The sequence below is a fragment of the Mirounga leonina genome, unplaced genomic scaffold, assembly GCF_011800145.1.
Source record: "Mirounga leonina isolate KUSES-001 unplaced genomic scaffold, KU_Mleo_1.0 Mir_151, whole genome shotgun sequence".
Taxonomy (NCBI): domain Eukaryota; kingdom Metazoa; phylum Chordata; class Mammalia; order Carnivora; family Phocidae; genus Mirounga; species Mirounga leonina.
In genome coordinates, this window is record NW_023270377.1 from 73,572,832 (window position 1) to 73,644,647 (window position 71,816).

Below are 71,816 nucleotides of genomic sequence, written 5' to 3' on the forward strand. Positions count from 1 at the left end.
TTTCATGGGTTTTACTTCCAGGAACCCTACTGAGTACTCATTCTGAAGAACCGAAAAGTACCCTGGATCATTGGCAGAGAAGGGGGAAAGTAAACATTTGAAATATGTCCAGTGAGTTTTGCATAACAAAGTCCTTTTCTCTAGTGAAAAAAAGCTATCAGAGTCTTATCTCACCCAGTCTGCAGTAGGGTAATTAGCCAGCAACAGCCAAATCTACCTTTCTGCCTCACCTCAGGAGACGGAAAGAAAGAAAAAGTGAAGGTCACAGCCCAGGGACATAAGCCCACTAAGATTTAATCATAATATTAAATAATCCCCTTCTCTACATCTTACACATTAGCAGGGCTCCTGTGGGATAACAGTTGATCACAACTGAAGAATCAGCAATGCATAAATTCTATTTAAGAAGAAGTTCTTAAGAAAACCCAAAGAACAGGGGAGCTAAAAACCAAGAATATTAGAGGAATTTGAAACTCTTGGAACCTACAGCTTTAGCAACTGTTAATCACAGTCCACCAGATTAACATACAACCTCACAATAAAGGTATCTGTGTGTTTTCTGCTTTTTTGGAACAGGCTGGGAATGAGTTAACTAGGTTGCTCAAATCTTGTATAGGTTATAACTTAATTTTGTCTGCTTGATCTAGAAGATCCTGAGAAAGATGTATATAAACAACTTATATGTCAGTGCTATGACAGATACTCTTGAAAATAGAGTCTGAAGAAAGGACTAAAGAAGAAAGGGTAAAGGAAAGGAAACTGAGGTAAGAAATGTGAACTGAAGCTAACTGATGTGCTACTAAGATGGGTGCTGTTCCATGACAAGCTTCAAATAGAAACAGCTCTATAGATAATGTCCATTCAGTATACAGAATTCTTTTGGAATAATCTTTTTTTTTTTTTTTTTTTTTTAAGAAGCCCATGAGAGCAAGTACATGTTATGGATTAAATTCTGTTCCTCCCAAATTCATATGTTGCCCTAACACCCAGTGTGACTGTATTTAGAGAAAGGCCTTTATGGAGTAATTAAGGTCAAATGAGGTCATAAGGGTGGGGCCCTAAATCTGATAGAATTAGTGTCCTTATAAGAAGAGGAAGAGGCACCGGAGGTGTGTGTACACAGAGGAAAGGCCATGTAAGGACTCAGAGACAAGGCGGATGTCTACACACAGAAGAAGGAGGCCTAAGGACAAACCAAACCTGCTGACACCTTGGTCTTGGACTCTGAGCCTCTGAGTCTGTGAGGAAACAAACTGTTGCTGTTTAAGCCACCTAATCTGTGGTATTCTGTTATGGCAGCCCTAGCAAACTAATATAGTAAAGAAGGGGAATCTTCCAGGCTTTCTTCTGTCTCTTTAATCTATGGGGTCCCAATATTAAAAAATTGCATCACCCCTTGGACAGCAGCCCAGGTTGTCCACCCCATCTTCTTGGTACAGAGCTGCAACCAAGTCTAGAAATGCCATTAAAGCTGGAAAACTCCATGTGTGTAGTTGGTGGGCTGAGATATGCAGGTGGCCAATATTCCCAGGCAAGTGAATATTTGCCACTGTATGTGGCAGTGTGTTATAGGAAGTGAGTCACATTGTAAATCTGAGAATATCCTTAACATATGTGTCCTATATAATAGGGGAAGTGGGGAGGTTAATATCAGAACTCAGAGACCATCTTAACTAGAAGTCTTATAGACATTTTATTCTCATTTCTCTTATCTTAATTTTCATTTCGCTTAAATGACTATATCTCACACTTAGATATACAACAAACCCTTGGGAATTATCTGGTTTAACACTCTCATTTTAAAAATGAGAGAACTCAGGCTCACAAAGGTGATATTACTTGCGTAATTTGTTGACACTAAGGAGTTTGCTTTACCTAATTTGTTTAGCCTTAGAATTTGGTACTTAACCCATTGTAAAATCCAAGGGACTTTTCATTATTTTATGCTTATGGTCTATATCAGTAAAAAATAGCATGAGACGTGGCATAAGAAGCTGTAAAGTTTCAAATGACACACAAGTTGAAGTATCTGCTTTTGTTTTGCAAATATGGTATCTAATAAAACAGAACTTGAACCGAATAAGGTGTTCAGCATAAAAGGTAAAGATATGATGTTGACTTCAAAGTTAGCAGATGAAACCAATCACTTCCTTACATTGAACTGTTAAAGGTCAGTTACCAGAGAGAAAAATATTAGTGGAAGCTTACATTTAGTGTAGCACTACTTTAGCTAGCATTGGGTAAACAGGTGAATAAACTTGCCTTAGTGGCTGTCTTTTGTCATTTATTTTTCTGAAAAAGCATATTAAATTGCAATATTTTTAATTGAGAGGAAAGAATATGATTATTTGAAAAATATGGGAATCAGGAAGAATTAAAAAAGATTATAAAGAAAAAAAAAACATTACAAATTGAAACAGGAAAAGTATACCACATTTTTTAAGCACCTAAGTTAACGATATTGTGAGTCTATGATACAATTTTGGAGACCTGATCTTAAAAGCAAAAGTAATCAACAGCATTTAATGTATATTCAGTGTTTGAAAATATAACAGGAGCAAAATGAGAAAATCCACTCAGATTTTGTTCTTTGCTTCTGTTACACATAGAAGCAAAGATTACTGTTTCCTGGTCTGATGCTGAGTGAATAGGTGATAGCGGGCAGTTCATCCAGAATCGTTCATATGTAATCAGTAGACACGATGCCTTATGTGACAGCTCTTCATTTAGCTTAATTTACTGTAACTCACACGTATTAATATCCTAGTAAGCTCCCTGGTGTCCCATTTCTGGCAGTGTGTGTGTCTCATTTTCTCTGTATGGGATTCCCTTGTGAAATATTTGGGAATTCTATCATGGAAAGCATCAGGAAGGGAAGGATGCTGCTTGGAGGAGTAGTTTTTTATATGGTTGACTAAGTAATCTGTTACTCAAAAGGTGATAAAAACATGTAGTTTGGATAAATTGCCTTAACATTTATTGCAAAATTTATAATTACATAAATTGCTGAAAATAATACCATTAAATAAATGTAATAGTATTTGTTTTTCTTGCTGTATTTCATTCTTAGATTTTACAAAGATTTATTAAATTTATACTACGTGTAAACCACAGTGCTATATGTTTATGGATCCAAAACAAATTGTCAGAAATTCCATTTTCACTAGTATTAGTAAATAGATACCTCCCACTAAAAACAACTATGAATGCTTTATAAACTATTTATAGTTTATTTATTTGTTGTCTACTTATGTGTTTATTTACCCTAGGATGGCTCATGTATTCTTGTTGTATGCAATGGATTGTATTCCTTTAATATAGTTATTGATGTTTGATCCTCAATTTGTGTCAGATTTCCTCAGTGGGAAACTCTTAAATCTAACTCTTGTGTCTTTGATTTTTTCCCCATCATTCTTTGAATACTTTCTTACTGACAGCAGTAAAAGACATTTCAGGCTTCCTTATTCATTTCCATATCCCAGCTCTGGAATTAGCTTTTTCTCCAAAAAGGCCTCACAATCTTTAATGGAAAAAAGATACTTAAAAGCTGAGATCAGGGTGTTATGTGTGCTTATCACTACCTGTATCATTGCTCCTGGGCTCTCTTAGAGGATAAAAAAAGGAAATTATGACATATATAATATCATTTTCATATCTATCCATTTATTTTTTCTCTCTCTTAAAGACCATGAATTCATACTCATATTTCAAGTTCCCAAAAGCGAGGAATTTTACTCTCATTACTATCAATATGTTTACTCATTTGATCAAGCCTAGAACACACAGAAAATAGTTTCACAGTTGCTAAGTCCTATTACTACAAAAAGGAATTCATATCTGTTTATCGTTCTCTCTTTGTGGAATACATAAACCTTTTTTTCCCCAGTTTTATCAAGAAACAATTGACATCTAGCACTGTATAAGTTTAAGGAATACAGCATGATGGTTTGATGTACATATGTTGTGAAATGATGACCACAATAGCATTCAGCTAACATCTGGCTCCTCACATAGATATACAGTAACAGGAAAAGAAAGAAAAAAAAGAAAAAGAAGGGAAAATTTTTCTCTTTGTGTTGAGAACTCTTAGGATCTACTCTCTTAACAACTTTCCCATATATCATACAGCAGTGTTAGCTTTAGTCACCCTGTGTACATTACATTCTAGTATTTATCTATAGCATTCAATTCGTTTTCCTAAAAGCAGACATTCACGTAATCTCCACCCTATCAAGTTTAGAATATTTTTCTCAGGCCCCTTCCTAGTTATTCTCCTCTCGTGCCCCATTACTTTCCTGAATTTTTGTCCTGAATGTACCACAATCTGTTTATACATTCTTCTGTTGGTGGGCATTTGAATCATTTCCATTTTTTGGTTATTTTTGAACAAAACCTCTACAACTATTCTTGTGCAAAACTTTTTGTAAAGACCTATTTTCATTTCTCTCGGGTAAACACCTAGGAGTGGAATTATTTGGATTATACAATAGGTACATATTCAATTTTGTAAGAAACTGCCAAACATTTTTGTAAATTATTGTTCCAATTTACCTTCCCAGATTCAACATATGAGCATTCCAGTTGCCCCACAACCTTGCTTACATTTGATGCTGTCAATCTTTAAAATTTTATCCATTATAACTGATAAGATATGGAATTTCTCTTTATTTTTATCATTTCTGTTTCCATGATTTACTAATAATGCTAATTACTGTTTTATGTATAAGTTGTCCTGCCCTTGGTGGCGCCTGGGTGGCTCAGTCGTTAAGCGTCTGCCTTCGGCTCAGGTCATGGTCCCAGGGTCCTGGGATGGAGCCCCCCGCATCAGGCTCCCTGCTCCGCGGTGAGCCTGCTTCTCCCTCTCCCACTCCCCTGCTTGTGTTCCCTCTCTCACTGCGTCTCTCCCTGTCAAATAAATAAATAAAATCTTAAAAAAAAAAAAAAGTTGTCCTGCCCTTAAAGACCTACATTCTGATGTTTTTTTATGGAGTGTGTCATAAATGTCGATAAAGTCAAGGTTGTTGGCTATGTTTCTCAGATCTTCTATATCTTTCCTGATTTTCTCTCTACATATTCAGTATTATTGATAAAGGTGAGTTGAAATATCCATGTGTAATTATGGATTTATGTATTTCTCCTACCAGTAATATTAGGTTTTGCTCCTCATGTTTTGAAGCTCTCTGGTTAGCTCCTTATACAATCTGTGTTCTTATGTCTTTATGGCCATTTCTGCCTTTTTTTTTTAAGTATTTTTTTATTTTTTTTAAAGATTTTATTTATTTATTTGACAGAGAGAGACATAGTGAGAGCAGGAACACAAGCAGGGGGAGTGGGAGAGGGAGAAGCAGGCTTCCCGCGGAGCAGGGAGCCCGATGTGGGGCTTGATCCCAGGACCCTGGGATCATGACCTGAGCCGAAGGCAGATGCTTAACGACTGAGCCACCCAGGCGCCCTCATTTCTGCCTTTTAATTGATGTTTAATTTTGTAGGCAGAGATATAATTATTGTTATGTTTGTATTTTGATATACATTATATGTTTGTTTTCAATTTGTTATCTCCATTTTTAAAATTTTTCTATTGTCTCTTTTCTGTTCTATTTTGGACTATTTTAATACTTCAGGGAATTATTTTTTAATGTATCCATTGACTATGTGGTTATATTTCTCTGTTCATTTTTAATGATTTCTCTACATATTATAATATACATACCTTACATTTCATGGCCGATTTGGAATTGGTGTTTTGCTACTTTACATAAAATGTAGGAAACCTTATAATTGTACAGGTCACTTTCCCCTTTTATGTTATTGTTGCCATATGTATCATATCCACATATATTGAAAATCCCATGAAATAATGTTATAAGTTTTTCTTCAGTGGTCATAGAGTCATATGTATTTTAAAAAAACTAGAAGAAAAATATTGTTAAATACACCCAGATATTTACCATTCCTCTTATTTTTCTTTCATTCCTGAAATTCTGTGTTTCCTGCTAGTATCATTTTCCTTAAACCTGAGGAACTTTATCATTTGCTTTACAGAAGATTTTTTGGAAAGAAATTCTCTTAATTATCCTTCATTTTAGGGTGACTTCATTTCACCATCATTTCTGAATAACATTTTTATGGTATGAAATATTAGACTAATAATTTTTTTAATACTTTAAATATATCATTCCATTGTCTTCTGGCTGGTATGGTTTCTGATGAGAAATCCACAGTCATTTGAAACAGTATGAACCTCTAACATGCCATTTTTTCTGATTGCTTCTAATACTTTTTCTTTATTTTTGGTTTTGACATACCTGAGCATTGTCTTCCTTAAGTTTATTCTATTTAGGTTTGGTGAGTTTGTTACATTTGTAAGTATATGCCTTTTGCTACATTTGGACAGTTTTTGGTCACCATTTCAAATATGTTTTCTGCACAAATCTCTCCTTCTGAGACAAATGCTACAGCATTTGATATTGTCTCCCAAGTTTCTAAGGCTTTATTATTTGATTTTTCAATTATTTTTGTTCTTGAGATTTCATAATTTTTATTGATCTACTTTTAAGTGAGTGAACTTTGTCCTCGGTCATCCTGATCCTATCAAGTGAATATCCTTTAATGGCACATTTTGTATTTTTTAGTACTAATTTTTCATTTTTTAATACAGCTTTTATTTATCTGAGTACTTCTACCTTTCTATTTCAAAGCATTTATCTTTATGTCAGGGAACATGGTTATAAGAGGTGCTTTAAATTCATTGACTGATAGTTCCAACATTCGGGCCATCTTGAAATTGACATCAATTATTTTTTCCCTTTGCAATTTGTCATAGTTTCCTAGTTATTTGCAGGCCAGGTAACTTTGGATTTATCTTGAAAAATTAAAGATTATGTTTGAGTTTATTGCTCCTATTGTCTTGTGGAGAGTGTTGATTTTTGTTTGTTTTAGTAGACAATCAACTTGATTAGGTACAGACCTCAAATCTATGTCACCTTCTGTGGCCAGTGGTTCTAATGTCAGTTCAGTTTTCAGAGGCTCTCTTAATGTCTCAGTTCTAATCTGGCCCATATGCCTCTGAAGGGTTAGAGTCTGGGATTTAGGCTGTAGTTAATTTTCTCATTTAGTTCTCAGCTCGTTGTGTTGTTTTGGTTTGATCTTGTGCATATCTAGTTGAAAAAGAGTCTGGGACTTTTACCAGTTTATACACAGAATTAGCATATCCTTTTTTCCAGATCATATCTCTGGAATTTTTCTCATACTATCCAGTTCTCAGGAAACGTTTCTCTTGGTTCTCTAGCTAGAAAAATAAGGTTTCTCTCCAAAACTTATTTTCCTGCTGCTACTTAGGTCTTTCCACACTCTTGGTCACTCTTATGACAAAGTAGCAAGAGAAGAGAAAGAAAAAAAAATGACAGGGATTCCCCTTAAGTATTTGGACCACAAGTTCTGCTTTTCCTAATTTCTCTGGCCAGAAAAGTGAATTTTCTCTCAAGATGGCTCCATCACTGGTATAGCTATACAGTTCCATGTCCAAATGCTACCCACAGAGCAGAAAGATGGGAAAAATGGAAAAGCCCCCACAATTTTCAGTTCTTTATTTTCTTTGATCACCTTTGCTAAGATTTATATATATATGTGTGTATATATATACATATATATGAATAATATATATAGAAATGATATATATAAATGGAAATAATATATAAATAGAAATATATATTACAGATATTTTCAATAACTTTTATTTTTTGTTAGCTTTTAAAAATTTTCATGGAGGTTTTTCTTCAAAATGTTCTGCGCTCACTTTTGTTATTGTATAAGCAATGTTTTATGCATCCTTAAAATATTAATGTGGTCTATTTCATTATTTTAAAATATTTAATTTTCTTTATCATTTTTCTGTGATTCATGGTTTATTCAGTTGTATGTTGTTTAATTTCCATATTTGAAACATTTTCAATATATTATGGTTATGGTTTTTTAACTATTTTTATCATTTTGAAAATAGTACATTTGTATTTTTTATGATTATATATTTCTTTATGTTCTTGAACAGACTTATAATTGCTTTAAGCCAAAATAAGTCAATCAGAGAAAGACATGTATCATATGATCTCACTGATATGAGGAATTCTTAATCTCAGGAAACAAACTGAGGGTTGTTGGAGTGGTGGCGGGTGGGAGGGATGGGGTGGCTGGGTGATAGACATTGGGGAGGGTATGTGCTATGGTCCGTGCAGTGAATTGTATAAGACGGATGAATCACAGACCTGTACCTCTGAAACAAATAATACATTATATGTTAAAAAAAGAAAAAGAAGAAGAGCGCAGGAAGGGAAAAATGAAGGGGGGGAAATTGGAGGGGGAGATGAACCATGAGAGACTATGGACTCTGAGAAACAAACTGAGCGTTCTAGAGGGGAGGGGGTGGGGGGATGGGTTAGCCTGGTGATGGGTATTAAAGAGGGTCCGTACTGAATGGAGCACTGGGTGTTATACGCCAACAATGAATCATCGTACCCTACATAAAAAACTAATGATGGTGATTAACATAACATAATAAAATAAAAAAATAAATAAACCCATTGTTAAATTTCACATTTGAGTCAGCTCTATGTTGGTTTCTACTGGCTGCTTTTTCTATTGAAATTCTCATGTATATTTGCATGTCTAGTTATTTTGAGTGATTATTGGGCATTTTAAATAGTATGTTGTAGGATCTCTGTATTTTATCTTCTTTGGAAGTGTATTATTTTTGACCTGCTATGCAGTTAACTTGGCCGAATGAAAGCTCAATTCTCACTTGAAAGAAGGTGAAACCTCTGCTCAGTTTTTAGCCTTCCATCTATGTCACCTCACCTTGAAATCTTCCTTAAGTATGCACAGATTAGGGGTCGGATAGGATTTTGGTGACATTAATATGCAACTTTTATGACTTCTCCTGTTGCTATCTCCTTCCTGGGATTTCTTCCTTCATTTTCCATGCATTTAAGGAACCCTAAATTGTATCCTCTGTTTCCTTAAAGACTGTGCCTTTCTACTTGAGTTTTAGCTGCCCTGCACTGTAGGAACTGGAGAATACACTTAGGAAAAAAATGTATAAATCCAAGTCCCATTCACTATACTGCCATTCTTTCAAGGGTCAGGCTCCCTTATTTCTCTCTGAATTTGGTTACTCTTCAGTGTTTCAAAATAGTTATTTTTTATATTTTGTGCAGAATTTATAATTGTTATCTGCAAAAGACTCAGTTTGAGGGTAGAAACTGTCATTACTGAAATCTACACTATTCCACAAATATATGGAAGGTGTTTTATATAGTGTTTGTGAGGTAAATATGGCATATATACACAAGTATATTTATGTTAATTTTATTAATTAAATCTTTACCATAATTTTTATTTTTGTTTTTCTTTTGGATGAAGAGATTCTTAAATTTCCTAGTATGATTTTTTCCCCTAAAGTTCTCTTTGCATTTGTAATTTTAATTTTTCTTTTTTTTTAAGATTTTATTTATTTATTTGACAGAGAGAGACACAGCAAGAGAGGGAACACAAGCAGGGAGAGTGGGAGAGGGAGAAGCAGGCTTCCCCCTGAGCAGGGAGCCCGATGTGGGGCTTGATCCCAGGACCCTGGGATCATGACCTGAACCGAAGGCAGACGCTTAACAACTGAGCCACCAAGGTGCCCCTGTAATTTTTCTTTCTCTTTCTCTTTTTTTCATTATACAATTTATTGCTATGTTATTCAGGTAATAAAGGTTCATAATTGTTACACTTGTTCTAATGTAATATGACATTCTTTTTCCTTCTCATTATATTCTTCTTGAAATATACCTTTGCATCATTTAATCTATTACATGATTTACCATTGCTCATTATTTTTACTTACCTTTTTTGAGAATGTATTACTTCTTGAGGACAAATACTTTTAAGACGTTGATAGACAGGATCCCATTTTCTAAACTTACATGAATTGTATGATGCTGGTAATCTATTGCTTAACTACTGGCTAAAAATACACTAACAGAAGTGAATTTTGTATAAGAGCAGGTAATGTAAATTATTTGCTTGAAAAATTTAAGTGTGTCAAAATATTAGTTCTCTTTAGTTATCAAATGTGTTGAGGTCAAGTCAATGTATAATATTTTCTTCACACTTCCACTAGTAAGTTTATGCTATAAGGATTCCATTATTACACTGCACATTATAATAAAACCTTTATTTGTTTCACATATTGGTCTGTGTCTAACTTTACATGAGTCATTTTCTTTAATGTAATTTTTAAACAAATAGGCAGGAATACAGATTCTTTGTAGCCATTTATAGTTCACCAATTTTATAATCAAAGTGGCAAATAAACATTTGCTTCACTCTTGAATATTCAGCATATTTTAGTCTAAACAAGTTATAAGAAACTAAATTATATACAAATTTGAATTCCAAAATTGTAAAGAAACTCTTAATGTGATTTACTTAAATTTTTAAGTGTATTATAATTTAATATTCTTTGACACATTTTTCCTGAATTAATTTTTAATATCCTGTGATGAATTAGAATTTTAAAACCATAGCTGATACTAAATTGATTAAATATTAAAACAGACAACACCAACTTAATAGTTTTAATATATAATCTTTTTTTCTGTATAAGAAGTGATGAAATATAGTGAAATAAATATTTTAGTTAAGATATGATTTCTTTCAGAGTACTTGTATTTATAAAATTAACATTAAATTCTTTGAAACAAATGAAGCCTTTTTTAGATTTGTATATTTATTTTGAATTAGCAATTAAGTAAGGATATGCTATTTTTTTAATTTGCAAAATACAGATCTCGAACAATAATAAACAGATGATATGAGTAATTTTAGATTAATTAAAATAGATTAGTTTGTCCATAGACCTCTGGTATTCAGCATTATCATAATTATTAGACAGTTATGTCCATTCACAGGGAGCACACCACTATGTTTGAGTCTAATAGCTAATCAAACAAAAATCAGACTTTATCCTCATAACAGAGAATTAGTAAAAAAGGAAGAAAGAAAGCGTGGCCATAAACAGTAAGAAAAGTAAAAAAAAGTCTGGAAAGTGTTCTAAAGTATTCACATAATAAGTAACTTTTCATTAGATGAAAGAGATAAACTTTGCTTGGTATTGAAACATAATGGATCAATTTTTAAAGTTAGAACACCCAAATCCTAGATCTGTGTCTGCCACCTACTCAGAATGTGTTCTCGGAACAATCCACTTAAATATTTGAGTTCAATAGGTAAAATAAGAATAATAATACCTTTTCTCTCTTCCTCACAGAGTTGTTTTAAGAATCAAATCAAATAGTTTTATACTGAAAAGCACTTTCTTTTTTTTTTAAATATTTTATTTATTTATTTGACAGAGAGAGACACAGCGAGAGAGAGAACACAAGCAGGGGGAGTGGGAGAAGGAGAAGCGGGCTTCCTGTGGAGTGGGGAGCCCTATGCGATGCGGGGCTTGATCCCAGGGATCATGACCTGAGCCGAAGGCAGACGCTTAACAACTGAGCCACCCAGGCGCCCCTTAAAAGTACTTTCTAAACTTGCCAAGCAATATATAAAAAAAGTTTTTATTTGTAGATATAGTCAATTTTACATATTCCTTTAAATTCCATTCTTTTATTAAGTGACTTGATATTTTTTACTCTATTTTCCTTTGTCTGAATTCTATAAGAATATGGAAGAATATTCAAAGTCTTGCCATATTGCAGAGTTTTATAATAAAACAAATATGAGGTAAGAATGGAATAATCAAAGAGGAAGCAAGCAAAACCAACAGTCCTCTTAGACTACAAGGTTCTGATCTTGATCAATCAATAAAAACTTTATTATATACTATGTACTTACGAAAAAAACTTGTAAATTGAAAACATAGTCATAATATTTTGCTATTTCTCATTCTAAATGTGGCTTATTCTTTAATCTTTTCAATCTGGTCTAGGGTTTGACCAACATAACGTAGAAATCACATTGTGTGAATCACCCAGCCTACTTCTCAAGAGGTCCTGCAGCTTCCACTTTCAACCTTTTAAAATGTTGCCTAATGGTTTCCATGTAAAATATGGCATTCTAGCCTAGAGGAGAGTTGGAGACCATGTGGAGGAAAAAGGAGCCAGATCCAAATTCCAAATTAGTTGGTGAAGTTATCTTGAACATTCCATCCTGGCTGTCCCTAAAGTGACAGCAAATCCAACAGAGGAATTATATAGCCAGCTCTCAGATTTGTGAGGAATAATAAATTATTAATCTTTTAAGCCACTAAATTTTAAGGTGTTCTTTTACACTATAGATAACCACTAAAATTTTCAAGGAGGAGGTAATATCTTGGCAAAATCTTACTATTTTCACCAATCTGTAGTCTTGGCCACAGTCTGACTAATGCAAAATCTTTTTGTATACTAAAATAAAACTTTGACAGTGCTCAGTTCATTGTTGGTTCTCAGTTAAGTGAGGCAAATTAGTAAAGACTGAATAATAATCAGCAGTAGTTGTCTAATTCTGTGTATATATTTTCAGCTTGAGTCCTGCTGATAAAATAACTATTTCTATTTCCCCCTTCAAGAGGAATAAGGGTCATTGTAGGCATATAGATTTTCTGCCCAGCAAAGGATTTTTGCTTTGTGTTCCCTCCTATGTAGTACTCTGGTCTCAATCCTGTTAGAGATTATATCCCACCTCTTCTTTACTAAACTTCTCAGTGCAGCCAAAGCATGCCTTAGACTAGTGTTTAATTATTATGTTGGTTTTATATCATCACAGATGTTTAGGATAAGGGGAATCTGTATTGAATAAGAAATAATACTTTAAATTGGGGGAATTAAAAAAAAATCTGCACTTACAGTTTTATTGGTATTGCTGTTATATTTAGATTTGATATTTTATTATAGTAATCACTATTACTTTATAACAATGATATAAGATCATAGGAAAATGTATGGTTTTTTTGAACAGAAATATCTTAGAATGGTGTTAGGAGGTAAAATTCTCAAGAAATAACTCTCTGGGGCGCCTGGGTGGCTCAGATGGTTAAGCGTCTGCCTTCGGCTCAGGTCATGATCCCAGGGTCCTGGGATCGAGTCCCGCATCAGGCTCTCTGCTCCTTGGGAGCCTGCTTCTCCCTCTGCCTCTCTCTCTCTCTGTCTCTCATGAATAAATGAATAAAATCTTTAAAAAAAAAAAAAAAGAAAGAAGTCTCTGGGTCAGTTTTGATAGTAAGTGCTAAGAAGAAGTAAACATAATTGCAATATCCTCTGAATAAGTAGGTCCATTTCTTTTTTGCTAAATATTCATTTCTTAAAGATTAAGTAAATTATCTGTGTATTCTAATGTAAGGTTCCAAATTTGCCCATTTGCTAAGATTTAAATTTGTAACCTTTCTAATGATATTTGGGAATGAATGATGGCTCTTGAGAGAAGTTATCATGCTACTCTGAAAATTAAGTGCAAATTTGGAGAAGAGAAAAAGATACATACTGAAATAAGAATGCTATGCTTTGCTTGCCTCAACACTTTTTCCTCTTTCATTTTCATGTCAACAACTATAATTTACCAGTTAGGGCATCACAATCAGATGATGTCTGTCATTCAAGTCATACGTATGAGATACAGTATGAGAAAAATCTTAGCTTCTTCATCTTTGAAATTTAATATATTCTTCAAGAAAGATTTTATTTTTTAGATTTTAATTTTAAGTAATCTCTACACCCAATGTGGGGCTTGAACTCACAACCCCGAGATCAAGAGTCCTATGCTCTACTGACTGAGACAGCCGGGTGCCCCAAGAAGGATTTTTTTTAACTACTTTTACAATAACAAACTCTTTTGGGTTTCTGGATCCAGTTCCAGGACACTATCTACCCAGAGATCACATTAGATTCCACAGGTTAAGAATTTAGTCTTTCTCTTTCTCTTCTGGCCCCTCCCCACAACACACACACCTCAGATATCAACTGCAAGCTGCGGCTCTTACCTGTGTTTCTGGTCAACTGGCTATAAATCATAGGTTCCCATGACCCACTCCTCAGGTTTGATTTATTTGTTAGAGCAGTTCTAACTCTATAACTTAGAGAAACATTTTACTTACTATGTTACTGGTTTATTATAAAAGGAAATAACTCAGGCACAGCCAGATGGAAGAGATGCATAGGGCAGAGTAGGGGGAAAGGGCACTGAGCTTCCCTGTCCTGTCCATGTACGTCACTTTCCCAGCACCTCCATTTGTTCACCAACCTGGAAGCTTCTCTGAACAGTCTCCTTTTGAGTGTTTATGAAGGCTTCATTACATAGGCATGATCAACTAAATTATAGGCCATTGGCAATTGATTCAATCTCCAGGCCTCCTTTCCCACCCCAGAGGTTGAAGATGAGACTGAAAGTTCCAACCTTTTAATAAGCATGGTTGGTTCTTCTGGCAACCAGCCCCCATCCATAGGTCATTAATATAACAGAAAGATACCATTACTGTGCTTATCACTAGGAAATTCAAAGACTTTTAGGAGCTCTGTGCCAGAAATGGGTACAAAGACTAAATATATATTTCTTATTGTAAATCATGATACCATATAAACATGTCTTTCCAGTGCTTCTTTTAAATGGTTACAGTAAGATAGATTGGCTTGGTTGGTAATTAATTAATTTTCGATGCAAAGTGACCAAATTTTTTTTTTTCAAAGTGACCAAATTTAAACAAGTTTCAAAGTGCCTCAATTTGAGTTTTATAGCATCCATACTCTAATTTTTAAACAATAATTTGAAAGAATAATGCCTTCCATTTGTTAAAAGAAAAAATGCATTATGCAAATATAAATTTAAATAGATATAAACATTATTAAATGTCCATGTAAATATGGATGAAACAGTTCACTTGATCAGAAGCATTAGTAGAAATTCAGCTGTCTAGTGTTGAGTGGATAATGAAACCAGGAAGAATGTCCAGATGGGTTAATTGCACTAAAATCTTAATAAAGTAACTTAATTTCTTGTTTTTTAGATTTTTTTTAAAGATTTACTTATTTATTTTTGAGAGAGAGAGAAAGAGAGAGAGAGAGTGCACACGCACCAGTAGGGGGAGGGGCAAAGGAAGAGGTTAGAGAAGCAGACTCTCCACTGAGCGTGGAGTCCAACACAGGGCTGGAACTCGGGGCCCTGAGATGATGACCTGAGCCAAAACCAAGAGTCAGTTGTTTAACTGACTGAGCCACCTAGGCACCCCAAAGTAATTTAGTTTCTAACAAAAGTTGGAACTGGACACTAATGTTGATCCCTGGCTTTAATGTCATTTCAAAACCAAATACTTCTGAACATTTCCATGCCGTATTACTGAATATACTGCTGATAGGTTCCTCCCCCACTGATCTTTTTATTATTTCAGTAGCCTTGCCTTCTCCACAATGTCATAGAGTTGGAATCATACAGTACATAGTCTTTGGCTTCTTCCACTCAGTAATGTGCACTTAAGTTTCCTTCATGTCTTTTCATGGTTAAATAGCTCTCTCTCTTCTCTGTTTTTTTTTTTTTTTTTTTTAGCATGGAATAATATTCCATTGTCTGGAGGTACGACAATTTATGTATCCATTCACTTTCGGAAGGACATCTTGGTTGCTTCCAAGTTTTAACAATTACAAACAAAACTGCTATAAACAGCAGTGTGCAGGGTTTTGTGTGGATATGTTTTCAAGGCTTTGGGTAATACCAAGGAGTGCAGTTGCTAGATTGTATGGTAAGAGTATGTTTAGTTTTGTAAGATACAGCCAAACTGTCTTCCAAAGTGATTGTAATATTTCGCATTCCCACCAATAATGAGTGGGTTTCTGTTGCACCACATCCCTGTCAGTGTTTGATGTTGCCAGCATTTTGGATATTGGCTTTTCTAATAGGCTTGTACTGGTATCTCATTGCTATTTTAATTTGCATTTCCCTGATGACATATGATTTGGAATATCTTTTCATCTGCTTATTTTCCATCTGCATATCTTCTTTGGTGAGGTATCTGTTAAGGTCTTTGGCCTACTTTTTAACTGGTTTGTTTGTTTTCTTATTGAATTTTAAGAATTCTTTGTATGTTTTGGATAACAGTCCTTTAATGGCTGTGTCTTTTACAAATATTTCTCCCAATCTGTGGTTTGTCTTCTCATTCTCTTGACAGGATCTTACAGAGAGCAGAAGTTTTTGATGTCAGTGAAGTCCCATTTATCAGTGATTTCTAAAATGTTGTTACTATATCCAGGGTCACCTACATTTCCCTATGTTATCTTCTAGGAGTGTTATGGTTTTGTATTTTACATTTAAGCCTATGATCTATTTTTAGTTCATTTTTGAAAGGTGTAAGGTTTCTGTCTAGCTTTATTTTTTTCCCTGGGAATGTCCAGTTGTTTCAGCACCAATGGTTGGAGAGACGATCTTGACTCCATTGTATTGCCTTTGTTCATTTTTCAAAAATCAGTTGATTGTATTTATGTGGGTCTATTTCTGGTCTCTGGATTTTATTTCATTGATATTTGTCTATTCTTTAGCCAATGCCACACTGTCCTGATTACTGTATCTTTATAATAAGTCATGAAGTCATGTACTATCTGTTTTCCAACTTTGTTCTTCTTTTTCAATATTGTGTTGGCTCTTCTTGGTGTTTTCTGCCTCCATATAAACATAGTATATCTTTTCATGTTTGTCTTAGGACAGATTCTCTTTTGTTAACTACTCAAAAAAAAATCTGACTTTAACATATCAAAATTTTCCCTTACTTACCTATAGTACACATTCTGAATACTTAATAGTACTCTTTTTAAACCTTGAGTTTTTGTGCAGTTTTTCACTATTTCTTCATTTGTTTTGATCTAATTCAGGAGACTCCACTTCCACGTGAATACAGTTTTAAAGAAGGACTTGACATCTTTTCTGACTCTCTCTCTCTGTTCTTTCTTTCCCTCACAGCCCCTCATATCTTATTCTTTGAGAGTAAGATGCTAATGAAAAAATCTTTCATACTTTTTAATGATATCAAAGTGTTGTAAAGATCATAAACACATGAGAAAGAGAGGAAGAAAAAAATAGCTGCAGTTATTAAACATTAAAGAATAAAAGGAAGTATTTACTTTTATTTCAAAATTCCAAGTAACTCTTTTGTATTTCCCCAGAATTCTAGTCACTGTATTGAAATGTGGAAAATGCAACTGTTGAAAAATTCATAATCTATTTTAGCTTTCAGACCAGTTGCTGTTAGGTTAATTCTGTCAACATGAAGACCTTTATTAAAATAAAACTATATTTCTTGAAGTAAACTTATTTTTAGAATAGAAATTCTAAATTATCAAATTGTATTTATGGTGTAAATTGACTTAGAAAAAAATGAATTAGATCCATAAACTAGTTTCCATAAGATCACTGTAGTAAATTTTGCTTCTATATTTTCGTAATTAAAATTTGCTGTATAACTACTACAGACAACAGTCAGTGAATCTCAGCTTAATCAAACTAGAGGTTGGCAGTTCTTTATCTGGGGGATCATATTTAGAAATTTATTTGCCTTATGAACTGACAGGGTAAAGTTGATTGGCCTCCAGGCGTGGGATCTTGGGTCAGGCCATTGATAAAGTTCAGTGGCTAAGAAAGAGGTCAGTGATTACTATTTATAATTTGTTTTGTGATAATTTTATCATGCACATGTACTCAGAGGCCATGGGTTGCAGTTCATAAATTGAAACAAATGAATAAAAATATGTAAAACTAATTCTGTCAATTTTCAAAGACTAAGATATTTGTTATAGTCATTTAAATTAGTATGACTTTATGCATTAACTAGAAAGTACAGATGGACAATAACAAAATATCATCCTGTGTGTGCCCCTTTATGAATTTTCAGATATGAATATTTATAAAAATGATATTGATGAAGAATTACAAGTCAATACAAAATATAAAGGGTCAGTCTTTTCATGTAAATTTGTTTCACAATTCTTCACGGCTATTTCTTTTTGTTCCTTAATGATCAAGAATTTGATCAATTATTTTATCTCTTTTATATGCATAATAAAATGTTCTATCTAAAATACATCTTATATATTAGTTCCTAGATTTGTCATTGGCAAGTATTCTCTTACTGTTTATCAAATCTCTTTATTGGTAAATTCTGCCAAAACTTTTTTTGGAGCCAAATGTTTTATTCTGCTTGACTGACATAAACAAAATCTATATTGAATTTCCTGTGGTATTCCTAACAAGTTTCGTTTTAGGAACATTTTTAATACCTTGAAAAACATAGTATATAGATCCAGTTTAAAATAATATTTTACCAAAAAACAACTAAGGTTTTGTCTGCATACATAGTCATTAATTAAATCAAAGCTCTTGTAAATATTATAAAATAAGAGATTAAATTAATTCTGAAAATGCTTTTTTTTCATTTGTCTTCTCTCTTTCTTGATTTTCATGGGACTCGGTATTGATAGGGAAAAGAGGGTCAGTTCAAATGATGATGACTGCATAACCTCTATCTAATCAAAATGGGAACCCAAGGAGGCTGGAGAGCAGAAGGGTAGCTATTTCTAATGTGACTCGACTATGCAGAGGACATAGTAAGGAAAATTTTCCTTGGAATTTTGTTCTTGAAAAGCTGAAAGTAGTTAGCAGCACACAGCAAATAACATACAAGCTTCAAGGTATATATGTGGCAACATAGGTCAATATTTGATTTTGAGTCTTGGACAGATAGGACATCCATTACTGGGGATCACTCATTGCCATGTTCCTTATATTTTCATAAAGATAGGGCTTTACCTGGCCTAAATAAGTGTGATGTGTTTAAATGGCTAATTTTTTTAAAGGCAACCTTATTTTTTTTTTTTTAATTTATTTACTTATATTAGAGAGAGAGAGAGAAAGAGACAGAACATGAGTGGGAGGGGCAGGTCTCAAGCAGACACTCGGCTGAGCTCACAGCCCAACAGGGGCCTTGATCTCAGGACGCTGAGATCAGGACCCTGAGATCACAACCTGAGCCAAAACCAAGAGTGGGTTGCTTCACCAACTGTGCCACCCAGGACCCCCCAAACAGGGCAACTTTAAAAGATGCCTGTTAAAATGTTTAATTATCATGTAGAAGATGATCACATGATTAGGGATGGGGTATTAATGCCTCTCTTAGATTAAAACATAAACTAAACTTAGAAATGACTTACTGGTTAAGTGACTGTTACTAGAGAAAGTGATATTCTGAGGAAATGAGGGGATCACATTTAATCACATAAGGTGATCAGTTTTATTTGGCGTAAAGATCCACAGTGAGATAGATTGCTATGTACACAAATCAAACTTTGTGTGATCACTGTTAGTGGGGAGGTTGAATCACCTTGTAGTTAAAAATAAGGGCATTGGAATTGGACTATGTCTATTCCAAATTTGGCTATGGCTCATTCTAGCTCAGTACTAACTATGAGGAAGTTCCTTAAATTCTCTAAACCCCAATTTCTTCATGTATAGGTTTGAACTAATAATGGAGTTGGTGTGAGGATTAAAACTGATTGTGTGTATAAAACTCTTAGAACAGTGGCTGGCATATGTAACTGTCCAATAGATGTTAGTATGGTGAAATTTAACATGCTATAGGACAGAATGTTTCTATGCTCACTGTATAGAGATATTTTACAGATATTAGTTGGAAATTAATGTTGGTTTTATCTCCAAACATAAGTTCTCCCTCAAGAGGAAGCAGTATTTCCCATGGACCAGAGGAGTAACTAAATCTGTAAAGTGATCAAGCAGCCCATAAGTTACGTTGTGGTGGCAGCTGCTAGATTTACTTGCCACGCTTTCATAAATGTGTAAGACAATGAGCCCAAATGAAAATACAAAGCTTATTACTCATGTAGCAGTTTATAGACTCACACAGAGACATGTGATTGAACCCTAAAATGAGGGCAAGGTAGACCTTCATACAACTGACACTAGGAATAGGGATGAGAAATGGTTTTGTGAAAATCTCCCATAAGATACAGATGAGAAACTGTAGGCAACAGTGGTTTATCAGGATGTCTGCCCTTGAAGGCCATTCCACCAAAACTGTGGCCAAGCATTGTCTATGTGGTCTATGTGGTGACATGCAAAGTGTCCAGGATACCACAGTAAACCTACGACCCTACAATGCCAATTAGATTAAAAAGAGGACCAAAAGCTGGGGGATATTATTGACCTGGTCCAACTTCTTTGAGTTTCCCAAGTTAGATGTCCACTATAATAAACACAATATTATGGTGACAGTGCTAAGAGATGGTATTTCCAGAGTGCTAAGTGATTGATGAGAGTTTTTACATGGACTTTGTTAATTCATATGCATCATAGTCTCTCCTTTTCAAGGGCTGTTATGGTACAAAATCCAGGCAAGAACCAAGGTGTGGTAGAGGGGAAAAATCATAGAGTCAATAGCTTACACAAGCTGTTGTTCAGAGTCTTAGGGAAAAACACATTGTTAGGTTTTCTCCAGATGTTGTGATTCTTTACACCATTTTTTTTTATTGGAAAAAGTTTATAATTGAAGATTAAGATTGCATCAGGACTCCTTTTATAATAGGTCTTGAGTTAGGACAGTTTTGATACAACACAATTTATCAGAGAATCTTAGTGATAAATAATGCAATTTTACTCAGCATGATCCCCCTGCATCTTTTTCCCTAGGACCTGAGATTACAGGAGTACATGGGGATTTAGAGGAAATTTTCACTGGGAGCATGAATACAGCAGAAGGAGATACCTCAAAAATGGCAAAAAGTCTCGGTAGGATTGAATGTCTTTCCTTCTCCTCCTCAAAACACACATTCCATAAATACTAAACACTTCAGTTTTCTGATGTGCACACTATCATGTGCCTTTGGGTACGCTACTATTTCTGCTCAGAATGAACCTCTCTCCAAACCCTATAAATTTGATGAATGCTTACTTATCATTTAGAATTATCTTAAATTCATAAATACGTTCTTCCCTACTTTCTCATCAGATAACCCTCACTCTCCTGTGCCTTGTATATATTTCTGTTATTATGTTTCCTCACTAAACTGTTTTATTTCTTTTACATATTTATTTGTGCTTATTAACCATATCATCTTTGAGCTCCAGTTCATGATTCCTGGTTTTGCATCCATGGTATAGAATTCTTTAAGTTTTTGTTCCACTGAATTGAATTGAATTGAATTAAATTTATTGGTTGTGTATTTTTCTATGAAACCATCTACACTCTTCCTTCATTTTCCTTCTGACCAATGGCAGGTATTTGAGAGATGGACAGGTTTAAGGGCACAGTCTTTTGAAACGGAGCAGAACAATGTTAAATAAGCCACAAAGAGATCAATTCCTACAATTAGACCACAGAAGCCTAATACTCAGAACAACAAGCTCACCATCTTGAGGGCTGTAATGAAGCTAGAAATACATATTCTCTTTCTTTGCTGTGGTTTGGCCTGTAAGAGATCTATATTTCCAGACTTTTAGAAAACAGAAGCTATTAAAATATAGTAAATGTTTACTGGTAAAGTTATTCACCTATTTAATGGAGAAGGTAAAACTAATATGAGTGAAATGTATTTTAAAGTCATAAAACAATTCAAAAATTTAAGGAACTAGAGTAAGATTGAAAATAATTAAAAATGTAAACTACTTCAAGGGAATTTCATAATATCTATATTTTTTCAATTTCATAGTAGAATCTTTTATTTTAAAATGTTTATAAGTTCATACTATTCTATAATTTGAATTCGTAATAAATTGTCCTAAAAAGTCAGATGAATAAAGGTTATGGACTTTCTTTGTTCTATGAGATGCTTTCAAGGAAATATAATTATTTATTTATTTATCTATCTATTTATTTATTTATTTATTCATCAAGAAAGTAAACAATTATCTCATAATAGGGGCTTGGTGGAATTAAGATTTTGTGTTATATATTTTTCTTAATATTTGCCACTATAGAAAAAAAATCAAAGATGGAGTTTTTCATTTGGTCTAGGTAGTTTTTTCTCTAGTGGATCAAGTTTTGGCTCAAGATAAATAGCCTGATGGATATTGTAATGTTCCACGAATGTTTTCTGAACTTGTCAGATAATAACAATCACCAGGGATACTTGTTAATGAATGCAGATTATCAGTTAAATTTGACGAGTATGTGTTGGACTTCATGAATCTGCTTCTTTTAATGTGAAGCCCACGTGATTCTTAGTTTTCAACATAATATTCGGACAACTGCATCTCTATACTATATCAATGACTGAAACAATTTGGAACTTTTGCAGGAGTTTTTAGGCATTAATCCCCATTTTTCCCCTTGAAATATTTACTTTCCTCTCCAGATTCGTCTTTCACTGCTTATCTGTTTTCTGAGGATGAGTCATATTGAACTGCCTGCATGCTCCCTTTTTCCTTTGTCCATGCTGTTTTCTGTGCTTTAAATCCTGGGGCCTATGCCTTCCCTCACTTGGCTGACCACATTTCCATCTGAGACTTAAATCTAGGGTCCTCTAGGCATATTTCTTTGACATCCTGTTCCTTATATCTACCATAATGTGAAACATTCTTCCTAGCCCCCTTTTATTTTAAATCTCCCCAACTAGACCATGAGATTCTTGTGGTCAGGCAAATTACTCTTCATGTTCCCAGATGAGCATAAATCTGACATCTACGATAGATAACAAAAAAAAGGTTTAACAAAGGAATGAAGACTACGAATTCTTTAGGTTCTATCTTTAGGCTAGTTTTATGTTAGTTAAGAGATCATTAACACAAAAACATTTAATTAACTAATTTAAAAAATTATCAAGACAATACATATGCATGTAAATAGTGTAAGGTAATACAAATTAAAAGTAAATTTTACCATCTCCAACTCACAATAGATAACCACTATTATCAGTTTCTTGTTTGTATTTCCAGAAATGTTAATATGCATAAAGGATGCATATGTAGATATAGATGTCATACATATTCATATATGCACAAATATACAAATATCCCTACATATATGTTTGTTTTGTGTACACTTTTATACAAATAAGTTAATACTATATTTATATCGTGGAGAAAATTTCATATCAGCTTGTATAAATCCACCTCATTCCCTTTATTGGTTATCTTATTTTACACATGCATCATGATATAGTTACTTAGTCCCCTCCAACCGGATATTCAGGTTATTTTCATTTTTTCTCATTACAAACAATATTGTAATGAATATTCTTGCATACAAATCTTTGAGCAATTTTTCTTCACAATGGATTTCAGATAGATATTTCTCAAATTAACCTTGAGAAAAACTGTCACAATTTACACACCCCTAAAGAAGACACAAATGTCTGTGTCTCCATATTCTCATTAATTTTGTATTACCCAATTTATATATTTGGGCTCTCTCAGGTGTTTTAATTAGCATTTATTTACATATGTGTGAATAGGAGTGTTTGTGAGTATATATTAAGGATTTGGATCATTGGTTCTGTATTTTCTTCTATCTTAGATACTATTATATCTCAATTTTTCTCTGCTCTACAGCTCTCCCGAAGTTTTTTTCATGCTTTTGATCACTAGTTCTCTGCTCATTTCTGAAGCCCTAGTTTTCATACCTTATTTTATTTTTTAAATAAACAAAACTGTTCTTCAACATTTGACTATTTGAAATAGTCAATGATTTACATCTATGGTTTATATAATGTCAGTTTGCCAGTTTTGCCATTATACCCATTCTACAGCTTTGGTTTTCACTACCTGTCTACCTAGAGTTAATAATGCTTATTACCTCTTCAACAAGCACAGAAAAAACTTCTAAAGTTAAGGAAAGTTCTAAATGTGAGGTACACAAAGAATATTTAGAATGGAAGGTACCGGCTTCCAGTTATGGAATGAATAATTCATGGGGATGAAAGGCACAGCATTGGGAATATCATCAGTGGTACGGTAATAACGTTGTAGGGTGACAGACGGTAGCTACACTTGTAGTGACCATAGCGTAACATATAGACTTGTCGAATCACTGTGCTGTACACCTGAAACTAATGGAACATCGTGAGCCATCAATCCTTCAATAAAAAAAGAATATTTATTTTAAAATATGGCACGCTTCTTGATTTTGTGGATCATCCCTGCACAGGGGCCATGCTGATCTCTGTATTGTTCTAATTTTAGTATATGTGTTGCAGAAGCAAGGACTAGACTTAATTTTTCTGATCATAGAGTTGTCTATTTTGGTATAATTTGTGTATGTACGTGAGTGCTTGTGTGTGTGTTCCAGTACTTAATTTAACTTGTTGTACTCCTACCCAAGTACGTTATCTGTTGGAGCTGTACTTGAGGAAGAGCCTGAAATGATTTGCATTCTAAGTTTTGTGTATGCTCTAAGTTTTAGCATATTTCATCCATCTTTATCCAATCCTAAAATAATAAAGGTAAACTGGAGATAATTTTTAATTATCCTGGGATTTTGATAGTTTTTGAACATTGAGAGTCACATATACCTTAAAATATTAGATCATTTGCCATTAGATATCTCTTATCTCCACCATAATGTTAGCCTCTTGCTTTACCATCCTAGTCTTAAAAATGTATCTTAAAGTTTTGCATCTTGGAATATTGATGCTCACACATTAGCTTCCTTTAAATTGTAGTGGAAAGATATGTTTATGTTTGTTAATCTTTTGCATGGGTGTCTCTCTCTGTCTCTCTCTCCCCTTTTCCCTCTCTCCTTCTCTCTCTCTCTCTCACTCTCAGGAAGTCAGGAATAGAAAGCAAGAGGAGACGGGTACTTGACCTCTTGACCAAGTTGTTCTGTTTGGTGAGGTTGTACCACACTGCCCTTGCGAGATTTAAAGTAAAAGCCGAACAGAGGTGTGAAGTAGAGGGGCCAAGAGTGTTAGGCTCAAAGGCCGGATTGTCTGTTTTCTTGAAGTTAGGGTTATTGGCAACTGCCATTACACCATCCAAGCTGCTGTCACCCAGCACAGCCGACCGGCATGCACTAATTGCAGTGGCCTTTTCATCAAGTAAGATCATCCCACTAAACACAAAGAGCTGTCTTTCCATTAGCACAGACAGTAGCCAGCGAGATCAGCTGGGCTCCTTGAGTATGATTGCACTGTCATATTGTTATGATTTGTTCAAGTTCCGAGCATTTAGCAGATACCCTTTGCACCTCTCTTTGTACCTGAATACTATAACCTGACTGCCCCTATCATTTAAGAGGGTACTCTAGCTTTTCAAAGTTCAGCAACGCACAATTGCAGGCAGGCAACTGGTTTCTGACAAGAGATCAATACTGTCCTTCCAAACGCTGGAGTCAAGCTGCTGGCTCTGTCAGAGGGATGTGTGCTGTAATTGGATCACGGAGGCGGCGAGTCATCTGAGTTTCCCTTCAGCACTGTCACAGCTGTCAGATGTCATCCCGTTGTACAGCTGTCACTGCGGGAGGGTTGGGGCTCTCTTTCCGTTCTAACCCAATGCAAATGTCCACTTAGCAGATGAATATTGAAGATATTAGACACTTCTTTATGCCTTTATGCAAAATAAAGATCTGTGTCATCTGTGAATTTCATGGAAATAAGTTGCAATTTATTCACTGCGAGAAAAGTGAAGTGAAGCCTGTAAAAATGAGAAATTATTTGGTTCAGCCTATTAAAAAAAGGAATATTTTACAGAATAAACAACAATATGCAGATATTTTTCTTGAGATGGAAAAAAACTAATAGTGTGAAGTACTTAAATGGTCACGTCACAGTTGGAAGATGTTTAAAAATAGGTATGTACCTTTTACTTCATCCACATTCTCAGAAAAGAGACAAATCTTGGATAGATTTAGGTCCTTTCAGATCATTAAAATTTGTTGAAAAATATAAGCCCAATATCTCTTAATGCAGCAATATGATGAGACTTAAGGAATGTAGTTATATTTAGAATCAGATCAAGGAGTCTCAAGAAAGTTTTTAAGACCTTAAGACAGGACAGTCTCAATAAAATGAGTATGATGTTTTGGCCACAGAATCATTTTTTTCCTAAATTATGACAAGTGAAATAGAAGGACATGTCCATAGTGGGCAAAATAATTATATAACTAATGGGTGGCTTCTATCAATTTCAGTGACTTTTGCTTCTGTTCAAATTAAAAAGAAGGGTCAAATAGAAATGCATATTATTTCACTGTACTTTACTTAAAACACTCTATTTTTAAGAAGTGATGAATGGTTAACTTTAGAATTGTATAACTTGAGTCAGGTACATTTGCAACATACAGTAAAAATAAAGAGATGTCACCGATGTGCCTTTGGCAATTACGGATCCACGAATTTCCCTAGACTATCCCAGAACAAAGTACAATTTTCATTTTTTTCACCATTTTTTTTCCCCTGCCTCTCTAAGCTGATGTCAGAATCATTTTTGGATGGCCGACAGGGTAATTTTTGATCTGGGTGGCTGACTTCCTTTTTCTTGAGGTCCAGACCACACACCACCTTCTCTGTCAAACAGGCAGCTTGCACTCGCCCCACTGACAGAGTAGCATGAACCTTATTTTCCAATATCTAACCTTAACATCCTGTCATCCACCAGGGGAATGACACTGGGTCAGCCTCTCAAAATATCTGAATTTTTTGCCTCCATCTGGCACGATGAAGTGACCTCCCCTCATGTGACGTGGCTCAAGGTTTGTAGAGTCTAAAATTAGGGACTGCCAGAATCAAAACCTATGTATTTGGTCTGCGTTGTGGGGTATGGCAGTGGGAAGGGAAGGAACCCACAACAAGTGAACATACCCACTGTTTTCCTTTAAAAGATGAGGTGTTTGAAATGATGATAACATACCCTCATGATGGAAAAAAAAGTCACATTTTCCCTGCCTCAATTAGCATTTTTCTCTCAATGTGATTTCACTTTTACAAGAAACAGGCTAAAAATCCTGTGAAAATTAAAATGTTTTACTCCAAAGAAATGAATTATTGAGCAATCAACTCATAGTTGACTATCGCTGGTATCATAAAATGGTCTTTAAGTTACTTGGGCAGAAAATAGAGGAATGAGTGGAGTAAAAATTTTAAACTTAGTTTCTTAAGGTTATTCTTCTGTGATGATAACTGTGAACTTTATATGCAATGCTAGTGACTCAAGTAGGCTCCCCCCCTTTTTTTTAACATGGTTTATGGCTAATTACATCAGAGATCCAAAACACTCTTTTTTACATTTGCATTAATAAGGGTGTCACATGACCACATTGAAGTAGAAGTATACATCAAACGTAGATTAAAGGTTGGTTAAGCATCAAACCATGTTCCATATGTAAATTTATAGCAATGATGTGCTGTAGAAAGATAGCTTACCCTCTATTTCTCTGCTACTAAATAAAATTAAAAATTCACAACTCTGGTTTATGGGATTTTAAATGAATTTGATCTCTCTTTTGGGCAGGGCAAATAAGTGTTTTGTGATGTATTATTTTATAAAAAAAAAGACCATCGTTCTGGCTCATTTAATTTTGCGAGTGAATGATCTAAGATTAACTACAGACTAGTCAGTGCAGTTTAAAAGCTGAAAGCAATTTTCAGCCATAGATGGTAATGCCACATTCAGTCCACAACCGAATGACTCTAAATGACTAAGCTTCGAGGTCTTTGTATATGACCACAGGGCCTGATAAAGCCATAGGAACACAGTAAAAGCACAAAAATAGTTCCAATTTATTTGGTGCCATCACCTTAATGAGATTAATACAGACGTGTTCATGTGCCTAATTGGTGATTTTGTTTTAACTAGTAATGAAGGATTAAAACTTCAGGCAACAGGCTGCTTGCTGGAGAAGGGGATTTGAGGGAAAAAAGTTTTTAATTATAAAAGGAAGCCGGTGAAGGACACCGCTGCAGAGTTAATAATAATTCTTAAAAAAAAATAAATAAACTGATTAAAATATGTACCCTGGATTGCTCCTGCCATCTGAGGAGAAAGGGTGATTTTATGAGCAGTACCACATATTGCTTTTATTTACCAATAGACCATTTTGCATACAAAACCTATAGAACTGTTACTTCTGGTGAAAAAGCGTTAAAATTGAAAAACATTGGCCCCCAGGCTACTGTGGAATTTCAAGTATGTAGTATTGTATTCTAATTTATTCTCTTAACAGTGACTGCCGCGGGATGACCTGTGGCTAGCTGTCCTAGGTCCCACAGCATCCCAGTAAACCAGAGCGTCTTTGGAGGAACTTCACCTATGACTTGCGACGAGATTGCCCTCCTCAAAGTGCAGTTGTAACCATTTACATGCTAACTGTCTTGAGCACGCTGCCAAAACACAAACACTCAGCCTATGTCATTAAAACTTAATTATAAGGGGGCAGCTGAGCCCTGTTTGAGTTTTGAATCTGAAAAATCTTGTTCAAAAAAAACAAAAATGAAAGTACCAACCAAATCTATCAGCATCTGTCTCTACCAGCCCAGTGGACTATATTTAAATAGAATTGTAGGTTTTAACAGAGTTCAACAGCACACTCAACAATCCTCACATTAAAACCTATTTTGATTATAGTTCCTCTGTCATAACCATGAGATGGACCATTGTTTTATCTCACTGTTGGTGGTGGTGAGTGATCTAACTTGGGCCATGTGTATCTGTCCGCGTGCTCAATTTTTTTTTTTTCTTTCAGCACAGAGTAAAAAATAAAAGAGCTCTATCCCTACACTGCCAACCAAATAAAACAATATTATCTCGGCAATTATTTGCGCCCCCCCCACCGAAACTTGGCCCCAACGCTGACGTGTCATTTTGATTAGGGGAAAAAGCCCTGAAATGCAAGAATTTTGTCTTTGATGTTCTGTTATGATCCACTTTAAAAGGACTCTGGGTAGTGATACTGCGCAGTGTAAGATGCTACCTTCCCAGAGAATGAAGACAGAAATATATTTTACATTTCTTGTCAGATTGAACTTTAAGACATCCTGACTGCTTTCTCTATAATTTAAACATCACAGCCAAAATGGCAACATGCTTTGTTCAGTTCCAGTTGTGTGGAGTTTTAGTGCTTCATTGATTCAGAGGAAGTCTGAGGCGGGCACCCCGAGCCGGGGCGTCAGAATCACTCTCTCACTGCAGCATGTCAAGCCATTATATCCGGGACCAGAATGTCACCGTGGTCTCAATGGTTCGTCAGCTGAAGGATATGGTTAACAAATGTAAAACCAAACTTCAGAGGAGTTGGTTTTCTGTGCTAAGTGATCTGTATTCCCTCTGAATTTACTTTCCCCTAACCCCGTGAAATTAACAGTACTTTCTGACATTCGACCCCCTGACCTCACACATAATAAGAATTTAAAAAGCACCATGCATGAGTGTGTCTCTGTAATGCAAAACTGGAAAAAATGACCATGTCACAGTTTTATTATACAAAACCTTCTCAATCTCCATTGCATGCTTCATATATGAGCGCTCGGTTTAAAGTTATTATAAAGAAAAACACCATTTTAAGAGTAATAATTCACCGCTCGTGACTTTTATAGACAATAAATTGTAGCAAATACATATTGCTACCAAAAGCTTTGTACTCCATTAATGCAGATATTTACCAAGGTAAGTGTGAAAAAGAGTCCGCTGGAAGACTCTGATGGTTCAAAGGAAGGGGCTACCAGGGAGCCAGTTGCCAAGGGTGCAAGTGCATGCACAATGTGTAGGTCTCAAGGTTTAAGAGGCAGAAGCAGGAAAGTGTTACGTGGAAATGATTTTGTGTTATCAGGCTCAGGGGATGACAGCATACAAGAGTAAGAACAAGGTGCTATGTGGCTTTTTCTTCACTGGGAAGTAAAGATTGGCAGCTAGAAGTAAGGCTTACAGACAGACCTGCACACAGGACCTCTTCACCTAGGACTCGTAATCACTCCTCAAAGGAAAATGCATTTACCAGGGAAAAGCGGCTGTAGCCATCAGAAGTGTGCTTAAAACACCACTTAAATATCACTTTATACGCTATTACTTGCAAACTGTGGCTTCGTATTAAATTATACTTGCATAGGCTTTTGCTTAGGTACTGATAATGCTTTTGAGGTTGCATTGGTGAAGAAGAATTTAGGCTGCTTTACAAGAGACGTGACCAGAATATTCCACGCAGCTGACAGTGACAGGGTGAAAAATTGCAGAACTGTACTTTCTTTCCCCGTATAGATTGTAATTTTAATTGTCATTGTGGCCCTTCTGTTTTAATTATGGGACTTCTTTGATATATACCAGGACATCGTATTGAATGAAAATATGGTGCTATAATAGTCTCTTTATAATTAATGACCACATGTAGATCTTGGTGCATAAAAGGGAAGGAATAAATGAACAATTTATTTAACTAGGTTTTGGATTTCTTTCTGTCTTCCAGTGAATATAAAGTGATCCCAGGGCTTCTGAGAATGTTTGATGTAAGAACTGCACAGAATATCTAATAAAATTACTTTAGGCTAAATTACAAAACATATTATGTTTTAAAATGTTCTGCCCACAGATGGTAAAATGGTTCTATTTACCATATTATTCTTTTAACACTTTATCTCAAACAAAGGATCTTGTAAATTTATTTGCAAGGTATATTTTAAATGTGCCTTCCTAAACAGATTTTACCAGTGTTATAATTAATTTTTACAGGTGAAATGAGGGTTCAGGAAAGAGACCTTCGGAACTTGATTTATCAAGTGGCAAAAAAAAAAAAAAAAAAATTCTCTCTGAACTTTTGCTTTCAAAATACAATAGATCTGTGCTGCATTTTTTCTCTTGAAGGAAGAATAAATTTTTCTCAGTTCCCACCACTAAACAGAAACTGTTTTTCTACAAATCAAAAATAAGTAGTCTATTCCTAGGTGATTTAAAACCCTTAAAATCTGTGAAGAGGAAAAGGGAAATTCAAAAAAGGCTTAACATTGTTCTCAAACTCTCGCATAACAAGCTTACCGTATAGAACACTGTGACATAAATATGCTAGGCTCATATACGTTTCAAGAGAGCCAGACCTCTGTGGATTTCTGGAAAGCGGACCTATTTGTCCAGAGTCTGTCACTGTAAAACAGTAAAATACCCCCTGACAAGCTTCTGCTAATTTTATTGTGGCATGGAGTCCTGTGCATACATCCTCCGCTGTATGACTGCAGTTCAATTGCAGAACACGATGAAATTGGATCGGCAGGGACAGGGACTACCCTGGGGTCAGCTGTGACCATGCCACTTCCATGTGATGTCTAGTTGGGGTGATGGTGTGTAAATAAACGTAGAGAATTGCAAATCTTGTCATGGCCACGCAGAACAGCTCAAGCATTTAAAGATGGTTGCCCGCAAACCTAACTGGAAGGTGGTTGCTCTGTGTGGTGGCTGAGGAAATACTCAATCCTTCGCCCGAGTCGTCGTCTTGACATATCTGAAAGTACTGACCCAGCATTATGTTGCTGAAGGGATTAATCACTAAATTGTTTTTCACTGTAGTGGAAAGTAAAGAAACAAACTAAGCATGTTTGAATTTGGTGCTTTTAAAGCTATTATGCTGATAAAAAGACACTTTTTATTTATATTATCCTACTTTGATTTATTTGTTTTTTTTAAACGAGGTGAAGCATCTTAATATCCTACTGTTTATTGGATTTAGCACATTAAAGTTCCATGAGTTCTTGTCATTATTGTGAACTTTCCTAATGTTAGAAAATAAAATATTATAGAATTCACATTTTCTGCTTATGAATCTAATTTTATTGAAATACTACTTACAGAACTCATTAAAATATACTTAGGTTTTCCTACCTTCAACCAATAAGATGTATTTTTTACCAGTTTTGCATTTACACATATCTGTTTTTCTGTTACTTTTCCCACATGACAATTACCTTTCATTACAAATTTATAAAATCATTTACATTTTAGCAGTTTAAATGTTTCTGCTGACATTTTGTAACTATTACCCTCTTCTAGAATGGCATATGTTCAGGCAGTTAATAAAAAATTAAATGGAATAGCACTAGACAAGGTGAAGCTTTGTATCAGAGTGTTCTTCACATTTCTGAAAATACCATCGTTGTGTTGCAAACTGTGAAGTGAGGTTAGGGCTGTGCCGATATGTGTATTTGTCACACTGTCACAGGGACCGAGAACTAGCCAATCACGCAGCCCTTAATTAGACAGTTATATTTTGCTTTTTAGAAATTGTCCTCATGTAAAATGGTGTCTGTGATTCAAGGAAGGTGCTGAGAGTTAAGAGGGCAAAGAATGCCAGCAGAAAAACCCTTTAATTTTTTAAAGAGGATTTATTAACTGCTGCATGATTTCTTAAATATAGAAATGAAAGATGCAATGCAAAAGAAATTGCATAAATTTAGCAGGGAAGAAAGGTATTATAAGGATTTTTGAAATAGCAATAGGCTGACTTAACCATCACCATGGTGTAGTATGTTGTCATATGGATTTTGAAATCACAAATTTAAAAATGCATAAAATGAGCATTCAAATAGTGAAGAGATCATAGATGTTTTAAAAAAATCTTTATATCGGTTCATAATTATGACATCGACTTCACTGGAAAATTTCGTTTAAATTATTTGTTACTGAAGGTAAATTGTGTATTTTTGTCAGAGATTATTTATGCTTTGATTTTTTTTTTTTGAATTCTAGAAACATCTATACAGCATCATTTTATATATATATATTTTAAATGAATTCAGGGTTCTTCCCTCTCAAAGTAAAAGGTATTGTACACCTTGCCATATTTGAGAACATGCTTTTAACTCTTATATTTATACACAATTATAAAGTTTCATAGAGAATGAAGCAGACAAAAATATATCAGTAAAAATGTGCCTGTGCAGTAATTGTATTTTTATATGTATTTTCCTGGTCTGTAAAAATACACACTAATATACCTTTTTACTGCTGTTATCTCCATCCATTTTTACATTTTGAAGATTGGAAATTGAAATTACATTTATCTTTTAAGTAATAGATCACCAAGATACTTGGTAATGTTTGCCAGTAGTATTGCCTTTGGATAAAAATGTGATGAATTTTATAATCTTGTGTATAAGTAAAAGTAAATCAGCATGATTTCAAAAATATCATAAAACTTATTATAACCTTTCTCTTTTATACGATTCTGAGGTCTTAAAGTTTTTAAGCTAATTCCACCCAGAGCAGAAACATTTTGAATTCCTGGAACCTGAGGGTGGGAAGTCCTAAAAAATCCCAATAAATGAAAGCTATACAACATCACAAAGAGCCCTTTTAAAGAAATTAATAACAAACCCCAATTTAGATAAAAGAAATATGGCTTATTGGTTGTTTGTTTTTAACAGTGATAATTTCATGTATTTTATGAGGAAAAAAAGTCTAATTTGGGATAACTTGCATGGTTCATCCCATTTTAAATCTTTATTCAATAGGCATATCATAGAAGTTTTAACAGTCATAGCAGATTAACCTTGCCTGTGCTTTCGGAGGCTAGTCATCTGATGAATTTACATGCAGCTGGATGAAAATGCTATTTGGAGAGAGATTGAGAGTTTATTTGATTAAATCCCTTTCTCCACTACCTTGACCTCTTTCTTGTGAAATAATCAGAACTGTTTAGCAAGAATATTCAGGCATTAATAATGAATTGCTTTTGAGCTGGTTTCTTCTGCATGCAACAAACCCATTGATGTCTCTGCTTATTTTCTTTTCTTTTTTTCTTTTTTTAATAGTGCTTTATTTAATGAGCACTATGCTTAGAAACAGTAAGAAACATATCTTTGAGGAATTTTGTTTTGTAATACGTAGGCCATTTTGCTATTTGTAGTACTAATTGCTGTGGTTTTACCTTCCTCTTCTTCCAAAGACGGTGTCCCCACAATCTGTATAAAGATGGGATGTGTTAGGCCAGGCCAAATGCTTCAGTGTGATTGGATTGCAGTTACATGGTTTATCCTCACCAACTACAAGGATGATCTGGAGAGTCCATAGAATACTGTGAGCTTAAATAGTGACATTGTTCATGATTCCATTGTTTGCATACTTATATACTTTTCCTTCATAGACCCTTGGCTCCTAACAGTTTTGTTACTCATTTGAATCAGTTCACAGTTGTTTCCCTGAGCAATTATTAGATCATATTTCATAGAATCTTTTATTTTTAAGAGACTTTATTTTTTTTTAATTTTTATTTTTTTTAAAGATTTTATTTATTTATTTGACAGAGAGAGACACAGCGAGAGAGGGAACACAAGCAGGGGGAGTGGGAGAGGGAGAAACAGGCTCCCCGCAGAGCAGGGAGCCTGATGCGGGACTCGATCCCAGGACCCTGGGATCATGACCTGAGCCGAAGGCAGTCGCTTAACCAACTGAGCCACCCAGGCGCCCTAGACTTTAGAGATCATTTGGTACAAGCTATTTCTTAGAGAAAGAAAATTATCTGCAAGATTAAATTAATTTATCATTTTATACAGCTAGGTACAGACAGATTTGGGTTGATTCCAAATCCACTCCAGGCTAGGAAAAAGCAGGGCAAGATATGGCTATTGTCCTCATCTATTTAAAATACAGTTGAAAGACAAGATATTCACATCTAAAAAACTAGTCAGCAATTAATGCTAGTTACAGATGAATGAAATAGGGACTTCCTGCCCTGAAAGTTGAAAGGCAGAATTTACCTCCTTCACATCTCCTTGGAGTATTACTGGATGAATCCCAGGCTTTCTTTGGCAAAAATAGCATTGGTCAGTGTATGGAAGCTAAGATAGCTTTCAAGTGTAACTCTGCCAGGAAATAATGGGAGCAAATGGAAATCTTTAAAATTACAGTACTTATCACTCCTGGTGTATTTAGTGCTCTTGACAGTTGAATTTTTCGGCAGGGGCATATTTGCTGTATATATACCCTACTGCACTGTCATCCATTATAAAGCCACAGTATCTTGTCTTCATACTAAATTGAGCTTCATTATAATTTGTTTCTTAATAACATGCACTTCACTGTAATATGTAAAATGCTTGGCTTTCATGAACAACTTTATGGAAAACCTGCACAGTATCTCATTTGCATTTAGAAATTACATTACGATATACTAAGCTGCAGAAAATCTAATCTAAAAATTTAAAATAATAATTTCTAGTGTTTTACAAGGAGGATACAAGTCAGATTACAATAGCACATTGTACTATTTCTCTGTTGAGTAAAACAGAATTGGTTCATTATTTTTTTACCTCAAAAGTACCCAAGAAAGATTTAATTCTTTGATAATGAGAATAGCATTATATTGAGAGGGGAAGACCATTTAGATTGTTCATAGGTGGATAAAATTTGTCTTACTTAATCATAAATTAGTCACTTTAAAAAATATAATCATATCATTAATATGCTAAGTTTAGGGGAAAGGTTTCATGAGACTCAAAATACCTGGTAGCAATCCTATTGTACAGACTATATATCTTATTTTCAAAATGTTCATATTTTCAATTATGAAGTAATACATAATTCAAAAATTCATCTTCAAAAATAAGAGAAAACATATAAAATAAAGTTAATTTTTATATTTACATCTAAATATAACTACTCAAACTTTTGTTATATTTTTGGTGTTTAGGATCCAATAAAGATCATATAATGTTGCAAACTTGATGGATTTGAGGGTAGGGTTTTTAATGTTGATACATATATATTAGAAGATTTCTGAAAAATATGAAATTTATTTAAATAAATACTTGAGCACCAATGATATAACTTATTCTGAGTATGTCAGAAAACACATTCTTTTGCCACCAAGTATTTCATGATGTATAGTGGGAGTAGTACTTCTATGTATTAATTTTAATACAAGAATAAAGTTAGTGGCATAAAAGAATAAAACCTTCAGTATTTAAGGAAAGAAACCATATTTAATAAGAATCAGAAAGTGCTCAATAGAGAAAGTTTTATTTTAGATGAGGATGAAGTTAAATTCAATGAAACCCAACAAGCATTTATTATCATCAACTATGATATGTCCTCTGCTCTGAAGGAGATTGCAATCTCGTTGCAATAAGAAGACATTGGAAGGGACAACCAATTCTCCTGAGCTATTAGGGAAAGGCTCATGAAAGAAATCACTTTTGACCAAGTTTTTAATTAAGGAAGAGATAAGTGTGTGGAGAAGGAGCCATCCTGGGATGAATGAAGAGCATAAGAAAAGAAAAAGCTTTAGGGTGTGAAAGGGAAACTATCTTCTGGAAAAATGGCTAATCATGGGAAGGGAGAGCCTTATGACAGTTGATGAAACAAAATAGGAACAGAGCTTGAGGCCCCATGGAGGACTTACCAAAAGAGTGACAACAAATGTCCAAACTTCTTTTCTTTTTCCATTCACTTTTTTCTTTTCCTCTCTATTTTTTCTTTCTCTTTCTGGAAGATAACCCTAGCAGTTTTTGTAAGAGTGGGAGAGTAGAGAGAAATAGCGTAATTTTGCTTCGGACTAAGGCAAAGTCAACTTCTCAAGATAAGCTGAGAATTACCTTAACTTCTGACTATGTCGCTGATATATTATTAAGAATTTCTAGTGGATTTCTTACTTTATTTCCATTTTAGAAGACTATGATATGAAGTAGAGATGGTAAGTGAGAAATTCAGAAATCCTTGCAGCTAAGAAAATCAACTTTTCCATTCCCAAATCATACAAATTTATTATAGAACAAATTGAATTCCCGGGTTATTGCTCAGCCTTCTCTCTGCTTTATTCCATAAACAAAACCTTATTGAGTAATCTACTTCTCAAAAGTAGATTCCTCTTATATGACTTGAGTCTTGGGCTCCTCCTGCATAATACTAAACAAACCAGATGACAAGTATCAAGTGCTATCAGTTTTCTTTATATCAAAAGACAAACATAGCAAATGAAATTAATTTTGTCCAAGTTTATATCTTTAAAAAAACTGTTTATTTTTGTTCTTGTCTGCTTATTTCTTTTGCAGATATTGCTTTTCTTTACTTAGATTCCAGAATCGGTAAAATATGCCAATTTTTAAAAATATTTAAAAGAATGATATTTACTCTAAATATACCTCATGTTTGTGCCAGAGACAAATATTTAGAATTTAAAGCAATGTCTTTTTATTACTCAGAAAATCTGTGAGACACATCTTAATCATGGAACTAGATAAAGTTCTAGAGTGACTCTAGGACAATCATATTGGGAGATATTATGTTTTTGCTACTTATTATTTTGTATTACTCAATTCAATGTCCCTTCTCTGGGTAGTCTGCAAGAGTATGATACTGGGAGGATGTAACCAAGGAACTAATGTAAAAGAATAAAATGAAACAGATAAAAGAAAAATATATACATTACCAACAATGTCAACTTATTTCTTATTTCTAAATACTATAATGCCAAGTGAACTTTGACTTTAAGCCTAAATTCTAATGAAGGCTGAAATTGAGTAAATAATTACATCAACAAACAAGGTAGATGATCTGACTAAACATGGGATAAAGTTTCTAACGCTCAAAATTTTTTGATGTTTATGGGGCGCCTGGGTGGCTCAGTCGTTAAGCATCTGCCTTCGGCTCAGGTCATGATCCCAAGGTCCTGGGATCGAACCCTGCACTGGGCTCCCCGCTCCGCGGGAAGCCTGCTTCTCCCTCTCCCACTCCCCCTGCTTGTGTTCCCTCTCTCGCTGTGTCTTTCTCTGTCAAATCAATAAATTAAAAAAATCTTAAAAAAAATTTTTTTTTGATGTTTAGAAGAATGTTTTATCTATATTTTATGTAACTAGGATGAGGTTAGCACGACGTTTTAGTACATTGCTTTAACTAAAAACTGGACTCTGACTATATCTTAGAAATTTAATCGACTATTTTTCTAAAAATCCAAAATGGAGTTAAAAAAAAAAAAAAAAAAAAACAACTCCATTGTCTTAACCAAACAGCCTTTCTGATATCGTACAACCTGGTTGATCAGCATAGTCTTCATATCATCAACTTCCAATAAAGTTAAAAGTTCACATTCAGTTCCACATATTTTGCTTTATGGTGGAAGGTATGCAACACAGTAGGTACCCCTCTTATAGAGAGAGGTTTGGAGGCTAAAATCAACATCAAAGATAAGAGCCATGTTTTAAAACTGAGTTTGCCCTGAGAAAGCTGCCACATAAGAAACATAGAAGTTCATTTTCCCTAGAAAGCTTTCATTGTGCAGAGCAAAACATAATGTCAGGCTTCAAACAATCAATATATCCTCTAAGTCTAGCATGGCAAGCTTTCACTGGAACAGGAAGAATTCCATCCTTAGTCTGTGGCTCGTTCTCATTTCAGTTAAGTCTCAATGTTTCTTGGAAGTTTTAGATTTCATTCCTTGGTTATCTCAGAGAAATTCTCAAAGTTTCTTTCCCTGATTTTCTGTGCTTTCTTTAGGACAATAATAGCATTCCACAATGAAAGGGGGTGAATCTACAGATCTCAGTCATAGGTTGGTCATGGGACTTGGTCAAGGAAGAAGGAGTAGGGAAAAATGATGCATCCAAGACAGTTCCAAGAAATTGGGAGGATAGTGGTGCTACTACAGAATTAGGAAAACAGGAAGAGAGAATGTTTGTGGAAAATGGTAAATAATAAAGGTGAGATTCGATTTTACTTTGTAACTTATACCTAGATGATTTGCTAAACTCATGAGAACAGTTTTTGCACAGTGGTGAGAAATCCACATTTCAGGAGTGTAAAAATCAGTAGATAGTGAGATATTAGCAATCATAAATGTTTGAAAATAAGGGAAAAACCAAAGATAAGGTTACGTCTTGAGAAGGAAAAGGGAAGGTGTTTTCCAGGGCAGAGAAATCATGCCTAGGGGTAAAGGCTGTAGGGAAATGAAGGGTGTTGAAATTCAAATGAAAGAAGCGTCACTTTCTTGAATAAAGAGAGTAAAGGCAAAGTAAAAATGTTGAGGTGCTGAAAGGGAAAGGGGTGCTCAAAGTAGATAAACTCCATCTTCTCATGAAATAATAGCCAAGGCAATATGCACAAAGTAGATCAGTTATTCTCTTGACCAAGGTGGAGATTGTTTCACAGGGTTACAATTGGGAAAAATAACGAAATTCCCACCCCCTCCACCACACACACACACACACACACACACACACACACACACAACTGAAAAGAATCTTGAGAAGTAGTGTAGTGAGAGCCTATGGTTTAGTAGAATTATTTTACATTCATTCTTGCAAAATACCCTAACTATTAGAGTGGGGTTACATTTTCTAATTGGTTCCTCCATTTATGGATGTTTTTTCCTTATAATAAAATTTTAAACACTGTGTCAGGATAAATGTTTCAGAAGCTATCCTGGGCCATCTTTGTGAAAATTTTCCTTATCATAAACTGAAACTTTCTTCTCTGTAGCTTCAGTGTTAATTTATCAGAAGAAAACCTCCTCCCTCATTAGGACTGCTTGTCAAAAGCTAGCACATCCTTCTTTGTTTTCAAGACTGAAGACTATACATTTTTTAAAAATAATAATTTCTAATATTATTGAATTTCTTTCATCAATGAAGAAAAAAGTACACATTATTTTCACTCAGAAAATTGTGCATATATTTAGAAATAACTCATAGCTCAAATAATGATATATGCAATTACAAATAAAGATCTATTGCATGACTTATTTTCTGTTTTGTACGTATTTATATGAAAACTATTTTGTTTTGATTGAACTCTACAATCAATTTAGATGAATCTATACTAGCATTTCTGAAGATAGAGTGTCATGAGGATAACATGAAGGCGAAGGATCAGGAATAGGAATTTAAAAGACCATGAGAGAAATACTGAAATATTTTTATTTTTTGGAATTTTTATTCTTGATACTGTGATAAAATAGATTGCATATTAATCTCCAATGAGTAAATTTCTCCCTGAGGTGTGGTTGGAATGCTTTAGATTACAAGTGGGTATTTTTTCCCTCATTGCATTTTTCCAGAACATAAGAAAATGATTGGAACATTACTTTTTATGGTTGATAGCCTGGCTTTATCAGCTTTTTTTCAATGTTGTAGAATAAGTCCATATGTTTATGACTATTTCCTTTATTGTGAGTACCTATATTAATTAAAAAGAAAATATTCTTCATTAAATATTACTCCTCACACCACATCTAGAAAAGGTTAATTTACTTAAACAATATGATAATGTTATTCTTCATAGATTGCTTTCTTTATTGACCACCATGTAGATCCATTAGTTATTGATATACATGATCAAATGTGGGAACATTCTAATATGTTATAGAACTGTTTTCTTTGAGATTTAATTTAACTCAGAAAATAGCCCTCAGAGAATGTAAGAGTATGTATAATGTCAATTATACTTCCATAGCAAAATTAAAAAAAAAAAAGTTTGTATATAAAAATTCTTGTGTCATATTAGCTTTGAAATCATTGTAACTGGCTTAGAAATGTTGGCAAAACTACAAAACTACCTACTGGTTGAGTCAATAAAATAGTTCACACCCAGTATTCAGTCCATTTTCTACATTAAAGTTAGTCTAAGTATTAATGAGAATTGCAACAGAGAGAATTGCGTTAGTTTCTGACAAGATTATAGACTGCAAAAGGAAATTTACAATCCCTTGTCATAGCCAGGGCCAATTCAGAATCCAGATACCCTCTGTCTTGTCAAGGGTTTTACCTTAGGCCATATATACCCTTCCCACCTGCCACATTTGCGTTAGGAATTTTCAGAACAGATTTATTAATCCTTCAAAAGCCCCCACACTGGTATAGTCTACACTGATTATCTAAAACATTCAGAATGCTTTGAAGAAATTAACCATTACTGGAGTGAATTTTCCCTCCTTTCTTTCTTTCCCCCTCCCTGTTAGGGAGGGGGAGTAAATGGAGAACCCAATCTTTAATGCTTCCCTCTTCCAAAAAAAAAAAAAAAAAATCAAACCAGTGTACCCAGATAATTTAAGCTGATTCTAGAAAAATAATATTAAGATGATGATTTATTTTGTGTTTCAGAAATACAAACTTAATCTGAAGTTTTCTATTCTTTAGAGTACTGGAATTTAATGCATGTTTAAATGTCTGATTAATTCTAAACGACATGTTATAGAAATTCCAATCATTCATTTGATTTACATTCTCCCACGTTTTCTTCTCGTTCTCTGTATTTCTTCTTCACTTATCGTATCGATGGTCTTTTTGAATATATCTAGTCCAAAGTTAAAATTCTTAAATTCCACATAGCAATTGCAACTTTAGTTTCTCTTATATTTTTGAGATGTAAAATGAAATTTTCGTTAATTCTCCCAAATGTGGATTGATATTGCTTAAAATGACTTAACATACACTTACTGTTTGCTGAGGATTGCTCTAAATTCTTTGTATAAATAATCGCTATAATTCTAAGAACAACCCTAGGCAGTATTGTTCATATCATTATTCCATTTTTACAGATGGGATATTGTGGCACAGAGTTTATGTAGCTTGCTCAAGACCAAAGAGCTAGTTGATGGTAAAGATACAAACTTTAAATTGTGTAGCTTCCAGTTTTCACACTTAGCTATGGGCACTGGTGGATTATCATAAAGTAGGAGTTTCTACGGCCAGAGCCAAAACTTTATTCCCAAATCAGACCAATCATTTTGTCTTTTCGTAAAATTCATCCTTATGTATAGTGGTTATAGAATACAATTTTAATAAGGCTTTTAGAAAAAGACCATCAACTTTGAAGTCAGGTAAAGTTAACCTGAAGTCTTATTTTTATAGTTAGCTTGTTGTGTGGTTGATTTGGATTATTTTACTTAATTTCTTTGATCTCATTTCTTCAGGAATATGAGGATTAAAATAGTTACCTATATAAAGTGACTAGCGCAAAGCCTGGCTTACTGTTGTTTTTTGTTTTTTGTTTATTTTTCCTTCAATAATCCATTTTCTTTTATCTTCTGCTATTCCATGTAGGTGAAGCCTGAGGGTGTAAACAATTCCTACCCTTCAGTCTAGGTGCAAAGGAACTGGGCATTTTATATACTGATTTGCAATATTTAAGCATTTAAGCATGCTATCTTTCTGTCTATTATTAATTAATTAGTTTGTGCCATAATATAAACACACAACCCCCACTGCTTCATAGTGCTTTTCTTTGCCTTTGACGAATGAGCATCTTGTTTTACTGATTTCACTAGAACCACACAATTAAGAGGGAGAAACACTCTCCACCATTTCACAAACAACCACTGCTTGCCAAATCATATTTTGTGTTAAGTTTGCTCTTCCTTTGTGGAGAATGTAAGTAGCCGGGGATCAAGTTCCATGTGCTTTGCAAAATGCCTAAATAAACCCATTTAAAACTGGAGATTATGTCTATTGATAAAACAGTCTTGTGAATATTTCATTGAAAACTGGGCTACATTTTTTTATTCTTAAGTCATTTATGTTCTCAGATATATCATAATGAAACCTATGGAACTTTTGAGAATGAAGAAAACTCCTCTTGCACACTGGGAGTACATTTCAAGTATTAATATCTGTGATCATTTTGAAGGAGTATAATATCTGCTGTTTATCGGGACTTTGTTTCATGTGTCAATTTGAGGTACTAAGGCCAATATAGTACAATATGCTGAATGTTATTAACGATACGCCTCAATAAGAAAGGTACTCGCTATCTTGTTAATAGGACAGAAGATTCAGGTAAAGCTGAACTTACTGACAGTAAAAATAGATGAATGGAAAGAGTAAGCCAGTTATAAAGTTGATTTTATTTAATACTTTCTGAAGTATTCATCAAAAATGAGATGTATCTAGAATGGAAATGTTGCTTTGCTAAACATTTGTATACTGGCTGGAAGTTATTTAACTATCTGTATGCACTTTGAAAGTATTTGAATTGCATGTTAAATTCAGGTTGGTTTTGTGTTAATAACATAAATGTTTATCCCCAAGAGCTGTTAGGGAGACCCAGGAGGAGGGCAGATGTTACACTTGCCTCATGCAATGTTTTCCTTGTTTCTCTTTGTATCACATGTAACTTTCAAAACAAGTCCAAAATCATTGAAATGATTCAAGCAACATATACAATTACGAAGTGAAAACTGAGCATGTGCAAATTAAAAGAGACCCAGAGAATCTTTCCTTTTCTGATAAATTTATGGACTAATTCAATACTTAGGACTGATGCTGGGATAGCTTTTAAGAGCTTAATGACACTCTCAGTTATTTACTATAACCATGTTTGGGTTTGCTTTGTATAAAACAAATTCCCCAAATAGCTCCTCTGAAATGCAAAGTTCACTACCATTTATGATATCCGAAAACGAGTTGTTTTTAGCCAGTATCTCCCCTCCCCATATTTTATTTTACATTTCATTCACTCGGTTTCACTGTCTGGGTGATGATCATCTGTGTAATATATGTTAGGAATTTTCACTTGAAGGACCATGTATCTTTAAATGTCTTCTTTTTATTCGTCCTAGTTCTAACACATGTAATTCCCCCTTTAATTTGACATCATTTAACGGCACATTACACGTCAATGATGTGATCTGTGAATATTTACAATGTTCATGTCATTTTTATTTTCTAATCCAATTTAAGTAGCTCTGCTTTTTATGACATCATGAATTCTTCAGTCTCTTTGGTCTTTTTGGGACTAATTATTCCATTAGTTCCTTTGAACTAGCTCTGTGTTGTCAGTCATTTCTTCCCTTTTGATCATAAGACCTTTGCTGCCCTCCTTTGCATGTACAATCAGTCTTAGGTTTTTGCAACCAAGCTAAGAAGCAAGTGCAGTCCTCATTCTTGCCAACTGCTACTCACGATGGTTTCTGTTCTCAAGGCAGTCTGCACGTAAATCTTTCTATTGTAAGACCGTGGCTTCTGAAGTTCCTACCTACCGAAAACAAATTTGGATACATTTAATAATGATACTTATAGTAATAATAAATGTCTTATATAAAGTACTTTCACCTGGGAAAGCAGAGATTTAAGGAAAACAATAACAAAGAGTAAGAAAAATAACCAGATAAAAAACAGACTACATTTCACTTGTCACAATATTACCTGGCACATAGTCTATGTTTATTGTTTAATGCTGGTTTGGGCATAATTACAAAATGTCTTAAATTCAACTTCTGAAAAAATCTGGTCTTCCCTGGTATTTTCCATATCCATTTGCCTGCTAACTTATATGCAACTTTATAGATGTGATTAGTTTTAAGCAGCATAAAGGCAAAAGAAAATTTGGAGTGATTAAAGCATGACTTTGTCTTTAACCCTCTTGTTTACTAGGAACTTTTAACATTTCCTCTGTGATGCTAAGGAGCTCTGCTGTCTGTTGCTGCCCTCTGTAGTGATGAAGAAGAGAGCACAAGACCAGCTTTGTTAAAAGCAATAGAACTTGACTCTATTTTCTCCAGAATGCAAATGCAGCCCATTCGAGATTCACATACTCTCTGAAAATAAGAAGCCAGTAGGAGTATTTTTGCATCTGATGTGTCCTTCTGCAAGCAGTAGACACTGAGAAACATAACCAGACTGCCTTTTTAGGTATCGTTTTTATAAATTGCAATACAACTAATTCAGTCAGATAGAAAGTACCACCAAGAATATGTAGGTATAAGCTAAAATTAAAATAATATATTTAAAAAGTAGATGATTTAAGGTTTCAGATAGGATTGCAAGGGCTAAGAACGGTTCAAAATTTTGGCCTTTATAAGCAATCTTAAACCATTTAAATCTCCATGGGCTATTTTTTTTTTTTTGTCGTTGTTTTTCAAATGAGGATAATTATTGTAAAGCTACACTCTTATAAGGAATGTAGTATAAACTATCAAGTCCTACCCAAATACCAAGCATTTGCATTTCCTTATCTCAATTTAGTCTGATTTAACTATGAAGTAGTTAACAATCTGTTCCTCCCTTCTCATTCTACTCTTGAACATTGATCCCACTGCCCCTTCTTCTGGGAATAAGGTTCAAGAGGATTAGTCCAAATGACAGGGAGTTGTTGAACTCAGGAGGAACTTACTAGGACGTGGGTAGTGTCTAGGCAGAGTGACAACAGAAATGTGCCCTCTTGAAAAGAAGGCTGGCAGAGGCTAGACAGGGCGTAGGGCCCTAGCTAAGTGGGCTGAGGCTCGGAGCAAGGAATTCTTAGCAGAAAAACTGAAATCTAAGCCCTCCTATAACAATAAGGCTATCTTTGCTGGAGTTAGGGTCAGACCAGAGACTATGGTGACCCTGTGGAGACACAGCTAATTTCAGACATCATCTGAAATTGTACTCTTTTTAAAACCCTCCTTTATATGATAAAGTCAACAAACGTGAGTTTGAGTACCAGCTCTACCATTTACAGACTGGCTGGGCATACCGTAGCCAAGTTCTTCAATTTTTCTGAGCTTCAGTTTCCTCATTTGTAAAATTGGGGATAATCGTGAAATAATATTGATGAAGCTCCTGATCTAATGTCTAATATTCAAAATAGTAGGTATTTAATAAAAGTTAACTGATTCTAAATCTGGACAGGATGAGAGCAGGAATTAGATAAGTTAACCTGTAGGTAATACCAATGACTTTATTTAAAAAGGGCCATGAAATTCTTTTCTGAAGTTCAGAAATTATATGCCATAGGTGATTGCTTATTCTATATATTTCCATAGTAGAGAACTCTGGATCTCACTGTAGGAAGTTGATACATGGTCAGGGATCAGCTCACGTACCACGCTTTCTATGAGTCCATTGTCATGTTCATTCTTACATTGACTTATATTTTGACTTTTCAAAGACCCCATTCCTGAAGGGTAGGTTCTGCCGAAGTCTGAGTGAGACTCTAGGACATGTTTCTACAGTTTGTGGAAGTAGTTCAAATGATTAAGTCTTCAATATTAAGAACAAATTTGCCTAAAGGATACGTGGTATAATTACTTTTGACTGTTTTTTTTTTTTTTTTCATCTAGTGACATTGCCATTGGGAATTTTTATACAGATCATATTTAACCCTTTCAACGTGTGTTGGGGGAACATTTGCAAAAAAAATAAATGATTATATAATGGATCATGCATCCTTTTACTTTCTTTTAACTTCAAAAAGAAGTGGCCAGTTCTATTTAACTTTACATAGTTAAGACTTCAGGGGTTGGATGAAGAAAGTTTGGGTTTCGGGAGGTGACTGATAAAGCCTCTATCTACTGGTCTTTTAGCATTGTCTCCATTTTCTTTTGAGAACAAGAGAAAACATTAAACACTTAAATATGTAAACTTTCATAAGTAGAAATAAGAAGTGATAATTTTTTTCTTAACACTGTTGAAAGTGAACTTTGGATCTAATGAAAGTAAATGTGTGGGTCCTAGAGCCAGAATATCTGGATTTGAATCCCAAATTTGCTACCTTAGCTGTGTAAACTTAGGCAAATTCTTATTCTTCTTATACGAAGTCCATAGCATAAGAATTTGCCTAAGTTTACACAAATTCTTTGTGCTTCAGTTTTCTCTACTTTAAATGGGACTAATTATAGTACTCACAACATTTTTTCATGAGGAGTATACAAATTAATACTTGTGAAGCATCCACTTATATTTCTAGGTTTGCATGAAATCTGTATTATACAATGTAAATGCAAGGTTTAGAGACAGTTACAGTTTAAACAAAATTATGTATATGCTTTAAAAATAGTTGCCAAATTATACAGAATTGTTGAATCACTATATTGTACACCTGAAATGAATATAACACTATACATTAATTATATTGGAATAAAAATATAATAAAATAATTTTATTATTTTATGTTTATATACATATGAATATATTATGTCATATAAATATATACTTACATAATATTATGTATAATGTGATATATTATACAATATAACTATTATATATAACATATATTTTATTAGATAAGTTTTTCTTGAAATAATTATAAGGCTATATGTTATGCAAAGTGTTATACGAAGTCCATAGCATGGTAATGTTAATTAGAATTCTCTGAAATTTCTCAAGAATACATTGAGTCAAGGGGCACCTGGGTGGCTCAGTCAGTTCGGGATCTGCTTTTGGCTCAGGTCATGATCTCAGGGTCCTGGGATAGAACCCCATGTCAGGCTCCCTGCTCAGCAGGGGCCCTGCTTCTCCCTCTCCCTCTGCTGCTCCCCCTGCCTGTGCTCTCTTGCTCACACACTCTCTCTCTCAAATAAATAAATAAAATCTTAAAAAAAAAAGAATATATTGAGTCACAGTATATGGGCAACATTCTCCATCACTTTGAGGTCAGAGTTGCTCATTGACTGTTAGATTGTTCTTCAGACAAAGCATTCAGCAGTTTGATGAAGAGCATCTCCACTTTTTTTAGGTGCATTTTGTAAAATATGTGTTTCAAAGTCTTATGCATGTTACATTATTGATGACTAGTTGCTTGTAAAAAAATTAAGGTGGTTGTTGATAGTCAGCCCCTTTGGTGATGCCTCCTATTCTTTGGTGCCCTCTTTTGTAGTGTGCAATTTAATAAATGTTTTAACTATGAGTCAAAAGTACATATTTTATGAGTTCTCCTTAAAGGTTTATGATTTTTTCTTTTACTACTAATATACAAAATGACCATTTTATGTCTCTAATGATTGTGTCTCAATAGCCCAATACAATTACTAATAGAGAACTACATGGTCTGAAATGAACTCTAATATAATTATTTCTGTCCCTGGGTTGTGGGTAATTCAATCTTCAGTGCTGATGTACTCAGTTAAACATGGCGGATTTACATACCTACAGTCATAGGTATGCATCTAAAGAGGCCAACTAGTATCATGAATAATAATCATTTCATTTTGCTGTTTATCTAGTGAAAATCTGGATTCTGAAAGCCTTATATGATTTTTCTCAGGTGCTCAATATTAATGAAGGAGAAGAGATTTATATGAATTCCTTAAGCTTATAGGTAATTGAAACAGAGTCTGCCAAAAGTAGAAGTGGAACTTCAAAGTTTGTGTTTTAAAATTTATTTTTTCCAAATGAATTTATGAAAAACTATTTCTCAAAAAATTTTCACAGACAGCTAATGTTTGTTCTTTACTGTACTAAAATTTGTAGTTTATTAGTTTATTACATGTTCTTGGTAAGTACAAAAATGAATACTACATGAATGACTGAAAAAGAATAATGATGATAGCTTTGACCTTGTTAAAGTAGTTATTCTGTAATTCCAGTTTAAGTAGTCTTCTACTCATTTTTATACTACTCTATAATTTCAAGAATTTAGCATATTTAATTGGCTCTGCTGCTAAGGAAAATTTTGGATTGACTGCTATGTTTATACATTTGTTTAACACCAAGGTTGCCAAACTACAAGGGCTACAGCAAACAGAATGAATCATGAAGACTATTAATTGAGCTTTTGCTACAGAAAGCATCTATGCAGTAAGTATAACCCAAAGTACTTATAGATCCAACTGGCTTAGAGTATTTTTTCCACTTTCTGCTATGGTGCCTGAAATGTCTATAATTAGAGATATTCCTCTGGGTTCAGGCATTATCACAATTGTTATCTGGAAGTTTAAACTGTTATTGCACATTGGCCCAGGGACACATATGATCTTGGCCAATATGTAGTTTAAACACTATTTTTTTTAAAAGATTTTATTTATTTGAGAGAGAGAGAGAGCGTGAGTGCATGTGAGCAGGGAAGAGAGGGAGAGGGAGAAGCAGGCTCCCCACTGAGCAGGGAGCCTGATACAGGGCTTAATCCCAGGACCCTGGGATCATGACCTGAGCCAAAGGCAAACGCTTAACCCACTAAGCCACCCAGGCACCCCCTTAAACACTACTTCAAAAGGAAAAAAAAAATAGTAAATTGGAATGGAAAAATCTCTGCTCAGTGATTATTCTGAAAAGAATAATTTTGAGTGGCATAAACAATGTAAGGTTTAACTCTGATATAAAAAGTTATTAAGACTCTAATTTGCTTGCTGTTGAGCCCATGTAGTCATCCTTTATGAAAAAAAAATTCTTAACCTAAAATTAAAAATATATGACTTCTTTGGACTTGGTGAAATTCCCTCATTTTTTCATTTTTTTTTTTTAAGATTTTATTTATTTACTTGAGAGAGAGAGAGAAAGAGAGAGCAGGAGCAGTGGGGAGGCAGAGGGAAAGGGAGAAGCAGACTCCTCGCTGAGAAGGGAGGGAGCCTGAGGGGGGCTTGGTCCCAAGACACTGGGACCATGACCTGAACCAAAGGCAAACGCTTAACCGTCTGAGCCACCCAGGTACCCGATATTCCCTCATTCTTACACAACATTCTTCAATTTTATTCATATATTCTTCTCACATTATAAATTTTTGCTTCATCTTTGAAAGCTTTGTATTTAAGAAAATGACTACTTTCGAGTTCCAAATTAATGATTTGTGACCAGAGACAGACTGAACCATAAATATATTAGTTTAGGTTTTTTATTTTTCCCCAATAGACATTGATGTAGGAAACAAGGGCAGAAGAAAAATTATTAAATTTCCTTACTACTTACAGCCCATTGACAAGTCCTTGAAACAGGCAGAATGACATTCCTCTAGGGACTCAACTGCCTTAATGTTGACATTCTGCTAAGGGCAAAGGACAATCCTAGTCTGACCACCCTCCCTCCTGCCCCGGCCGCCCCCAATCTTGTAAGTGTACTTTAACATATAAAAATTCTGTTGGAAACTTCCTTTATCTGTATACCCCCAAGATACATGTTGGCAATCATCCCCCAAGCATATGGCCCAGTGATATACATCTGAAGAGTCTCATGACTAATGTTTTATTAGATGGTAATAAATGATCTTTTCCCAACAACAGCTAGCCCCCACAAAGTCCTGGAAACCTTGCTTCCAAATTCTTTAGAAACTTACACCATCCTTAACCCCCTCCCAACTTGAAAGTATATAATGGGTCACTCCTCACGACCCCATTGCAGCTCTTTCTGCCCATGGATCTTGTCCTCGTGTTTTAATGAAGTCAACATTTTGCACCAAAGGCGTCTCAAGAATTCTTTCTTGGCTGTCAGCTTTGAATCCTAACATCGTCTTTCCTACATCAGACATGACTGATAAACTCTAGTTTGGTGTTCCTTGTGATTAATGACTCAAATTTAGGAAATAGTAAGACCAATAGAAATGGAATTCATTATGAAATTAGGTTGCTTATTTTTTAAAATTTTAAATTCATCTTCAAAAAGGATGCTTAACTTACATACTCAGTGGTACAGCAGTCTTAGTGTTGTGGCACTCATTCTTTTAATTAAGTGATTTACCAAATATTTATTATATCTCTTTTGGCCACTGGATATGTACAAGTTCATGATTAGGGTTGGTGTAGGGATAGGATGACTCAGAGTTAAATAAAATATGGCTTCTGGCCTTTAAAACATTTTCAGTTTAAAGAAAGAGACAATTAGCAGTGGAGAATAATTGAAAAACAAAGATGGGGTTCTTCAGTAAGAAGGTGAAGGCCACATTTCAAATTGAAATCCTAGAATACTAGTTGTAGTATAGTCTTTCAAATTGTTTTCCAGAAAGTAGTATGTAAATGTAATAGAAGGGGCCATTTCTAAAATTAAAAAAAAAACAAACAAACAAATATAAAAACAGTTACTTTTCTTACAAAAATAAACATTCTTTTTCCAAAAATAAAATTAAATTAGAACCCCCCCCCCCATAGCCCTGTAAACAACTGTAAATTCATTAATAGTTGTCCCTCCATGTAGACATATATATTTTTTCTTTAAGGGTCATACTAAAAAACTGTTTTGTAACCTATGCTTTAACTTAATATATTATGAACTGCTTTCTATGGTTATAAATTATCTTGTATAACATTTGCATATTCATCATTTGTTTATTCATCTAATTAAAAAAATACTGAGAATTTACTATATTGTAGGCACGGTCATTGTCCAAGGATACAATTATATATTTCAAAGTTTGTGTTGTTGATGATGCCAAATCATACTAGAATTTAGTGCAACAGAATGAGTTAAATAGAAGAAGACAAGGAAAAAATAAATATTTCCTCTTTATTTAGTCTTTATTGGGGATGGTAACTAAGTATTTGGATAATAGATGTGTTCATTGACACATCTGCAAGACAAAGTTACTGAGAATTTCTTAAATTTGTTCTGCTTACAAAACAGAAGATGTGTCTATTTATTATAAACATAGACAAAGATTATACAATAGACTTGAACGTATAATAGGGAACTATATATACACTTATAGGTTCAAGTCCTGGCTCCATCACCCAAAAGCTGTATGACCTTGTGTAAGTCAATTACTAAAAATTGGTTGAAGACTTTCCACTCATTACTGGCCTGGCCCTAGAATTCTAGTTCAAAGGACTCCAGAATAGGTAAACAAAACTATACTTTTCTGTCTCCATATGATTCTGATCATCTAACACAGGAAAGCATAAAAAGAATGCAGGTAGAACTCACAGAGGGCTGTACTGTTTCTTACTAAAGTTATATGTTTTCAATCTACAATAGTTAGTTACAGTTTTTATAAACATCTCTTTGTTACACATCCATCCATCTATCCATCAATCCATCCATCCATCCGTCCATCCATCCATACATTGTAGGGTCCCAAGGCAGGCCGGCAGGATGGGTCACTGGGCAAAAAGATTATCTCAAATTAAAAGTAATCAAAACCCAGCAGATGCAAGAAAAGCTCTCTACCTCCCCTGAACTATCTACATTTACACTGAAAAGGAGAGCCTAAACCAAGAAAGAAGAAAGCTAATAACAATGATTCTTTTTACCTAAGAACTCTATCTGCATATTAGGGCAACCTTTTTTTCCCCCCAAACATCTCCTTTCATCTTCTTGCTAATGGCCTTTCTCCCCTTTATATCCTTAGACTCTACCCCTCTTAGCTCAGACAAACTTCATGTTGCTTCATTGTCTTTGGAATTTCATGTCTGTGTGGATTTCCCATACACATGCCTATTAAATATGATTTTCTCCTGTTAATCTGTCTCATGTCAATTTGATTCTAAATCCAGCTAGAAGGACCATAGGCCAGAGGAAGGTCTTCCTCCTTAACACATCCATCCAACTGTGTATCTATCTATCTATCTATCTATCTATCTATCTATCTATCTATCTATCTAATCAACATTACAATATTTTTCCTAGATAAAGGGATGTGGACTTTGAATACATTGCAGAGAGAAAGAAATAGAGAGAGGAAAGGAAAAATTCTTTTCATAAATATAAGAGCAAATATGTATTAAAACATGTGTCTGTATGCAATTATGTGTGTACTGGGTCCCAGTTTTTTTTCCAAATAATTTCCTGTGCAGTTCTTGTTGACTTGCTTGTAACTTTTTTTTTTTTTTTTTGACCTAACCAAATATTAATGTACCAGAAAGCTCGTTAAGTGAGAGAAGGTATGCTCTCCAGTTGGGTGGGACTGGTCCATATTTATCAAGAAACTAAAGGGAAATAGAGAGCTGTCTACTTAAAATTAGTGTTCAAAACAGAGAGTAATTAGGTTTCAAAGAAAATTCAGTTAAAGTTGTTCTGTGACTACACTATTAGAATTAAGAGGTAACTTAGATTTCCCAAGTGATAACAGATAATTTGCCATTTAGCCTGTAATGAGGTTTGAAAAAAGATGCTCAACAAGATACCAGCCGTAACTAGAAAGGCATTTCTTAGAAGGCCCACCCAGTGTGCATTTATTCCTTTACCCTTATAGAAGAGACAAATTGTCTAATGCATTATACTCTCAGTAGTCATCATTAGTGCCCCCCAAAAGATTCCTATTGACCCTAACAGTCTCTACTGACGCTTTCCTCCTCACCGGCTTCTCCTAGTTTTCTACTGAGCTATTCTGTCATCAGCCATCAGAGCCAGATGTGGTGGGATCGTCCAGAGAAATAGAAATCATAACATTCAATGTTGTAGCAATTACATTTTTACTTGGAATATCCAGAGAAATATGATGCAGTCTTTAAATGCATATGCAAAACATGTGCAAATTATATGCTAATACATGTGTGGCCCACCTAACTATTCCATACAACTGAATGCAGCCCTTGGGAAAATCTTACTGGAGATCATTGGTCTAATGAAAATTACTGCCGCACGCTAATTATAGCGAGATGTGTACTGCTGTATTGCCCCTTAGTGGTGAGGGGGACGACAGAGGTTAGTTGAAGTTAGATGACTGACTGAATTATGTCTGTGATCATAGAAGTAAATAGCAAAATATCTCTATTCTCTAAAATCCAACTTTTATGGCTTTCCATCTAAATTAAAATGTAATATCGGATAACCACTGACAATGTGTTCAGAAGGATAGGAGTCTCAAAGACAAAAGACACAAATTACCCCTTGACTCAGTTTAATCTTTCTTTGCTACCGTACTTTCATGACCTTTTCATTTTGTTACCAGTTGACTAAGTCTTTGGAAATATACAGATACTCTGCATTTAGAGAAGTAATTCTACATTGACATTCCCCAAATAAGTCAAGTGCTAAAAGGATTTAGTAATTTCTTTGGAACAGGTAAATCCGTGGTCTGCTATGTTCTGGCTATATGACCTTAAGCAAGTCTCTTAACATCTCTGAGTCTTCAGGTACTTAACTATGGAAAATATAATAATAAAGTACATACTTCCTTGGGTGGTTAATGGATCACATGAAATACTATTTTGTAGAGCCTAGGATATGAAAGATAAGTGCTCATGAGCCTATCATTGTATTTAAAATAGGTGAGTGTTAAAATTATCTTTTAGACCTCAATATCTTTTTTAGTCTAGCCTAATTTTTAATTTATGATATTTGCATTTCCTAATTAGAGACATACTCAATATTTGTGAGATGGCCCATTCTTATTTAAGCTATAAACTAAGAGAAAAACAAAAAAAAATTACTTTCAATTATGATGTAGAATATTAAACAGGAGTCTAATGTGCGATTGTATGTAAGAGTTCTCATACCACCATTTGAGACTTAGGACTAAGAGATGAAGAAGTTGAATTGGGTGTGTGTGTGTGTGTGTGTGAAAGAATTACCTTAATTATTCATTAACCTAATTAGCTTAATTAATTTAAGCAGTTTTCCTACTTGAAATAAGTACTTTCCTGAACTTGTTCAGAAATTACATCTACCTTCATTAAAGCCAAAATAGACATAAAATGTTTAGTGGTAGCTTATGAGAAATTTCAGGAATCAAAGGATTTGCTGATCTTCTTCCTCAGGAAATAGCTCCTGGAAAGGATCCCTTGATTTCTAAGTTTTATTGATTCTTGCCAGGCCTCTTCATGTGTCTTGTTAAAAGATAGTATTTTGCCATTTCTAGAACTATTCCAAGTTGCAGAATTAAGCACGTTCAAGAGCTTCTTGAAGCTTTGGTTAAAACCAAGGATATTAAGATTGTGGGGGAAAATTCACTTCATTTCCAGCTGTAGAATATGCAGCTATTTATAAATTTCAAAAAGGGAGCAATGTGGATCTTGTTGCATTAAATAATTATGCGTTTAAATAACTATGTAAGCCTGGCTTACACTAGGCATAAGTTTGGGTAGTTGAGTATCTCTCTGCCTGTTCTCATTTAGACACATAGTGGATAAGGAAATATGAAGGATATCCAGCTCTTTATAAATATTAACAAAGAAAGATTTTGGAACTAAACATATGTTAGGTTTTTTCTTTTTTTTTTAGATTTTATTTATTTATTAGAGAGAGAATGAGAGAGAGAAAGAGGGAGCATGAGAGGGGGGAGGGTCAGAGGGAGAAGCCGACTCCCCATCGAGCAGGGACCCTGATGCGGGACTCGATGCCGGGACTCCAGGATCATGACCTGAGCCGAAGGCAGTCGCTTAACCAACTGAGCCACCCAGGCGCCCCATAGTTTTGATCCATAGAAAGTTATTTTATATATAGTGTATGTTTACTATTAGCAGTTAATGCTTTCATGTATATCTTCAACAATAAACGGTTTTCTCACTATACAAGCAGCTTTAAGAACAGTCCTTACTAAGTGCTTTTCTATTATGAGGATGGCAGCAAATACATTTTTTTTTTTTTTTGGTGTGACCCTTTTACTGAATGTGTTCTATCTGACATCTAAAAATTTAATACAGTTTTGTATCATGATGGACACCAAGTTGTATCTTCAATCTAATGTCACATTTTCCCTCGCACAGATGACTTAATTACTAAAAAAGTCATTGTCCAGTTCTTAATGACTTAATTGTTTGGAAGTAAATTGATTTATCCCTTTTTATCTCAATAAACTCTTTACTTCCTGTGTTAAGCAGAAGGAGGAAGTATGTTATGAAATAAAATGGAAGGTTTAAATATGTTTGATCACAGTTTTCTCCTACTATAAAACGTGTGAAGCCAACAGATGCAGCACTTTTAGCTTCAGGGAATGCTTGACTCTCTGCAAGGCACGTAATTGAGCATACCTGTGGTACAGGGCTATGTCTAATCAGTCGACTGTGTAGCTGGGTAGCGTCGAGTGCCATTCATCTGCCTCCCCTGAGATTTGTGGAAATAAGAAGGAGGAGCTGGCACAAGACAAAGATATATAACCATGTTGACCACTGAAGTTCATGGTTAACAACTTAATTATCTAAGTTCAGCTATCACTCAGAAACAAACCTGTGCAATTTATGCACATTTTATAATTTACAATAGAAATAGCATAATGCTAAGGACAGGGCTGCTAGAATTAGAATCTACATTAAGTGTGTTTAATTTAATTTTTCTAATTATATTTCTAATAGCTTAAATATCTGCACTGATAAAACAGTTAACCACCTGCATTTAAATGCCACCTGATGCGTTTATTTTGGAACAGTAACAGATTGGTATAATTTGAGCTCAGGTTCCTCTGAAAATTCTTCTATTAATGGGTCCTAAATTAATCTTTGTGCCTGATCTGCAAATGATGTTATAAGGCAACAATCATTGTGAGAATTGCCATTACATGATAATATCCTAACTTTTTTTTTTTTCAGTTCAAGCTTGGATCAGTGGATAGTTAAATTAAAAATAGAAATTTGCACTGGCATTTCCATTTTCCTATAGAACTTCAATGTTGGAATAGTGCCTGGTTTAAAAAAAATCAATTCAGTGAAATGTTTGCATAGCACTATGTGAGGAAGGTTAGGTGAATATGCACTACACCTACTGTACCAAGTGAGCAAACATATGTAGAATGCGTCTATTTGCATATAGTTTCTGTAGGTTCCATATATTTTTGGGCTGATGATATAATATATAATGTAACTTTAATTCATTGCCCAAGCAGTACAAAGACTAACCCTTTGAAAATCTGATGAATGATATAGATTCTTTCCTCCTTTCTCAAAAAAGAATTTTAAAAAATGCACAAAGAATGCATCAGCATTTCATCAAGGCAGTCAAATGAAAGTATTCTATTTCCTCTTGTTTAGAAATGAACCTAGTCCTAGCAAAGCTCAGAGAAGTGAACAGATCAAATAAGCCATCTTGTCCCTCCTTAGACACACAATCATATTTGAAAACCTTAAGTCTTAAGATACTAAAAGTAAAGATTCCCAAAGCTCTGAATCTAATGATACCACTCTTATTGAACCAGTGCCTAGTCCATGCTGAAAATTCCTGTTTTTCAAGGAAGCATGTGATAATGCAACCACGGGGAATAATGTAGTCCCACAGAAATTCCGATGCTAACTCGAAGTATGGTTTCAATTAACAGTGATGATAATAATACTGATGATTGTTACTATAAAATCTATTATAATCTTTTTAGTTGAATATGATACAGAATAAAGTTGATCTGGAAATCATGAACGTAGGGGTGGGTGCTAGCTAGCCCTAATGCAAATGTGTGACTTGATTAAGTCACTTCACCAATACATTATAGTTTTTGCATCTGTAAAGTGTGTGGAAGTTAAACAGGGTGATCTTGCAGGATAAAATTTCCGTATTGGACACAATGTTGTAAAGGGGACAGAGCATGAGCTTTGGAGACCACAAGACCTGTGTTAATATTTAGACTGTAATCACTTATTATCTTTTGTGACTTTGTTCCAGATCAACCTCTCCCATCCTCATTTTTTTTTTTTTTTTCTGAATGCATTTGACATAACTAAACTGATCCAACAGAGCTGAAGTCAAGATGAAAGGGTAATAGTCTTTGGCTCTTGGTAGGTACTTAAATGTTTGTTCATTTGGTTTCATGATGACTACTGCTTTACATGACTATGACTGTGGCAGAAGGGACAGAAGCTGCGTCTGTAGCCAGTGATGATGTGATCAGAAAAATATGTACGGGTTTATAGTAGCAACTCCTTGCAGGACTGTCACAGCAGGCTTTGTCCCACATGTCACAGAGCGAGTTGACTGTGTTCTTCTGAAACTGAAATCCTTAATTTGAAAGCTTGTCTTATGTGTCAGACAGGCTTGTGAGCTCATGAAGAAACTGCATGAGGCTAAAACAATGGCTCGTCTCTGGGAAATTCATGGAGATTTCTGTTGTTCTGCCCACAATCGTGCTCTCAAAAACGACTATATGGCAAGGTTGCAGATTGCTTGTGGTTAAGGGCCCTTCTTGTAGCACTCTGTGGAATTATAAGCTGGAACAAACACTGTATCTTATATGATCATCTCCCAGCATATGTGAAATGGCTGAAGGTTCACTTGTCCTAGATAGTTTGAGTTCTTTCCTCTCTTTGGTAGAAAGAATTGAGCTCACTATGGCTTCTGAAATATATAATTATGGGAAACCATGTTTTGGATTGACAGTGGGGAGGGAAATGGCATGCATGACTCCTGTTTGGACAGGGGTAACTGTTGGAGAGGAAGTGAACCTTGAATGGCACTGAGGAGCAGGATAATGAAGCATGAATTGACAGGTGATGGGATAGATCTAAAACATTTGAAGGGCCTGTATAATAAAATGAGTGAAATAGGTTGACTCGATCAAGGGACATTATGAGAAATTATGTCTTTACTGTACTATTTGTTTCTGTGATAAATGAAGAACTCTATTTCCTTGACTCAGGTTTAAGATCTTTTCTATGTATAATTTCTTCCAAATCTACTTTGGGGGAAAAAAAAAGAGATTCATTTGTAAAGTATTATTATATTTGTCTCCTGGTCCAAGCTCTGTATGTCATTTTGTGCTACCCAAGATGAATATTGTGGTAATGATGGTCTTATTTTCTTTCCCCAGTAGGAAAGAAAAACAATTCCAAGTAATGGTCAGTTTTGAGACCATCAGAAATAGCCAGTATATGTCAAAAACGTATTTGCAAAAAATTACTTAGAAATTTCTTCAGTGATAAATGGATAGGGTAAAAAAAGTATGGCAATTTGGATTCAAGTCATTCTTGACATTAAGGAGAATGATGCTTCTTTACTCTTTCCAGTATTTTTACTTTCAACCAGTGGCATATTCTGGCTCAGGACTTGCCAATGGAGGAGTGTTTGCATCCTATTCCATGCAAGGGTTACTAGTCTTCTGAGAAGAAAAGTTACTTCTAATTTCTTTGAAGCCTTGATATCACTGAGTGGAGAACAGCGGCGGTAAAGCAGAGAGATCTCAGAAGGGCTGAACTGCAGACACAGGACTACCTGAGTGGACCTGGGATAAGGGCTACGCTGCCAATTACTCTCCTCTCCCAGTTGGAATAAGGCCAGCCCACGAAAGGACATGTGTCAGGAATCAGCTAATAGGTCTACTTGTTTAGACTTCAAGATCAACTGATAACAACTTGTTTGCAGGTATTTTGCCTATGTGAAAAGTGACCTATCTGCTCTATTTAAATATGTGAAAATAAAGATGGTCATTCAAATCCAATTGATATTTGAACACACTTTTAAAGCACTATAAAGATGAATGCTCCTGGCATTGAGAAGAGTTTAATCAAGAAAATAATGAAAATTATTGAAAATGTTGAAATCACTATGTCCTCCAAACCGGTTCAATGCTCTCAGGATAAAATCCTATTCTTCATTGACTTTACCTGTTTGTATCAGCCATTCCCCAACTGGTTCACGGTGGGCTGTAGCTTCTCCTTCACAAGCGTCTCCCAAACCTGGATGCTTCTTGCTATTCCCACCACTCCTGTCTTAGTTAAGAATCCTAGCAACTTCTCCAGGAACAGTCTCTTAATATGTCTTACTGCTTTGATTTCTGTCTGAAGGGCATCCTTCACTTTGCTTCCGGTTTCCTGTCTAAAGAAACGTACTGCCTGGACACAGCTCTCTTGGGTCCAGATCTGGGGGAAGAAGAGGGAAGTGAGGCCCAGAAACAAAGATTATCATGGAGGAGTCAGATGGAGATGAAGTAAGATGGTGAATGCTTCCCTTTGGTCTTCTTGAAACACATCATCTCCTTTAGCTAAGAAGGTGTGCAATTGCTTTTCTGAAAGTATACCTTTTTTAATTCATTGAGAGGAGAAATTTTCTAAGAATCATTCTTTATTTTAATAAAATAAAGATTTTTTTTTTCAAAAAAAGTAACTTCTTTATCTTTTCTTCACGCAGAGGATCACATGTATAATGGAGACTTTGGAATCAGAAATTAGGTTTACAGCTTGTCTACTTAGGCACTTAACTAGCTACAACACCTCAGTTTCTGAGCTATAAGTTTTACTGACCCCTCCAGGCTAATTTAATGCTACACTCCAGTTCCACTGAATTTGTTTCTAAATCTGGATCAAGTCATGTGTTCTCCCTCCAACATTCACACATGTTGTTTCCTCTGTCTGGAACAGTCTTTCATAATTTAATTTTAACCAGCTACTTCCCACCTCCACATACATTCACACGTGTATACCTAATTTTTCACCTTCCTTCTGGCCTTAGCTTAAATGACGCCTCCTACAGGAAGCCTTCTTTGACACCTGATTGAAGTTAAACCTTCCATCCACTGACTACCATCGGACCCTCCACTTCTTCCATAATAAGACATCTTACTAAATGATGTATTTATGTCGTCCCCAAAAGACCATCAGCTCTGAGAACAAAGGTCTGCCCCTCGTGCCCCCCACTCTATCCTTAGCTCCTAATCAAACCCCTGGGAACCCAAAAGTTACTCCATGAATATGTGTGGAATGACATCCCCAAATGTGCTTTGCTATTTAACAGAGTCACATATCCAAAATCTCACCAGTTGCGCTGTAGAACAACAGAGTCTGGCACACAGTAGCTACTCATCAACATCTGTTCAAAGAACGATGATACAAATGAATGACAAAGTGCATGAGTGAGTGAAGTGGTAAGAACACAAAATCCCTCAGTCTAAAATATCTCTTCATAAAACTTGATATCCCAGGGCGCCTGGGTGGCTCAGTCAGTTGAGCAACTGCCTTCGGCTCAGGTCATGATCCCAGGGTCCTGGGATCGAGTCCCACATCAGGCTCCCTGCTCTGCGGGAAGCCTGCTTCTCCCTCTCCCACTCCCCCTGCTTGTGTTCCCTCTCTCGCTGTGTCTCTCTCTGTCAAATAAATAAATAAAATCTTAAAAAAAAAAAAAAAACTTGAAATCCTGAATAATGTTGTTTGTTGACTAGCTATCAGTTCCCCATCGCAGCAGCCAGGCCCTGGGAGAGTGAAAGATACAAAGTGACAGGAAGCTGAGCGGGTTCCAGTTTGAGGACAGGTCATCGGAACCCTAGGAAAGAGACAATGAAGACCCCAGGAAACCGATGAGGGGAGGAGAAAGAAGGAAGAGAAAGAAAAAGAATGAAACCACCTGCTTCTATTCATTACTTGACTCCCAGTTGTAGCAAGCGAGAGGTTCTTTTTCTTTACTCCCCGGGGAAACATTTTGGAAGCCTTCTGTAGCGAGGACCGCAAAGACAAAGGAGACACATGCAAGCTCAAGAAAATGAAATCAGTATTTAATTACTAAATATTCTACCTCTAAAATTAAAGAAAAAAAGCTTAAATAATTCAGTTTGATTTGGTCTCATTAGTCTGATTTCCTAGTATTTAGCCTTAATTATGTGATACATAAGCCCTAATTATGTGGTACATATACAGTGTGCTCTCTTAAGTTAAAGATCAGAACGGATACTGACTTAAATGATAAAATATGTTAAATTATTAATGATAATTAATCTTACAAAATAGGCATAATTAGTTTAAGTACTTTAGATATTATTCTTAATAGCATTACAAATAATATGACACAGTTTGATCATTTTTAAAATAATTTATCGGGAAGCAAGGCTATGCACGCAGTGTTTTTTACTCAAGAGGGCCAAGGGATTGCTCGGTGCTGTCAAAATATCTAGCTGTCCTTCTTGAAAATGTGAGTTTGCTTTAACCCATTAAGTGCTGTGTCCCAAGCAAAATGGGAATATTGCTTTCAAAGGACATTTTTTTTTTTCACGGATATAACTGTCTTTACAAATAAAAGTACCTATGCAGGTGACAGTTTGGGGGGATATTCTTTGTTCAATGCATTCTGGGTATCGTGCCATGACTTGTCAGCACTGTTCAGTTTGTTTTAGTGTTTGACCTTTTAACTGCTAATTTTTTGGTCTTCTACTGAGATCAATTTAAAGTTTACTTATTCAGTTTTGATACCATAGATCAAAGCCTTCTGTTTTAACTCTTTCCTGTCCCAGAATAAATCTGCTGTTGTCATTTGATAGCTAAGAGGGGGTTAAATCTGAAAAGTTCTAGAGGAATATAAAAGGAACACAGTTTGCCTTTAAAGCAAAATTTTGAAGTGGATATTTCTTTATTGAATGGAGCAATTCATGGAATCAGATAATTGTTTATCTCTGCTAAGTGGAGTTTAGTGATGAAGCATAAGATGATAAACCACACATCAGAAATCATATTACTTGCACTCTAGATTTTACTACAGTGTTCCAAGCCTAGGCTTAAGAATAATCTTGCTGAATACAACTGAGGAAAGTTCATATAATCCAACTGCAGAACATAGCCCAAGAGAATCACCAGAAACATGATTACATCCAGTAAAATCCTGATGTGATTATATTAACCCGATATATTTAAACCCGTCTTGAACTTTGATATTATAAGATACCATGATAGTTAAAAGTAGGTAAAGAATGTTAAGGAGTATCTATTCTAAAGTCATACAGGGAAAGTTTTTAATATTAGGGCTTTGTTCTGATGGCATCCTTCCACAATGTTCAAATCAAAACTGTATTCTTCCCAGACATCCCATCACCATTTAATGTGTTCTTCAAAGCTTCCATCACCAACATTTTGAGCACATTTCTTCCCAGTATTCAGTCTCCCCAATTAGATGTAAGGCAGTGGTGATCTAATATTCACTCAAATTTGGTTGTATTGAATAAACACTTGCTAAGGACAGAGATGAAATTTGGCTTCTGGGTGGGAAGCCTGGCTAACGTGGGATCAGTCAAGGAAAAGAAATTGCAACACTGTCATAACGATCTACTGAAAGGGCTCCAAGTATTGTCGCAGTCGCTCCCATACATTTTAAATTTTTAAATCAACAATAGCAAGCTTTCTTTATGTGAGATCTTGCCTAGAATCTCAGTATATAAGACAGATAAAATTGGTCTTTTAGGAGTCAATGAGAAAAATAAGTGTACTCTACTGAAGAAAAGAAATGCAAAATTTGGATATCACACAGGGCAACACCACCAAAGCTCAGCATTTAATTGATTTCTCATTTTGTATTAGTTGCACAATTTCAAAAAATCCACCCAGGTAATTTGCAATAGAGTATAACGGATTTTATAGTCATTTTATACGGATGGCCTTGAATATTAGACTGCTCTTCAACTGATTATGACAGTGTCAACAAAAGAAACTTTCATTTGACGGGCGCCTGGGTGGCTCAGTTGGTTAAGCGACTGCCTTCGGCTCAGGTCATGATCCTGGAGTCCCGGGATCGAGTCCCGCATCGGGCTCCCTGCTCGGCGGGGAGTCTGCTTCTCCCTCTGACCCTCCCCCCTCTCATGTGCTTGCTCTCTCTCATTCTCTCTCAAATAAATAAATAAATAAAATCTTTAAAAAAAAAGAAAGAAACTTTCATTTGAGGTGTGCAGAGAAGCAATTGTTGGAAATGTTGGTTCCTATGGTTTTGTTTAATCACATTTTATTGTGATCCATATGCTGATATGTTGTGAGTAATTTTATACAAGATATCCTTATGAAACTCTTTATTGCATATTTCATATTGCTTAGGACATACATTACATCATATGATGTACTCTTTATGAGATCTCTGATGAGAAATTCCTGTTTGAACTTTGTATCAAAAAGAATGGAGGTTTTGAGCCTAAAAAAAAAAAAAAAAAAAAAGTCTTATGAACATTGCAAACTGTGTAACTGCCAAGTTTTTTTTATTTCGGCTGCAAAAAAACCTAAGAGCCATCAATCATGGCTAAGTACTAAGGGTGTGTGTGTCTTTATACCATAAACTTTAGCCTCATTGCCAGTCTCTATTTTTTACTTGCTTGAGCTTCTTTTGTATATTTTTTCCAAATTTTTAAAGTTGCTACTGTATAATTTTATGTCACCTTAAATGTTATCTAAAAAAAAAAAAAAAAAGACAGGTCAGGAAACATAAATAATGGAAACTTTAAAACAAGCTTTCTCCCACTGACTTTCCCACTTGTGAAAATGAGACCGTGCCTAATTCATTCTTTCATTGTCAGACCTAGGAGAGTGTCTGCATTTAAAAATTCTGTATCTCCATTTATAAAATTCCTATAATCACCTATTGATTACTAATACAAATATATGATAAAGGTGTTTTAATGATGGAGTTCCTTTTTTACTCTGAACTTATTTACCGTCTCAAAAATTTGCAGATACCTAGTCATACCCTATATTATTTAATAATTATATTACTGCATGCAGTCATCCTTGCATTGTTCTTTGTCTTGGAATGCTTTTCCCCATCTTGTTAGTTTTAACCCAAATATCCCTTCCTCTCTGAAGGCTTTTCTAACTTTGTCAAAAGTGTTGATCAGTCTTCTCTTGAATTTTTAATATAATTGGCTTCAAAACTTTATATAAGTTCTTACCAAACTGTATCTTAATCATCCATTAATATAACTGTTTATCCTGAAATTCTGTGATCTCCTTATGGATAAATAAGCAGTCTTTTCCATCTTTGTGTCAGATGTATCATGAATGTTCAATATTCTTAACTAAATGTATGCTGTTAAGCAAATTAAAAACAATGATTGACTATCAGTCCAATTTAGTCCAATTTTCATTCAGTAGCTTAAATTATAAAAATAGCCCATATATGACTGATGTGATTTTCTGTAACTTTGGGTAATTTCTAGTTTTATTTTTACCGTTAAGAGATGAATTTTTAAAAGTCTCTGTGGTTCTTTTCCTAAATTTAAAGGTAACTGGTCTGATTAAAGTCTTTTATGTTTCTGAAACTTTTAAGAATGCTAATAAACATTTTTTAAGATTGAAAAATTTGTCAACATGAAACTAAATATACACATACATATGTTATATGCGTTTCAATAAATAATTTAGCAGGAAAGCAATCCGCTAAGCTGTACATATTTGCAATTCTACAAATAGACCTAAAAATTCGACATTACAGGGGTGCTACCCAAAGCACGAGATTGAAATATTTAGTAACTTTGTGTTTGTTACCTCTGTTCAAGCTTTCTAAATGGCAATGGGGATAAGTTGGCAGTCTCAAATCTAAAGAAATATGTTTGAGGCTAGCCTCATAAAATTCAGGAATACTTTTTGTGTATTTTATTTTTTTAAAGATTTTATTTATTTATTTGGCAGAGAGAGATAGCAAGAGAGGGAACACAAGCAGGGGGAGTGGGAGAGGGAGAAGCAGGCTTCCCGCTGAGCAGGGAGCCCCATGTGGGGCTCGACCCCAGGACCCTGGGATCATGACCTGAGCCAAAGGCAGACGCTTAACCGACTGAACAACTCAGGTGCCCATTTTTGTGGATTTTAATACCTAGCAACTGTTTTCAATTAAGAATAAATTGCAAAAGGGATAAATACTTGGAATGTCTGTTTTGTAAGTTCCATGTCATTGTAACATTTATTTTTGATCAAATAGGACACTACTAGTGCTTTGACATAGAAGACTTATTTTTCTACTTTTATTTCTAATTATTGCATCGTTCCTTTGACATGCATTTACTGATTTCTAAGTATTTTCCTTGCCTGGTTGCTTGGAATTAAATTAATAGAAGTTTCAAAACCAAATCCGTCAAAAGAAACTCCTAGTTTTTTTCATTTGTTTGCCTCTTCTTTTTTTTTTTTTTTTTTGCCTCTGGAAAAGTTATAGAACAACCACAGTTAGCTAATTACATAGTGTTAAAATTATAGCAATACATAGTTTTCAAATGGGAATACTTATGAGAGGTTTTTGCACTTAATGAGAGAATTTGTGATAAACGGACATTAAAACTGATTAGCTGCATATCACCTTTATATTTATAATCATTTTTAACAGTATTTAATTGTTATGATACATGATAATAATCTCAATATGATAATATAGTAATGGAAAGTAATGATACTAATTTGATACCAGGCTGTTGCCTGCATTGTCCAGTTTAATAATTATAACATCAAAATGTTAGTGTACAGTAGACTCATTTTTCTTAGGTATTTTTATCCTGGCTGTCTCTTCCCTGAGCCTTCAACTTGCTTATCAAACAGTTAATAAGATACCAAAGTCAAGATGACTGAAGAAAACATTTGAAGTCAATGGTTGGGGCGCCTGGGTGGCTCAGTTGGTTGAGCGGCTGCCTTCGGCTCAGGTCATGATCCTGGAGTCCCGGGATCGAGTCCCGCATCGGTTTCCCTGCTCAGCAGGGAGTCTGCTTCTCCCTTTGACCCTCCTCCCTCTCATGCTCTCTGTCTCTCATTCTCTCTCTCAAATAAAAAAAAAAAAAAATATATATATATATATATATATATATATATATATATATAAAGTCAATGGTTAATTCTATTTTTTCCTGATTTCTCATTTGTTAGATATCAGGTGCATAGGCATTTAATGCAGTTTTAATTCTGACGAAAGATTTAGTAGTGTCAATATTTTAATATTGTTTTCCTTTTCCTTTTTTTGCTTAATTTTAGTTTTTTATATTATTCATTTGATGAATTTCAGTGCCATGCTTATTTTTCAGTCCTTAAGAAGGAAATATATAGGTCTTTCCTGTATTTTTTCCATTCCTCTTTCTTTTAGAATTCATAATTCAGGGGAGGAGAGAGAGGTAAGAGAAAAGAGAGAAGACAAAGGGACAGAGACTCATTTTCCAGATCCAGAGCTTAGGAGGGTAGAGAGAAGATTGATGCTGCCCCAGAAAGATGGGAGAGGCCAGTGATGGCTAGAACTCTATAGAAAAGACAGAGCAGAAGCATCAATCTACCACAGGCTACTTCTGAACTAATTCAAGACATTCAGGAAAACTTAGTGTGAATATACAATTTGCCAAGTTTTCAATCAGTCTTTAATTAGCTTTCACTCTGCTAAGCAGGATAGATCACACCAACATACCTATTATGCCCTGCTTTAGGTGATGAATTTCTTTTGAATCTTGAGCACTAAGTTTCATCAGAGTGGAAGGGAAGAAACCCTGCTTTCTGACTGTAATAATCAGGTAAGTCTTCAATGGAAAAGGTGGCAATTGAGTTAGACCTGACACATTTGTCACAAAGAAGGACAGAATAGCATGCTTTTTCTCCATGTCTTGAATACTCCATGTCAAGGGAGCAGAATGCATTGCTCAAGGAGAGGTATTAGGTAATTAGGTAGGGCTGGCTGACCAAGTTTGGAACCTATCATGAGGATTTCGAAAGTTAGGAAATAATACTTATTTTACAGAAAGAGATTTACGTGACTTGAATTTAATCATATTAAATTTAGTGGCAATATTTTAGGTGGTTTATAGTGAGGGGAATCTGAGAGGCTAAAATAAGCTTAGTAGTTAAGTTGAGACCTTGGTATATAGAAGTAAAAGTGAGAATCAACTGAAATGAAAAGTCATAAAATGTTCTTGAAGATGCTTATTTTTTTTATTTTTATTTATGTAACAGATCAATAAGTTCTTATTTCAAATAAGTACTGTTTTGAGTACTTACAAATATTAATTCATTTATTTTATAAAACTTATTCCTAAATATTTGGATAGAATGAGAAACAATTTTAAAATGACCAAATGTGTGTATGGTCAGAAGAATTAACACAATGCAAGTCTAATGGAAGTATAATTTAAAACAAGTTGTGCCACTGGATGGCCTATAGTTTGTATGTTTAATGAGATAATCTATATGAAAGAATTTAATAAACAGCAAATACTTGAACAAATGCCCAAGATATTATTCTAATTATTCAGAATTGACCAGAAACATTAAAAAAAAATATTTGAATAGGGTTGGAGTCAGTCAGTAGATTATCAGAATTACAAGAGAACTAGTTAATATATAGCATTTGCATCTAGGGAATGGTGGAAAAAAATGTTTGCATGATAACAGAGCTGTATAGCCATTATCTGGAAACCATTATGAGATTATTTTTCATGTACTTCTTAACATTTTTTTGAGATGGAAAATCCATGGAATGCTCCATTTTCCCTTTTGCATTAAGAAGACTTTCATAAGAAACTCATTGTGCCAGAGTGATAATTTTGCATAGTTTAATAGTTCCCATGAATCATGAAACTACTTTCAACCCACACATCGTTTGACCCTTGTCAGCTTTTATATACAATCCCAAAAGACAGAATTTGGATAAAATAAAGAAGTGCCAAGCATGAAAAATTATTCTGGATTAAAGACAAAGATGAAGGAATTATTTTGATTGTATGTCAGTGTGCTTTATGATATGCAAAGCAAAATGATGCACCATATTCTTGTGCATGAAACGGAAGTGATAGAGTTAAGTCAGAAAAGGAAATTCTGTGGATCCCACAATGGAATGAATTGGCTTGATTTTATTATTTTTAAAAATGATAATCATGCTTTTATTTGAGCTACTGTGTAAGTCAGTTTCAGTTTTGTTAGTTACATAATCCAGAAAAAGATATGTTGTGGACTTCTTGGAGAAAAATCTATTTTCGCCTTTGAAAATTTCATCTACTCTCATTTCAAATAGTATTTGTAGGCTTCATGTTATCAAATGTTTATCTGTAGGAGTAGCCATTCCCAGATTTCTAGATTCATACAGTTAAACTGGTTGTCCCGTATATACCTCAAACTTCGCGTGTTCAGAACTGAACTGATGTTCTCATCTGTGCACTCACTGCCACATATGCCAAGCCCCACATTTCCTCCTCTTTTTCTTGTTTGGTAGAGTGCAAAAGCCTAAAATCAAGGCACTTTCTTTTACTCCATTTCATCCCTAATGAAAAGTTGTTAATTTTATCTCCGAAATATCTCAAATATGTTTCTCTCCTTCCTGCCCAACTGTCACCCACATATTCAGTATCTCTCTCCTGGCTATCGAAATTAACCTCTGAATTGATCACCTGACACCATTCTCTTCCTTGTCCAATCAGTGCTTCACACGGTTATTCCAAGTGATGATGCCGAGATGCAAATCTGGTTGTATGCTACTTAAAGTTTTGCGCTTGTTTCCTAATGCCTAAATCATCAATCTGAATTCAGTTTTGCTGCTATACTACACAAAGTTCACACCCCAAGTTTAACAAACTCTCTGAAATGCATTTGATAGTGTCAAGATAGGACCAGGTAGGTCTTATTCAAAACAGAGGGTGGGGTGAAGTCACCTGAGGAGTGAAGTGAAAACTTAGGTAGAGAGACATGCATGCATGCATTCATTGTTTCTTTCATCAGCATGTGTTCAGTAGGCATTTACTAGGTATGCCGTGCTCTGCACCCAAAGACTGGTACAACACAGTCTTTACCCTTGAGTTGTTTTTGGTCACCCATGAAAGACATCTAAACTGTCATTTGAAGCTATACATGTATTTGTGCATAGGTTAGGAGGGGACACCTGAGCAAAATCTTGAAAGACAATGCAGTGTTATTCAAGAAAAGAAAGGAAACAGAGTTCTTTGAAATGGTGTAAACAGAGCTGTTCTAGGTAAATTGCAGAAATGAAGGACATACACCAACCGTATGTTTATATACTCTCATTAAATGTTTATTTGGGTCGATCAGATTCATTTAAAGTGGTTAGGATGCAATGAAATAATTATTCCAGTCATGGTCTTACAAACAACAACAAAACCAAAACAGATATATATCCTTCAGTTTTTTAGGAATTCCAGTGTAAATGATACACTTTTTTTCTGATTTGAGGCACAAGGAGTTACACAATATATATAGTTATTTATTTTTCTGTTTATGACTACGAAATTCCTTTGAGGTTGGGACGCTGTATACTAAGTTATGGATATTGGCTCTGAACACTCCCTGGTTTTTAATAATCACCACTACTCCTATTTCTGTCTATTATTTATGGACACAAGAGAGTCAATAAGGGCAAAGTGATGACAAAAGAGATTATGAAGAGAAAAAAGATGTAAGTGACTTTAGGAACTACTAGGGCATTGCTAAAACTGCTGAGCTTGGTTTAAGATTAAACACTCAAACTAATTTAAAAAGGAGGCATTCTTCAACATTCTAACCTCGAGTCCTGAATATAATTAAAGCTTTATGATTAAGCTTTGATGGAACAATTTCCATCTTTTCAAATCTTTTCTACTTTTGCAAGCTTTTTTTAACTTTAATTGTTCTTCTATTTAGAAATTTAATTGCTTAAATTTACCACTTGAGCAATTTTAGTTAACCAAAAGAGCTAGCGGATATCCAAATTTTCTGTTCCATTTTTCTTTTATCTTTTATTACCAATATGTTTATGGTTAACTAGGGACTTAAATGTTCAGCTCCTTTTTGCTCTGTGTCAAAAACAAACTGGCTGCAAGTTAGAGTTGTAGTTACTTTGATGAGAAGCTAAGATCCCTAATGAATTCTAGAAACTAGGAAAGTTGGTTTGTGAGGGACATGGATATGCGTGAGAGATGTACAGAATTAATCCAATGAGGAAATTTGAATCATGCCCCAAGGCCCACGATGCCTGTGAACCAATCATTACATAAAGACTTTTTTGTTGCCCCATGTTTTTGGCCTCTTAGTGAGGTTATTCTTTTGGCAAATGATCTATCTTAATATTACACAAGGGAAGCTTTGTATGGGCAGTGCATCATCAGAGTTCTCTTGTTCTATAATAATGTAAGGAAAAGAATGTGTGCAATATCAAACACGAGGGTCCAGAATAAAAATAGTATTCCTTTGTTACATAAATGTAAAAGTAATAGCAAGAAGCAACAACTAAAAAAGAACACTGGAATTATGGAAACTCAGCATCTTTGGAAGATTATCTTCAAATTACATGTTCATATCCCCAGTGAGAACATTAATAGTAGTTGACATGTATTAAGTGTTTTACATGTGCCAGTCATTGCATTGAGAAAATTGTTAGGGATTAACTCACCTACCCCATACACCTACCAAAGCAATCAGTTGAGTTATTAATCACATAACCCAGATGAGAGAACGGAGGTTTCCAAATGTTAAAAGTTTACTCACAGTCACGCTTTCTGACACAGAATTTCAACTCAAGTCAAGTGACTTTTGATGTGGTATTTACAGCCACATCCGATATTTCCTTCCAATAATGATGTAAATTTTAATTTCTCAAGAAATGCTTAATGTTATGTAATAAAATGTTTTGTTTACTGTTACATTAAAGGAGATCTTTGGTATTAAAATGTGGATGTGAAGCCTAGGGAAATTTTAAAGCTGAGTCCCCCCTGTCTTCAGTTTTCTTAATCTTTCTAAATTGTATTTGAATCATGGATTATTATTTTAGGGTTCATACATTCCTAGGAGGTATCCAGGTGTGCCTTAGAGGACTGATGACCTTCCGGAACTGTATCTTAAACTTCATGTACATGCAATTTGTTATATGTTTCAGCAATGTCCATATCACGATTCTGGGGGTATAGCTCAGTGGTAGAGCATTTGATTGCATATCACGATCTTCCCCACCAGTTTAGCAAGATGGAAGCGCTACCCCAGGAGGATGCAGCTAAGATGAAGCTCTCTCTCCCTTAGCATTCAGTCCAGGACTTAGGTTTCTCCCAAGAGTGCCAGGCTACCAGCATTTCTAACCACCCTCTCAATCTTGATGTTGCAGAATCTCTATTCTAGGCAAAAGCAGCAGAGAGGTCGGGGGCAACCTTTGTCCATTCAGTCCCCACCTGAAGGGCAGAAGCTGTACTCTGGGTGTGACAGGCTGAGAAATCCAAGTCCTCCTCGTCATCACCACAGCTCGCTCATAGGCCAATGAGTTTCACACTGAGAAGGGTAAGCTCAAAGTAGAGGCTATCACTTCCCATTCAGTGCCCCACTGATAGAGCAGGGTTGTCACTCTAAGAGAAGCAGGCTGCTATTCCCACCCCAGCTCTGGAGCAATGATGCAGAGGAACTATCCAGGGGAAGAGGCAGGATGTAAGAACGGAGAGCTCCATGACTCTCCTTAAGGGGATTGACTGTGCTTGGAATAGAGTGAGGAAGTTCAAGCCTAAAGACACTGTGTCAAAAGCAATGGAGATTTTGATGGAAAGTAATTAAGAGGAGGATGGTGGAGGGGTGTCTGGGTGGCTTGGTCAGCTGATCATCCAACTCTTGATTTCAGCTCAGGTCATGATCTCAGGGTCATAGGATCAAGCCCCGGGGTCGGGCTCCATGCTGAGCATGGAGCCTGCTTGTCCCTCTCCCTCTGCTCCTCCCCCCGCTCTCTCTCTCATTCTCCCTCTGTCTCAATAAATAAATAAATAAATAAATAAATAAATAAATAAATAAATAAATAAAT

The 71,816-nt window shown here is 34.9% G+C and overlaps 1 long non-coding RNA gene and 1 pseudogene across 2 annotated transcripts; one reads left to right on the forward strand and one right to left on the reverse strand.

The window, feature by feature from the left end:
• Positions 1-252: 252 nt before the first annotated feature.
• Positions 253-21,609, forward strand: LOC118012434. 2 transcript variants are annotated; one of them, XR_004679708.1, is made up of 3 exons: positions 253-764; positions 17,885-17,945; positions 20,692-21,609. It is a non-coding gene; the product is annotated as an uncharacterized LOC118012434 (long non-coding RNA). The 2 variants fall into 2 exon arrangements; XR_004679709.1 differs by lacking the exon at positions 20,692-21,609 and adding an exon at positions 18,471-18,742.
• Positions 21,610-24,100: 2,491 nt separating this feature from the next.
• On the reverse strand, positions 24,101-24,200 carry LOC118012721 (annotated as a pseudogene).
• Positions 24,201-71,816: the final 47,616 nt, after the last annotated feature.